Consider the following 53889-nt stretch of genomic DNA (forward strand, 5'->3'; position numbering starts at 1 on the left):
GGATGAGGCGGACGAATTTGTCTTTTTAGGCGCCATATGGTCTGAAATCACCTGATAATAGTAAATCACACACTTTCCACACACACATCTACGCCACCGGGAAACATCTCGAATGTGTTCAAATCTCACGACCCGCATGCAGCCGAGAGACTCGGAGAGAGACTCGGAGAGAGACTCGGAGCGACCCGTCGGCGGAAATATCCAACAATGAACTTATTCTGGGATGAGCCATATGGACAGGTGAGAAATGATCTAATCACGACTAATGAGGGGGGTCTAATTAATTAGTCACCTTTGAAAAGAGCGGCATGCTGGGTAAAAATAAAACATCCACCAGAATTGCATAATGCGCCAAAGTCACTCGTAAACTAATCTCCGTGAAATCCTGCGCCGAATATTTTCATCTCAGATCCATTTTATCCTTTTCTCTTTGTAACATCTCTAGCAGAAACGACACAGACTATGAAAACGATGATTAAAGCTACTACAGTACCTGTACAAACCCGTTACAGGATCTCAAACGTGACATTCATCACCTCAGCTAAAGCTTCTTCAGTGTTTGGGTTGTTGACGTGTCAGAGTGTAGAAATGCCTCATTCATTCATTCTAAATTGTTAAATTTAGTGCTGTCAAATCGATTATTCGTGATTAATCGCATCTGAAAAGTTTGTAAATATATATTTTTGGTGTGTGTGTATGTAATTGATTTGACAACACTAGTTGAATTTCAAATGGTTCAAAATCAAAAGATTTAGGTCCATGTTATCGGTCAACAACCCATTTATTGTAATCAAGATTTATTTTTGATGAAAATAGCTTCAGAACTGCATTACTAATTTTGTTTTATTAGTAATTGAACAGATTTTTTTAGGATTATTATCAACAAATAAAACAAAGTATGTTTTAAAAACAAGTTTTTTGTTATTTTAAATAAAATAAAGGTCGACTGAAATAAAATAAAACATTTAAAAAAATTAACATTCAGAATTTCAAAATAAAATTTCAAAATGTAAACTTAAAAAAAAACTAATTTCTGTTCAATTTAATAGTAGCCTACTAAAATTAATAAAACTGAAATAAAAGTTAATAAAAACGATATAGACATTTAAATAAAATGAATAAAAATGGCAAAAAAACCACACAAAATTACTTAAAGTTTAACTGCAATAAAAGGGGAAAATATAAAATAAAATGATCAGTAATTGTAAATTAAAATAACACACTCTCAGTTCTTAAAGGGACGTTTCATTCTCCGATCTGAAAGTTGGAGGTTTGTACAGGCAGATTTCGTTGTTCAGGAGCTCTTCAGTGATGTCAGACACATGTGAGCAGTGCTTGTATGAATGATAATGTTTAATATTCCCTGCAGATATATAAAGGTACACGACCCATTCGGGTGGGCAAGTTAAAGTCACACGAACAAACCCATTCCCACCGACATCATCGATAGCAACGCGATCATTGCTTGAGCGGCACGACTAATATAAGACGCTCAGATCACGCTAACAGTCCCTGACGTTACTGACAATCTGTCAGATTTCACAAAAAAAGCATGTATCAAATATGTACACGTCTATGTGTGTGTGTGTGTGTGTGTGTGTGTGTGTGTGTGTGTGTGTGTGTGTGTGTGTGTGTGTGTGTGTGTGTGTGTGTGTGTGTGTGTGTGTGTGTGTGTGTGTGTGTGTGTGTGTGTGTGTGTGTGCGTGTGTGTGCAGATACATGTAGATGCACAAGTACATCATGTGTCTAAGTATAAAAATAATTTAAACACTTGAAAGATATATCACACTCTTAAATGTACGTGTATATATGTTGACTTCTATATATTGTACTCTATATAGTTCTTTAAAGCATTACAAGACGAAGATGCGAACAGACACAGTCAGAGAGTTGCTGCGTTTGTGTTTCTGGATCGAGGAAGACTGAAGACCTGTGCGCCGTTCACACTGACACCGCTGCTATATGATCAAATCCTAATGATTTAGAAGAAATTAATGCTTTTATTCAGTAAAGATGCATTCAATTGATCAAAAAGTGACATGTAGAATAATGTTACAAAAGATTCTGTTTCAAATAAACAATGTTCTTTTGAACTTTCTATTCATCAAAGAATCATTAAACATAAAATGTATCGATTTTCAACATTGATAATAATCATAAATGTGTCTTGAGCATCAAATCATCATATTAGAATGATTTGTGAAGGATCATGTGACACTGAAGACTGGAGTAATGATGCTGAAAATTCAGCTTTGATCACAGAATATAAATTACACTTTACTGTATATTCACATAAAAAACCTGATATTTTTGATTATTTCATTTTTTACTGTATTTTTAATCAAATAAATGCAGCTTTGGAGAGCAGAAGAGACTCTTTCAAACAATGCACAGATGCTTCTGAATGGCCATAAACATAAACACTGTCAGTGTGAACGGAGTCTCCGATGACATCAGTAAGATGACTGTCACTGAAGTAACTCTCAGTTCACAGACCCAGAGAGACGAGAGAGACGGGATGAGCTGAAGAAATCCTCTCTGACTCTGAACATCACGAACCCTCATCAGATCAGCCCGTGATGATCACACCACCGTAACCTCGAGACTTTACCGAACTCCAGGCCTGTGTTCAGAACAGAATTTAACATACTACTATTTCTACAGTGTTATAAGTATGTATGCGTTCACAGAATATCTGGATGACCAACTGCATATGTCAAACGGTGCGACCGGAGCACACTGTATGGGATACTGTATCCCACAATGCAATGCTCCTCAACCTCCAAGGACCCCATTCCTTATTTTAATCTATGGGAACTCCTATAGTTTTTGTAAATTGTATTCCAGAAGTTTTAGGAGATTAATGTTCCTGCTCTTTTATCCCATGAATTTCCAGTCATTCCTAATTTAAGGATAATTTAAAATCATTATTACCTACAATTTCTACCCGGTAAAATATTTTAGAGCTTAGCTTGTAAAATGTATATTCATTGTAAAAATGCCAAAGGAGTTTTAAGATTTTATTAATTTACTTAATCTTTCAAGGAACAGATACATAACATACATCCCGATTTTGCCAGGTTGTGTTACTTTAGTATCATTGAGATATTATTATCTTACAATATTTAGAATTTTAGTCAATTTTTTTGTAATTTAAAAAAACATTTTTTTTTTTACTAAAGTGTTTTTGTTTATGTCTATATAGTTTTCCCCCCAGTTTTTGATCAAATGAAACTAAATGAAAATGGGAAACCTTTTGGCAAATAGCTGAAATAAAATAAGTAGATTTATTTACAGAATTTATTGTATTTCAGTTTTTAAATTTTTTTTTTCTTTTCTTTTTTTTAGGTTTTACTAACTATAAAAACTTGATTCTTTAAAGACAAAAACATTTTGTTTACTTAAAATGAGAAATAACTTGATTTTTAGCTGTTTTAGCTCATTTTAATGCTCATTTTAGCTTATTTTTTTTATTCTGCCATATCATAAATGATGTAATTTATCTCAAGGCCCCCTAGCGGTTGAGAACCACTGCAATATTTTCAATATGCAGTCATTAGACAACTATTTAAAACATTTCCCATGGAATAATACATACATTAAACAACTGTAAGGAGTGTGCAGTAAAGTAGTATGCTAATATTCAATCCCAAACACCGCACACGACCACAAACAAACCGCCGGCAAGCAGAACGCCACACTCTCAGATTCATGACACAAAAGAGGAACAAAGCAAGATAGAATATGAATCATTGCATATTTCAAGAAGACTCATCTTATTGATTCTAAACGTTAAACTGCGCACAGAAGGATCCTGACGTCTCAGTCCGCTCTGAGCTCCACTCGTCTCTCTGAAGAGGAAGAGTCGCACACGAGTGATCTGAAGTGCAGCGGCTGCACAAACATCAAAAACAGCCCCGAAATCTGCTTGCAGGATCCGTCCGCACACTTTCCCTACAAACGCCAACAACTACAGGCCTCCTTTAATTATATACGCAGGCCAAACTGATAATGTTTCAAAGACTGGAATACCATCCCTGTCTGAAAGTGATGCCAAAAACAACATGGAAACAAAAGATCCCCATGTTGTCCGAAGGAACTGACAGATACTGGGTGCAATGGTTGACCGATATATCGGGATATATATCATCTGAAATCTGGCGATTTAGAGATTATCAGAGGTGTTGTTAGCTTAGCTTCAAATATCCCAGTGAAGTTTGAAAGAATTAAATAAGCATTTTTAAAAGAAGCCTCTAAATCAGCATCTTTATCTGCCATCTGTCGAGGCGTCGGCCATTGAAAAGAACAATATCGGTCAACCAGTAATGTGTGTGTATATATACAACTACCACATGCACTTGGGGTCTGAGCCCAGATGCATTATGGGTAGCCTCAAAAAAGAACGAGAGAGAGAGATAGAGATAAAGAGAGAGAGGAACTGTGACTGTTGTTTTCTTCGCTCCATCATACACTCGTCTCTCACACGATCCTGACTCGAGTCAGCGAGGACCATCGTTCCCAGTGGATGAGAGGTCTCTCCAGTGGTCAGAAACGCCTCAGGTCGAGGTGTGTGTGTGTGTGTGTGTCTCAGTCCTTCAGGTTGTCCTCTCCGACGCCCTGAGCGCTCAGTTCTCTCATCACGTTGTCCAGATAGTTGGGGTCGGGGTATCCGTGGCCCGTCAGGTTGGTCCCGAACTCGGTCTTGTGGTGAATCTCGTTCCACACGACCGTGTCCGTCTCTCCCGTGGTGCTGGACGTCCCGATGGTGAAGATCAGTCGACGGTCCCACGCCACGATGAGCAACTTCAACACCTTCAAATAAGACAATTATTAGCTGTGCGTTCACAACGTTCATGGGTTTCTCTTCTGGTGATGTGTACGGCCGTCTGCCGGATTCTTATACTTAATTTTTTATCTATTTAATCTATTTATCTACATTTTAACTATTTAAGGACTATAAATACACAAATGTGATATTTCAATGGTATCTGAAATTGTGTGATGTATTTTGTTTATGTGGAAAAAATCTAAATAAAGTGAGGAAAAATTTTTTCAGTAATATTATCAATTCAACTGCATGAGAACAACATATGAAGTGCATTGAGCTGAATAATAACACTAGCTCTGCAACATCGACAGTGTTATTGAACCGAATATAGAATAAGAACAGAAATATTCAGTAAAATAGTCTACTGTATGTTTTTGGGTGGGTTTTTTGCACTGAACGTGTAGCAATAAAAATAAAAAAACATTTTATTCTTTATTTAGCAAGGACACATTAAATTGATCAAAAGTGACAGTAAAGACATTTATAATGTTACAGAATATTCTATTTCAAATAGATGCTGTTCTTTTGAACTTAATATTCATGAAAGAATCCTGAAAGATAAAATGTGTCACAGTTTCCACTAAAATATGAACATTGATAATAATCATAAATGTTTCTTGAGCATCAAATCATCATATTAGAATGATTTGTGAAGGATCATGTGACACTGAAGACTGGAGTAATGATGCTGAAAATTCAGCTTTGATCACAGGATATAAATTACACTTTATTATATATTCACATAGAAAACAGCAATTTTAGATTGAAATAATATTTCAAAATTTTTTAGCTAATAAAAGCCTTGCAAAACATTAAAACATCTTAATGATTCCCAACTTTTGAATAGTAGTGTGTGATGGTTGGCAGATCCCTATGGTGTTGCGACAGAACTGCTTTCAAAAAAATGTAATGTTATATTTTCATATAGTCTTAAAACAACACTAAATAGTGGGATCTTGATCTCACCTTCCGGCCTTTCTCGTTGTCTGGTAAGTAGCAGTGTCGAGGAAATCCCCGCGCGCTGTACTTTTTCCCAGGATTGGGATGCTCCGTAGTCTGGATAAAACACAGAAAACACACGCGGTCACACTTCACACACACCGCTCGCTCAATTAGCGCGCAGCAGAGAGGAAGAGGCTAACGATGCCCTGAGGACTCGCGAGTGTGTGTGTGTGTGTGTGTGTGTGTGTGTGTGTGTGTGTGTGTGTGTGTGTGTGTGTGTGTGTGTGTGTGTGTGTGTGTGTGTGTGTGTGTGTGTGTGAAGATCTGTCCCGCTGCCACCACTCTCTCTGATCACATCACAGCTTCACATGTGCAGATCAAAGGCATACGCAGCAGAAAAGCATTAGTGGAGTGAATGAAGCATTATTATTATTATACTCAATCCTCTCATCTCATAAACGCCAGCGCATGCCTTTACAGGAATTACAGCCTGTGGCCTGAATATTAATGAAGATGCTTCATGAAGAAAAGGATTTTTCTTGCTCTTTTGAATTCGTTTGATGTGACATACTTGAACAGTCACAACCTCTGTTGGGATTAAACAGTGTTTATTACATCATTACTGCTAACACTCGGTCATTCACATGCACAAGTCTTAAACATACAATAACACGAGTACAGTAATGATCAGAGACAGAGAGACGATCATGTAAATCTGTTTTGGTGCAAGAATCCTTTCCTAACACTGTAGGGAAAATGCAAATGCATGTATAGAACAGGGTTAGTTAAATCAAACTAAAACCATACTTTTTTTTACTTGAAATAAAATAAAAATTACCTGAAATAAATGAAAAAAACTAAAACTTATTTTATTTTGTCTAGTCGCCAAAGCAACGTTTATCATTTTCATTTAAAAAAACAGTAACTAGTAAAAACACTTAAAAATGACAAAAAAAGACAATTACAATGGAAAATAATAATTAAAAAAATATATACATGTATACACAATATGAATATATATATATATATATATATATATACATAAATACACACTACTGTTCAAAAGGCTTTTTTAAAGAAATGAATACTTTTATTCATCAAGGATGCATTAAATTGATCAAATTCCCAGTAAATATAGTTATAATGTTACAAAAGACTCAATTTCAAATAAATGCTGTTCTTTTGAACTCATGAAAGAATCCTGAAAAATAAAATGCATCACAGTTTCCACAAAAATATGAACTGTTTCTTGAGCATCAAATCATCATATTAGAGTGATTTGTGAAGGATCATGTGACACTGAAGACTGGAGTAATGATGCTGAAAATTCAGCTTTGATCACAGGATATATATGACACTTTACTGTATATTCACATAAAAAAACTGATATTTTAAATTCTAATAATATTTCACTGTTTTTACTGTATTTTTGATCAGATAAATGAACCCTTGATGAGCAGAAGAGACTTTCAAAAACATTTTAAAAAATCTTACCAACCCCAAACTTTTGAACAATAGTCTCAATGATACTAAAATAACTCTGGCATAAAAATAGATTTCTTGCCATGATGATGATGATGATGATATTATTGATGGAATATTTCTTATCAAGTTAATCTTGTGACGTCGGAGCTGAGAAAGCGAGTGGGTGTCCGATCATGTGAGAAACGAGAACCTGTTCGAGTTCTGCTACTGCCCTCATTGAACAGGAAATGAGCTCAGCCACTTCCTGTCTCACATATGGCAAAAACACGACCATAAGCCACAAGCCCACAGGTCATTCTGCACAAACAGCTTGACATATTAAATATTGGTGCAAAGCATTTCTCTACAAAAACTGGGCCAGAGAACAAAGGCTCCAGTCCCTCGTTATCATCTGTGCAAATAATATCTGACACAAACTTTTAGTAAGTATTATAGACATATTTTATATCTACAGAATACAAGAATTAGTTAGTTAGTTTTGTTATTTCTTTCTTGTTCACCCTGTTCCTACTCATCAAAACATAAAAATAAATTCAAGTTTCTTCTTTATTCTCTCGATATATCTTTTTAGATTTTAGGGGACATGTTGTATTATTAAAAAGATGTTTCCCTAGATTGCGCTTCAACCCTGTGACCTTCATACCCATCTCTTATTAGAATTTAAATAAATTACAAAAATAAAATAAAGCATAAAATAAAACCACTTCTATATATCTTGTGCAGAGTTAAGCTGTTTACCTGAAGGTTAAAATAAAAGAATAAACAAAAAATTATAATAAATTAAAAAAAAATAAAAATAAAAATAAATAAATAAATAAATAAAAAAAATAAAAAAAAAATAAAATAAAATAAAATAAAATAAAATAAATAAAAAATATAAAAATAAAAATAAAAATAAAAATATAAAATATAAAATAAAATAACGCAGGTTACTATTACATAAATATCAACTTTAAAAATAATTTTAATAAGAATCTTACACTTTAAATCTATCACTTTTCTGAAGGCTTATAGTGACATTAAAATATATAAATTGATCTTAATATTAACATTTGAAGACATTTTTGTCTAATAAATTGCTTGAAATCTTCTATTAAAATTATTATTTATAAATATATTTCTAAAAATAATAATAATTCCTAAAAATAAAATAAAAATGACTCACTTTTTTTCCGTATCACTGCAAAACATGTTTTTATTCATCAGTTTTTTGTCTTGTTTTCCAGCACAAATATCTAAACATTCTTGAATCAAGATACATTTACCGGAGAAGCAAAATGACTGACGATATTAAGACTTGTTTAATGAAAAATGTATCAAAATGAAGTGAGTTTGTTCTTGTTTTAAGCACAAACTCACTTAATTTTAATACATTTTACAGACTCAATATCTTCAGTCATTTTGCTTCTTCTCCAGTAAATGTATCTTGATTTAAGAATGTTTAGATATTTGTGCTGGAAAACAACAGAGTTGATAAGGAAAAGACCTGGGTTTCTCTGAATATACCTGTATTCCAGCAGGAATGTCATAGACGATACGGATGGTCTTGATATCGGAGTGTCCAGGCAGGGAATGAGGAATGACGTGGTACTCCATCTTCCCAGGAGGCTGTGTGCCGGTCTTCTCCCCGTAGATGGCCTTACAGGTGGGACACTGCAGACTGCCATCCTGAAACACATGAGGAAAACTCATGGAGTCTCACAGTCTCGGGATGATATTCATGTTAATATTTGAAGCTCTTATGCTTTTTATTAACGATGAGCAAAGTCATGATGCAACACTGACACTGACTGTGTGGATACAGCATCACACAACAACAAAACATGACATTTGAGAAGGTTAAGCGATAGTATGTACTTCCATTATATCACACTGCAAAAAAAAGATTATAATTAAAATAAAAAATAAAAACATATTTATTTTACTCACTTATATATTTATTTAGATTATTTTTTTAATCACTGCAAAACATGTTTTTCTTTTCTCAGTATTTCTGTAAAAAAATTCTAAGATATTAAGTCTTGTTTAATGAAAAATGATTCAAAATGAAGTGAATTTGTGCTTAAAACAAAATAATTTTTTTTATTCTAATGAGTCAGAAAGTTTATTTTTCTGACTCCATTGGAAGATATGTGTTCTTGTTTTAAGCACAAACTCACTAAATATTGATACATGTTTCAGTCATTTTGCTTCTCCAGTAAATGTATCTTAATTTAAGAATGTTTAGATATTTCTACTAGAAAACAGTAAGATTTTGCAGAGTATTTGCAGTGCATTATGGGATGCATAGCTCATTAAAATGCATTGTTCAAATACTTTCCTGCTGCACATTAAATGTCCTAATATTGTGATTGATCTTGGTTTGGTTAAACTCTTTAAAGATTAAGAAAAACAGACAGACTGATTTGACCAGAGTCTTCCTCTGGTTCGGACCTTATTGCCGTTGTTGTACATGGCCACCAGACACAGGAGATGGTACATGTGGCCACACTTTCCCAGTTTGCCAACCAGTTCGGGTTTGATGGCCTTGTAGTTCAGCACTCCCTCGTATCCGGACGCTGTGTTCAGCCTCTCCATGCAGATCGTGCAATCCTGACGGATATCAAACATGAGTAACACTGACAGACTTCTGCTGACCCAAGAGCCGGTCACATGACGCTCATTAATCACATGTGTGCGGGAATCACCTCGTCCGGAGCCGTTCTGACTTTCTCTGTGTACCGGCGAACAACATCCTCTGGGCTTTTCCCTGAAATAAAGAGACGGAACAAACAAATGATTCAGATTTAAATCACACAGTCTTAATCACAGTGTAGTGCTTACTCTTGATACTTCAACTCTTTCTTAATCTATGACATAAAAAAAAAAAAAATCATAATTTTTTTACTTGCATAAAATAAAATAAAATAAAATAAAATAAAATATTTTAAAGTTAGTTAAAATCATTTATTGGTTCTTATTTTACTAGCATGTTAAAATAAAGTGTAACATAAATAAAAATAATAAAAAATAATAAATATACTAATATATAAAAAATATACACAAATTAAATACAATTAAATAAAACTATTTATATACACAATAAAACATATAAATAATGCATAAATAAATAAAAATAAACAAGAAGAAAACAATTTCCCTACACCTTTGTGCAGTGTTAAGCTGCTGACTTAAATGTTAATAAAATAATTTTTTTTTAAAGAAATAAAGAAATACAAATAATAATAAAATAATATATATTGATAAAATTATACAAATTCTATACAGCTTTGTTTAGCTGTTTACTTGGATGCTTTAAAAAAATAAAAAAATAAAAAATTCCAGGTGTATGTTTGTATAGTCCACTTCTACATACAAGATGTGGAGTTAATGTTTATTTGACGGGCGATACAGAATAACATTAATGTGCAGTTGTGAATAGGAGATGCTCTATAATAATGCTTCTAGCTAATAGCTATTTTGCAGCATTTGTCCCTGGTTCAGCTTTTACTAATAACTCCAGAAACACCAGGTGGCAGACAGAAGCCGTGTGTTTATCTGGCTCCGTATGATTGTGGAAAACCATAGACAAACTCCGGATTTTAAAGCTCTTCATTCTCTACACCACTAGTGCTACTACTATATTGCTAAAGAGAAGATTTTCCATATTTATTTCACAAATGTAGTCTTCAAACTCTGCTTGAAAGAAGCGCTTCAGTGTTTATTCCTCAAAGCGTCTCGTGACCTTTAGCGCATGAACACACACCTGCTGTCGGACTGCCAACACACACTGATTCCCACTGCTTGACTTTAGCAGGAGCGGAAGCGCGCGAGCGTACAGAAGTATGACGATGAGCAGATCAATGCTAACGTGCTTCAGTTGTAATGCGCTTGTGTAAGAGAAACCTTGTTACTTTCCAGTGTTACTCGTTTCACACTCTGTGTGTAAAGTCTGTTCTGCTCAGATCAGCAAAAAAGGTGAGAGAGAATCAATCGCTAGACAAACACACACAAGAATACAAACACACACACTCACACTCGCATAGACGCGCACACACACACACTCACACACACAGAGACTCACACACACTCACACACAGATACACACACTCACTCACTCACTCACTCACACTCACACAGACGCGCGCACACACACACACTCACACACACAGAGACTCACACTCACTCACTCACTCACTCACACTCACACAGACGCGCGCACACACACACACTCACACACACAGAGACTCACACACACTCACACACAGATACACACACTCACTCACTCACTCACTCACACTCACACAGACGCGCGCACACACAGAGACTCACACACACTCAGATACACACACTCACTCACTCACACACAGATACACACACACACACACTCACTCACACACAGACTCACTCACACACAGACTCTCTGTCTCTCTCTCTCTCTCTCTCTCTCACACACACACACACACACACACACAGACACACTCACACTCGCACAGACACGCGCGCGCACACACACACTCACACACACACACACAGAGACTCACTCACACACACTCACACACACACACACACACACGCGCACACACACACACACACACACACACACACACACACAGAGACTCACACACACTCACTCACACACAGATACACACACTCACACATACTCACTCACACACAGACACACTCTCTCTCTCTCTCTCTCTCTCTCTCTCTCACACACACACACACACACACACAGACACCCACCCACACTGACTCACACACACACAGACAGACACAGACTGACTCACACACAGACGCACACAGACACACACACACACACTCTGCTGCTGACCTTTGCGCAGGTGTTTTTTCTTGGTCTTGCGTCGGATGCTGTTGATTCCCGGCACTGGTTTGATGTCGCTCTTGTTGAGCGCTGGCGGGTGCAGGACGGGTTTCGGGGCGCGAGTCAAACACACCGGGAGCCCGGCCGCGCACAGCAGGATCCCCGTCATTCCTGAGACACACACACGCTATATTACATGCTTTCATATCGTACGTACAGTATCTGTGTGAAGCTTTTTATACCATGCCAATAAAGCAGGTTTGATTCTGATATGACTTCTCTTAATTTATTCCTGATTTTGTCTTTTTTTAATCATTCATTGGTACTTATTTTACTTGCATGTTACAATAAAAATTAAAAAGATTAAAAACTATTTCTATACACCTTTGTAAAGATTTCAGCTATTTACATGCAAAATATCAAATCAAATCAAATAAAAGAATAAAACAGTATTATATACTTTTGTACATATTTAAGCCGTTTACTTGCTAAATAAAAAAAAAAAAATATATATATACCTTTGTAGAGTCATTACATATAATTTTGCAGTTAAACTCTTTACATGCTAAATAAAATAAAAAATTATTTAAACCATTTTTATATACCTTTGTACAGAGTTATTACTTGTTTAATAACAAAATTATAAAATGAATATACCTTTGTAGTTGTTTACTAGCAAAATAAAACAAAATAAAAATAATAATAAACCTTTGTACAGAGTTAATCTGTTTACTTCCTAAATATATAAATAAATAAATATATAAATAAATATATAGATAGATACATTTGTACAGAGTTAAGCTGTTTACTTGCAAAATATTAAAATAAAATAATATAATAAAAGTTGTGTTACACTATTGAACTGGGTGTTTGTGTGTTGTACCTGCTAAGGCCGGGTGGACGGGTCCCGGTCCAGTGAGATTCTTCACAGGGAGTGCAGGAACCCTGAAAACAACAGACATCAACACACTCAATCATCCATTCCCACTGAAACACTAGCAGCTGATGTTCAATAACAGACCGTCCAACCCTCTGATGATGAGAAATGAACACACGTCCAAAACACTTGGACTAAAACAGCCTAAAACTCACACGCTTCCTCATCCGCTCATGCCAGTGGAACCGTCCAATCAAATTAAGTTCTGAACGGACCAATCAGCATCCAGTGAGAAACACCGTGAGAAAAACAAGCAAGAAACACCGAATCCTCCATCAGATCACACAAACATGTGAACAGAAAGCTGAAGATCTGTTCATCTGAATATCATCTTAATTACAACGGGGGAGGGGGGGTATCATTACAGCTTATCGGATCACATGAGGAACAAAAATTAATTAATAAAGCACAGAAAATGAGATTTTCATCCCTGAGGAGAGAAGATCGGCCTATCCAGCTCATAAACAGCCGTTCATCTCAAATCCAGTGAATCTCACTGTTGTTTACTTACAAGCCCGCATATCTTTCAGGCACAGGGAAAAATTTAAAACTAGTTTCAATTTCTAATCATATTTCAGCTATAAATGCAGCATCGCCATCATCGCTCACGATCTGGTTTCATTTCTCTTGTTCACTCTGATTAGATCTGGTGGCTGAAACGACATGCTATTGTAGGATGCTGGGTTAGTATAGTGTTTTTCTGCAGAGTTAAGATTTTTAAGATAAGTTTACTTGCAAAATAAAAAAAACAATACAAATATTAATTAAAACTATAATAGCATGTCAGTTATATTAAAGTAACACTGCTAGGATGTTGTGGGTGGTTGCCAAGGTGTTGCTATGTGGCTGCACTGTCAGAAATAGGGGTAGAGTAGGAGTCCATTTCTGTCCCCCAAGGTACAATCTACACTAACGTACCCCATAGGGCTTATTATTGGACCTCAAGGTACATATCTGTACCTTTTTGAGGATCAAAAAGCATTAAAAGGTACATATATGTACCGTTTCTTTTAAAGGTTAAGGTACAATATTGAGGGTACAGCCCCAGTGACAAGCCATTGTACCCCTAAAGGTACAATTATGTACTTTATTTTCTGAGAGTGTGCATTGGAATGATAATTATTTAGAACCAGGACGCTTCAGTCTGTTTATGTTCATACATAGTGTTTATGGCTAAATAAACACTGTAACAAATTTGATTTAATATTGGATTTCAATCTGCACAGAATGTGTTTGACATCTAGATGAGGGAATCCTGATGCAAACTGAGTATTTCTAGCACTCTAAACTTCAGGTTGTACTAAAAAAACAACACCACACAAACCTCATCAACACTGAAATGATCCCTAAAAATACTGCAGTGGTATGAGACTCTTTGGATATATATATATATATATATATATATATATACCATTGATACTGAATGTTTAACTATGTTATTTGAAACTCCAAAATACTTCAATTAGCCTGTTGGTCATCTAATAAATGGAATTATAAATTTTTTTTTTTTTTTAAATAGAATTCATAATATATAATTAAATAAAAAAAAATGTTTAAATGATTTTGTTCAACTGGTCTATACATTAAAATTATTAATTAAGATGTTTGAAATGTACATTTGATAAATTGAATGATTACATTACTCAAATAAAATTAAAAATTAAAAAAAAACTTCTCAATTAGCCTATATATATCATTTAATAAATGGAATTATTACATAATGAATGAAAAAAAAAAAAAATATATATATATATATATATATATATATATAAATTCAGCTCAATTGGCTGAACGTCACAACGTTAGATTAATAATGAATATGTTTGAAACGAACATCTGATAAAGGAATTATTAGCCTACATAACTTAAAGTAAAAACCTTTACAGGGTTAAACTGTTTACTTGTTGTTTACATTCAAATCAAAGAAAGTGAAACCGTTTCTATACACCTGCGTACAGAGTTAAGCTGTTAACATGGAGTAAAACAGAGCGTCTCATATCAACACGCTTCAGGAAACGGTCCCACTCGTCTCATGTCTTATCTCTCCTCTGTTAAAGATCTCAAAGCCTTCAGTCGTGATCGAGTCACTGAACCAACATGAGAACGGTCCTACCGTCTGTCCTCCGACGAGTCTTCATCCGAATCCATCATCTCCAGCTCTCGTTAAACAACACACACTTCCTTTTCTGATCTCACACTCGCTCACAGGAAGTCAAACAGGAAGTCGGTCGTTGAGTTGAAGTGAACTATGAAACCGTTAGTGTTTATATGTAAAGCCAAACACAACACTGAGATGGGGCAGATGTCCTGAAGCTCTTTAGAAAACCAACCTGCGTCAAATACACTTACGTCAGGACTTCACCGACGTACTAAATGATTAATATATATATATATATGAATTACAACATATAACACTATGAATCATACATAGGCCTATATTCATAATTGAAGGGATGTTCTATGAACTTCAGATTGAATGATTCTGCTCAATTCTGTTCAAGTGTTTGTGTGGAAGCTATTAGCGCTATTAGTGACCCTGGACCACAAAACCAGTCACATTTTTGGAAATTGAGATTTATTGATCATCTGAAAGCTGAATAAATAATCTTCCCATTGATGTGTGGTTTGTTATGATAGGACAATATTTGGCCGAGATACAACTATTGAACATCTGGAATCTGAGGGTGCAAAAAAATCAAAACATTGAGAAAATCTCCTTTAAAGTTGTTCATTTATGTTGGCGATTGTGCAGCATTCACTCACAAAAATAAATGTTTTATATATTTACAGTAGGAAATTTACCAAATATCTTCATGGAACATGATCTTTACTTAATATCCTAATGATTTTTGGCATAAAAGAAAAATCGATAATTTTGACCCATACAATGTATTGTTGTACCCTGGTAATCCAGAGTTCTCGCGAGAGCACAAGTTGAATTTGCTCAGCGAGTTTACTCTGGTGTTGAGTAATGATGCTCATTAAATATGCCCCTCGATCTGAGCTGCACCAATCACATCGGGTTATCTGATAGAGGCGGAGCTAAACAGATGACGACAGCACTGTGACGTCCGAGTCATTAGTAAACATTGCAGGATGGCTATGGATGAATAGCAGTTGTTTGAAACGGCTTTGGCCGCTACAATGAACGAGTTAGACTTGGCTTTTTATCTAAAACAGGAACAGAAGACGGCGCTCGAATCCTTCCTTTGCAAGAAGGACGTTTTTGCTGTTTTGCCGACCGGATACAGAAGAGTATAATCTACCAGTTAGCTCCATAGTCATCATCTCTATATAATATCTATGATTAGCTCCACTGGTAGCTAAGTGTATGGGGCTTGTTGTGATTGGTCGTAGTGTTATCCAATTGCGTGCAGTGAGATTTTCAAATGCATGCTTGGTGCCGCCCCTCGAGCTGGCCGATTTTCATTAGTCGACACCAGACCATTAATCTTTCAGATTTAGGTCTGGATTTCCAGGCTAGTATTGTTGGCTATTGCCACAAATATCCCCGTAATTTTTGGTCTTACATTAAGAGCAGTTTAATACGGCATATGAAACTGATGAATTGTATTTGTGTGCACTCACAATAACTAAATATTGTGCGTTCTGCCGCCTCAGTCTCTGTGAACTTGAGCGCATCAAAAAAATAACCCGAAACTCAGCATGAACACAGACGTGAGAAACACATCTGTCGAAAGCTTGAGCTTCTATTTTAATGAACCGATTCAAATGGAAAACAATTATTCTCAGATTATGTTATGAAACGTGGATATAGACGCGTGCACTTCTGCGGAGATGACGAGTCATGACTTCATCACTGCAGACCAAAAAACAGAAAACACTCGTTTATCTGTAAATTATTCAAATGTTCACAGTCTCCTTGCTGTTTATTCACGACTCGTTCATCATCATCGGTTTAGCCGGAGCGCTGTGGCAAGAGCTTTCTGTGTGTGTGTGAGCGCTGAGGAGGCTGTGTATGGGATAGGCAATTAAAGGCTCATTGTTATGATTCGATATTAATATACAAGTGATTAGTCGACTAATCGCTTAAATGAACGACTTCTAGTCAACTAGAAAAATCTTTAGTCGAGGGCAGCCCTATAGATTACATTATGATGATAACATAACACAACGTAACATACTGTAACACAACAAACACAACGTAACATACTGTAACACAACAAACACAACACAACGTAACATTGTAACACAACACAACGTAACATACTGTAACACAACAAACACAACACAATGTAACATTGTAACACAACACAACGTAACATACTGTAACACAACAAACACAACACAATGTAACATACTGTAACACAACGTAACATACTGTAACACAACAAACACAACACAATGTAACATACTGTAACAACGTAACATACTGTAACACAACAAACACAACACAACGTAACATTGTAACACAACACAACGTAACATACTGTAACACAACAAACACAACACAATGTAACATACTGTAACACAACGTAACATACTGTAACACAACAAACACAACACAATGTAACATACTGTAACACAACAAACACAACACAACACAACACAACGTAACATACTGTAACACAACAAACACAACATACTGTAACACAACACAACACAAAATGCAACAACATAACATAAAATACTGTAACACAACATATAACGCAACATGACATACTGTAACAAAACAAACACAACAACATACTGTAACACAACACAACAAAACGCAACATAACATACTGTAACACAACAAACACAATGTAACATACTGTAACACAACAAACACAATGTAACATACTGTAACACAACAAACACAACACAGTGTAACACACTAACACAACAATAACATAACGCAACATAACATACTGTAACACAACATAAAACAACACAACGTAACATACTGTAACACAACACAACATATAACACAACATAACATACTGTAACAACAAACGCAACAAACACAACATTACATACTGTAACACAACAAACACAACATAACACACTGTTACACAATACAACAACATGACACAACACAACATACTGTAACACAACAAACAGAACACAACAAAAAAAAATGATACTGCTAAATAGGCCTATTGATTACGTTATGATGAGGTATATAAGATAAGGTAAGATAAGATGCACTAATTCTAACGGGTCTCACTTTAATTTTTAACTTCAAAATAAAAACGTTTGTTACTATACAAAACTAAATGAATTACTGCATTCACAAAGCTCACATTAACAAATAGACATGAAAACATTAATATGCAAAATAAAATAAATGCACAGATCACTGACACTCACTAACCACAAAACTCTTCAGAGGGAATTAATCTCACAAACGTTCATGTTCAGTGAAAAGTGAATCGCTTAAATGAGTTGAGTGAAATGAGTCAAGAGGAAAACTGAACTCTGGTGTTCTGGTGGAAACTGTGGATCCCGTACCATGGTGAGTTTGTGACATCAGAATCTGTCCGACTCTGCCCTCTAGTGGTGGTGCAAAATCACACACTTCCTTCTGTATGACCGGCCTCAAACATCATAACCAGAAGTGTTTCTAGCCTTTCATCATTAAATGGATTGGATACTTTTCTTTTGATCCTGTTATTAATATGGGATGTAAATTGTCTTTATCTGCAAAAGAGTCGTTCAGCAATAGAGTTGTTCACAAGCTGCATGTACAATAAAGATCTGCTTCATTGCTGACAAATGAAGACAAATGAATCCTAAAAGTGATTGCAGGTAAAAATCACTTCATCTGATGCTCTTTTTGTTCTCTGTTTTAAAAGTATCCTGGTATTATTTCAATGTAACTGCTCGAAACTGAGTGAACCGAGCGAATGAATCAAACTGAGCCGTTTGAAAAGTTCAAAAGTGATTCATTCACGAATATGGCATCGTCTGATTCTGAACAGCTGATTCCACAGCAAAAAAATGAGTTTCTAGCTTTGTCTTTTTGTCTTTTTCCACTACAAACATCTAAAACATTTATCAAGTCATTTTGCTTTTCAAGCAAATGCATCTTGATTTAAGAATTTTTTGATATTTGTCCTGGAATACAAGAAGAAAATCGTGTAAAAACACAACATGATTGCTGGAACACTGTCAGGGAAGATGATTCTCAGGTTGTATATCTTCATTGTCAGACAAGGATTTATCAGTATTTATTATTTATCAGGGGTAAACGCCACAGTAAAAAGGGTCAAAATAGTTTCAGACAGATAGTGAAACCTGTTAAACAGCAAATCGTTAGCCAGACTTCACTATTTCAGTGGTAGTGAATAGACAATGTACTGTAATTGCATTAGTATGAAAACCTATGAGAGATGTTCACTGTTTTAGTCAGTGTGTGTGTTCATGTCACACAGCTGAGAGATCGACAGTGTGTTCACTGCACGTGATGCTTGTTTATACCACGCTATCTGCATGAGTGTGTGTGTGTGTGTGTGTGTGTGTGTGTGTGTGTGTGAACCACGCTCATCCTGTGTGTGGAACCGCTCGCCTGGGAACAATGCAAACTTATCTGTCTTTACACTCTTTCTCTCTCGGTCTCTCTTCGTCTCTGCGTTTCTGCTGAAGTGTGTTTGTGGTTTCAGCGCTACTTCACATTTCCTAGGATTTACACCCCTTCATTAGGTGCTTTACTGTGTGTGTGTGTGTGTGTGTGTGTGTGTGTGTGTGTGTGTGTGTGTGTGTGTGTGTGTGTGTGTGTGTGTGTGTGTGTGTGTGTGTGTGTGTGTCTCTCTCTCTGCTGAGGCTCCGTTTTGCCTTGATCCATTATTCATCTTCCCCCTGTGTATCACAGCCTGGATGGCAAACGATTCTCACACACACACACACACACACACACACACACACACACACACACACACACACACACACACACACACACACACACACACACACACTCGCATGCGGTTTAACTCGACCAAAGACACACTCACACAATGATTTTCACACGCTCAGAGGAAAGGACAAGATTTATAGATGCATTACAGCAACAATGCGTTTGAGTGTGTGTGTGCGCGCGTGTGTGTGTGAGAGAGAGAGAGAGAGAGAGAGAGAGAGAGAGAGAGAGAGAGAGAGAGAGAGAGAGAGAGAGAGAGAGAGAGAGAGAGAGAGAGAGAGAGAGAGAGAGAGAGAGAGAGAGAGAGAGAGAGAGAATGTGCGTGTGTGTGTGTGTGTGTGTGTGTGTGTGTGTGTGTGTGTGTGTGTGTGTGTGTGTGTGTGTTTCACAGTGTGTTTGACTGATTCACTGTCACAGTGCAAAAGGACACTATTGATTATTTCCCAGTTCAAGGCAATCAATCTCTACAAAACTGAAAAAGCATCAATAAACAAAGAAAAGTGATGCAAAAAGAGTGCAAACAGCTCAAAATAAAGATATTCAAATGAATCATACATAAATCTATCAATAGAATGATAGATAGAATGATGGATAGATAGAATAATGGATAAATAGATAGATAGATAGAATGATGGATAGATAGAATGATGGATAGATAGAATGATGGATAGATAGAATGATGGATAGATAGAATGATGGATAGATAGATAGATGGATAGATAGATAGATAGATAATCTCTTACCCCGGAGGAATGGATCCTCTGCTCGTCGTCACCGTGATCCGCTGCGTTCCCGGCCGGTTCAGATTATTCTGCCCGTTAATAGTAAGCGTGTGATTGGTCGGAAGCGTCACGAGCGCAGGAACACACGAGAAACTCCCCCCGTTCATCTCCATCTTCCCACCTCCACCTCCACCGACCTTTATGTTGTTATGGTGTCCCCTAGCAACAGTCGTCGTGGGCGACCAGAGGGAGGAGCCAGCGAAGGTGTTGCTCTGCCTGACGACAGCACTCGTCGGGTCCGTCCCGTAGAGTCGTCGTCTCTGTTGCAGAGCCAAGATGGCGTTCGACGCGGCCCGTGTGCTGTGGACCAGCATGCATTGCTGGCATGTGCACGGGGTTCCCGAGTTGGTGCCCACGGGCCAGGACTGGGATTTGGGGATTGATCCGGCGATTAGCGGATACGCGAGGTCCATCCGCCGACGAATGCGCCGCTTTCTCTGACTCTGGCGGTTGGTTTGGGACATCCCGTCGAAGTCCACCAGGTAGCAGAAGCCCAGCGAGCTCAGGTCCAGCCAGGGGTGCTGCTTCTCGTACGCGTTCTGGATGCTCACGCACAACTCCATGTCATAAGGAGTCCAGGATCCACAGTCGTTTTCCCATTCCCACACGATGCCCTTTCCCGGAGACGAGGACGGGTCGTAGAAATTGCGCTGGACGGGACGCATTGTGCCTGTAGAGAGAGAGAGAGAGAGAGAGAGAGAGAGAGAGAGAGAGCTGATGAAGAACTAATACAGTGCAAGATAAAAGCATCTGCCAAATGCATTAAAATGTCAATGTAAAAAACTTTACTCATTTATCAACCCTGTTCTCACTTAGCAAAACATGTCTTGTTTTCCAGCACAAATGTCTAAGCATTCCTAAATCAAGATACATTTCCTGGAGAAGCAAAATGACTGTAGATATTAAGACTTCTTTAAAATAAACAAGCTTTTAATGTTGTTTATGTGTCTATGTGGTGTTTTTAATACACTTTGAGACAAAGCATGTGTAAATTCATAAGTCGACAGCATTGCTGAGTATTTTCTCCTTAAAACTGCAGTGAACCAAAGACAGACTCAAACACACACTTTGAAATCGCTGGTGTTTCTGACGTCAAAAACTACCTTGTAACCAATCAGATCAACGTGTGATCGTCAACCAGTGGATCTCTGAGCTGAGTGAGTGGAGGCGGGGCTCATTTGCATATTCATAGAACCGCGCATACTAAATGAGGCAAGAGTGTCGAGTTACATTCAAGATATTTTAAAGGCATGAAGAAATTTTATTCAAGGAAAAAATGCTTAAAAATGTCATTTTGGTGATCAAAGATGAGTTTTAAGTGATGCAGTTATTGACTACAGGGGGACTTTAAAGCTACACTGTGTGACATTTTCTCCCATCTTTTATTCCAAGATTAACATGGCTTCCAGTTTGACTTCGTCCATGAGTGTTCCTTCAAGTGATGAGGTTACTTCAGAAAACTATTACAAATTGAATTTAGTTATTTAGTCAGTTAACATGTAGGCTATGACCTCTATGTAAAACGAATAATAGTTTACGTTTTCATTATTTTGGTACCATCTCATTGCTAACGTCAGGTTCCCAAACGAATGCAAGCTAATCTTAGTAAAGTATCAGTGCTATCGTTATTCCGGCAGTCGCGAGTTAATCTCCCCCTCGCATTCGTCACGGCGCCACTGAGTGTAAAAGCGCGAAAGGCGAAGCTTGAATTTTTACATTTACATTTTTACATTTATTCATTTAGCTGACGCTTTTATACAAAGCGACTTACAATTGCTATATATGTCAGAGGTCGCACGCCTCTGGAGCAACTAGGGGTTAAGTGTCTTGCTCAGGGACACATTGGTGTCTCACAGTGGATTCGAACCCGGGTCTCTCACACCAAAGGCATGTGTCTTATCCATTGCGCTACCACCACCCCTCAATTTCCAGATATGTCCCTCTTTGGCTAATGTATTTTCAAGATGGAGGCGCAACATCGCTCGTGTGTATTCTGAACGGCAGATTCTATGCTTACGAGAATACTTGATTAGTTGGTGGAAGTAATTACACATGAATGAGCACATTTAATTTTGAAATAACAGTGTTTTTGCTAAGAATCAACTTTAAAAAATGACAGCTTTAATGAAAAATATAAAAATTAAGTGAGTTTGTGGCTAAACAAGAAAAAAATATATAGTAAGTGGGGTAAGAAAAATAAACTTAATTCATAGGGAAAACAAGATATTTTTTCTGATCCAATTGTCAGATAATTTTTCGTGTTTTAAGCATAAATCATTTTTTATATCATTCAAGACTTAATATCTTCAGTCTTTTTGCTTCTCCAGTAAATGAGTCTTGATTTACACGTTTCAGTGTCTGAGGCCCAGTGATTTTCATTTTTCAGAAATGACACACTGCAATCAATCACATTATCTGCAATGTACTCACTGTACAATTAGATATTGGAATTATATTAGATATTGAAATGATATTGAAATCTCAGATGAGAGTTTGATAAGAAGCTCCAGACCGGATGGATGTGACGGGAGGAAGATGGGAAGAGGAAGAGGAGAGGTGAAGGAGAGCAGCACACACACACACACACACACACAGACATCAGCACGACTGACCTTGAGTTTCCACAATCCAACCCTGACTCTCCCACCCGGGGCGGATCATAACAGCATTACTGACCCGAGGTCAGACCTCAAAGTGTCACATCCTTAAACTGAATCCGAAAGGTTTCACTAAAGCTGCAAACTTTTGCACCAACAACACACAGCATTTCCCAGTTCCTCATTCGGATTATAATCAGTGACGGCGGTTACAGGTGAAGTTTCATACACTTGCTTGTTATTGCAAAGTCTACAAAAACAGTGTTTGCACGAATAAAGATGTTGCATCACGTAGTTTTTATAAAAGTATATCAGAGTCAAACTCTTCAAAATTTCAACTTTGATTCTTTACACGGAGACATATGAACAACATGGAAGTAAAGAGCTAAAGTTAGTCGAGTCGTGATAAATTGTGAAAGTATTATTATAATACTGATTCGCATATTAAACGGAAGGGAAAACATCACAGAATTAATCAAATCCATCATACCTGGATAGACAGTGAGAAACTGAAGTCTTGTTTCAAGTGATGATTACCAGTTAAAACAATATTAAAAACAAAAAAAAAATCAGAATATTTAACATCTCGTCAAATAAAAGTAGTAAAATGATTTAAAATCCAGCCATTCATTGCCATATTGTGATGTGTAAACCAACTAATGTGATTTACATATTTTAAAATGCGAGTTTATTATTGTATGTTATATAACCCATAAATGATAGGATATGAAAATGCGTTGCATAACAAGAATTACAGTCGACTCGACAGATCTGGAGATTTCGGCCGTTCCTCCTTTCCTGGAACTGCATGACTAGATAAAAGTTTCCCGCAGGACTAATCATGATGCACTGACTCTACAGGCTCAATGTGACTTACAGCAAGGTCATGTGTGTGAACGTGAACACACACACACACACACACACACACCATCATAAATCATACATAAAGATGCAATGTGCTGTTAGTGACGATTCCATTGGCTGTGTGACTCTGATTAGGGCCGTTTGATGTGGACAAAAAGAATAAATCCTATCACGATTTTTAATCAATATTACGATTTTGTAACAATATTTCCTTACTCTTACTTTTCTGTATAATTTTTTGGAAGCCGGCTTTATTGATATTTGCAGGCACCATTTATTTGCATAAATATCGTCGTAAGGTGTGTAGTTCGCAAATGCCTTTATTATTGATTTTGATTTATCGACTGGTTTACCTTCCCGGTTTCTTCCATGTCGTAATGCTGGCGGGAAATTTCTTGCGGTTTAGAAATTATACGTTCGCATCGCGATTTTATTACGATTTTGATTAATCGCACAGCCTTAATTCTGATGAGGTTTTACATTATTTGGAATATATAGTGATCAGCCTCATATATACACTCACACACACTCTCGCTCTCACACACACACACACACACACACACACACAAACACAGACACACACACAGAGACACTTACACACACACACACACACACACACACAGAGACACTTACACACAGACACACACACACACACACACACACACACAGAGACACTTACACACAGACACACACACACACACAAACACACACACACACACACACACACACTCAAACAAACACACACACACACACTCAAACACTCACACACACCCATGAGGATGTTCTGTTCTCAGACTTCCACTTCAACACTTGAACACAGAGTTAAGGAAAACAGACACACACTTTCTCCATGTCCTTCCTGAAAGCTCTGGTCACATCCCGTCGGATCCTCCGATGATTTTATCCTCATCTGTCTGTCCTCTTCCCTGAACCCAAACCTCACACTTTCCCTTCACACTCGCTCATCCGGTCTCTCATCCGGCCGGTCCATGTGTGTCGTCTTCTCTGTCTCGGTCTCACGGCATCATCCTGATTACTCTGTTAAGACTCGCTCACTTATCCGGAAACAGACCATCTGACCGAATGTATATACAGTGATTTCTAGATCTGAAAAGTCAGGTAAATAATAAATAAAAAAAATCTTTTTCATTAATTTTTATACATGTTTTTGTACAGTTTAAACATTATTCTAGTAATGCTAAGCTCTAAAGTACCTGAAAGTAAAGCAATATATATTACTAATATACATCGAACGACTGGAAAAGTTGTGTGGCCTTCGAATATTGTTGTATTTTTTACTAAAGTTAACATTTATTTTATTATAATATATAAAATATTATAAAATAATATAAATTATATGTATTAAACATTTAATATTTTAAGTCACTCCCTCAACAAGCCTAATTTAAACTGATTTCTAGACCGGGAAAAGTCATGTAAAGTAATACAGTTGTAAAGAGTCATGGGTATTTTTACGCATTTTTGAGTACAGTTTATTTTATACACTTTGCAAGGATTTTATCAGGTAGAAACTAAGAGAAAAAAATATTTTATTAATATCGAATGACTGGAAAAGTTAAAGGGCCTTCGAATATTGATGAATTTGTTGCAAATTTAAATTCTTACATTTTATTTCTTTATTATTATTATTTATTTGTATCTATCTATTTATTTATTTATTTATTTAACATTTATTTTATTATACGATATATACAATATTATAAAATAATATTAATAATAAATATTAAAGACATTTCTTATTTTAATTCACTCAATCAACAACAGAACAATATGTGACGTAGTTTTACAAGAGATTTGTAAAGTTTTACAATTTTACAAGTCTTGTAATTTTACAAGAGATTTCTGAATTTCTAGATCTGAAAAAGTCAGTAAAATTTAATACAAATAAATATTTTTCTTGTTATGCAAAGCTCTAAAATATTTTATCAGGTAAAAATCTAGAGTAAAAAAAAAATTTTTTTTTTTTACTAAGAAATCCCGAATGACAGAAAAACGAATTGAATATTGTTGTAAACGGTTGTAAACGTCGCACTGTTGTACTGTGTCATCAGATCTGATAACTGTTAACAAAGGGAATGTAAAAATGTCCTTTTCCGTTTGAACAAACTCCACATGTGATTTTATCTGAATACAGATACAGATACAAACCACTCTGCCATCGTAACAGATACAGATACAGATATTGATATTGCTTTGCTCATGTGAACCCTGCGAGGCTGCTAGTTAGCAGAGATATGCAGAGCTTGCAGAAAACAAGGACTTAAAAGACTGTAGCTCTAAGCCATGACTGCAGAGGACCCAAAACACACACACACACACACACACACGTGTAGATGCATCGTGACCGTCCTGCGCCAAAGGAAGTTGGTACAAAAGTGTCCGCTGCCCCTGTGATGCCCAGTGTGAGAGCGTCAGCGCCAATTATGCCCACTTGACTAAACAGATTCACACAGTATATGATGTACTACAGTAAACTGTACAGTAGATGCTTTGCTGTGATGCAGCTATTGGTGTCAAGCGTTTCAGATTAGACCACTGTATTTCCTGCAAGAAAAACCCAGAACGCTTCTCACACACACACACACACTCGGTGGAAAACCCCGCGATAAACCAAAGCAGTTCAACACCTCCACTATTCCCACACACTGTATGGGGGCGGAGCCTCTAATCAAACCATCTGGGGGCGGAGCCTCTAATCAAACAATCTCAATCTGGGGGCGGAGCCTCTAATCAAACAATCTGGGGGCGGAGCCTGTCATTTTGCTGCATTCAAATCATGTCAGAAAAATGTTACTTAAGATAAGCAATGAAACAATCATTGTGGAATCAGGGTTAATATAGTTTACTAAAACCAAAACCATAAAAGACATTGTGGTTACTTGCAAAAAAATAAACATAAACTGGTCTAGTCGCCATGGCAATATTTCTGACAACCAAAACAACCAACATAACAATCTAGACATTTAAAAAAAAAAATATTGCTCAAATATTACAATATTACTCAAATAAATACAGTATTAGAATTGGTCAAACTGTACAGAAAATGGCAAATTAAAAAAATAATTCAAAATATAAAAAAACAATAATAGTATCTCAATGATACTAAAATAACATCTGATTTTGACATCACGCTTTAGGAAATGTGTTGCTAAGCAGAACAAACTACAAACCAATTTTATTGTATTATCATAATTCATATTTAATATTACTTTTTATTTTAATTTTAGTAAAAGTTTTAGAAACTTTGTTGCATGTATTTGTCATTTTTATTAGTTTTTTTAAAATATATCTGTAGTTTATTATTTTTTATGTAAGATTTAATTATTTTAGTAGTTTAGTTAATCTAAATGAAAATTGGAGTTTACACTTTTTATATTTTATTTTATTTCAGTTAACGTTTATTTTATTGCATGTAACAAATGTGTGTTTTTTTTATGGTTTTAGTTTTAGTTAACATTAATAATCTTGCGTCAAACTTCATGCAAGAAAGTCAACTAAGCGTGTCCTGGCTGATTATAATTCACCTTGAGACTGCAGATCCTTCTAAGAGCACATTTGGCTGTCATTCCTAATGAGCAAAGTGGAAACTGTGGCCCTACGCTACTCCATTTTGGATCGGCCGCATGGGGAGCTCCTGCCAAAAAGCATCTGGCTGATATTATTCATACCACCAGTCAAGACAAGACAAGTGCTGACCAGAGAGAGAGAGAGAGAGAGAGAGAGAGAGAGAGAGAGGGGAGGCGTCTTGGCTCTCCTACATCACCTTTACAGGCTAATTGTTTTAAAATGCTTCAGTCTGCAAACGTGATGAGAATAAAGAAGAGGCTGCTGTAATGAACTGCCCTGAAAGTTCAACAACTCATCTGTCAGACGGACTGTAAAACACACACATGACACTTACATCAGCAGCGTGTGATGTATCAATATTCTGACTCGACCAATGGCGTGAGTTTGGGGGCGGGACTACCTGTGTGTCTGACAAATAGAAGATAAGAGGCGGAGCAGAAGAAAACAATTATTTAGTCAATATGGTTTGGTGCCATTAGTGGTGCAGAAATTAACCAGCAGCTCCAACATACACGTGTGTTTCCAAAAGTTTGAGGTCTGTAAAACAGCGTTATTCAATGTGTTGACAGAATTTCCACTGAAACGGGAAGAGAGGGCGGGACATATTGAGAAGCCCCTCCCCTTTTTTAAATAGCCAATAGTGTTTAGTTTATATCACAGCTCAGCCATATCCGTGATTTCCTCCTAATCTCTAATCGCTTCTCCATCGAATCTCCTCCATATCACTTTAAAATACAGCATTCTGTGCCGAATTCAATGGGTCCGATACGTTTTGTGTTCCGCATCGACTCGATCACATGATCCGCTCTGTATATCGTGTCTCTGGACCGGAGCTGAGGTGATTCGTGTGACACTAACGTGAAACCAGACTTCATTCGCCTCAATGGAAAGATATTTACAGTGTCTGAATCGTTCCCTATCCCCTATATAGTGCACTGTGTGTCGTTCACCTTGTAGAAAATAGTACATGTGTGACCGTTTTCAGCCGCAGCTTCAGCAACTATTTATAGTGTAGGGGGCGGAGCTTCAGATTCTAGAGAGCAATTGATTGGACAGAAAATCTGATGAGAAGCTGAAGTGCAGTGATGTAAACAAAATCACTGATCCATATTTAAATGCTTAAATCTTCTAAATGTGAATTTTGTCATTGTTTTGAAGCTCACTAGCTTATAGATAACTAGCTTATAGATAGGTAAGACTAACATAATCATCCTAAAAGCCAAAAAAACTTTAATTTTAATATCATGGGGACTTTATGGAGTGTTATTTTACTTTTTTTTTTTTTTACTTTATTTAATTTCTGTACCTGAAAACTACTGTTAGAACAAGCTGAAAAAACGACAAAGCACTGTTTTTTAAATGAAAGATTTAAAAAAAGATATAGAATACTGAATAGAATAGAACAGAATAGAATAGAATAGAATGAACAGTGAAAGTAACAGAAGCTCCTATAGTACATTTATCAGGCATTATTATGCATGAAAATAACTGAGGTAAATATCTATCTGCCAAAAGAATTAAGCCAACTAATATGATTAACATTCTTTTGGTTTCTCTACCCATTTTTTATTTATTTATTACAAATACAATGAATTACCAAAAATTTTAAATATAAAAGTCTTTACTGTGACTTTTGATCAATTTAATGTGTCCTTGCTGAATAAAAGTATTAATTTCATTTCAAAAGACACCTTTTGCTGGGAAACTGCCGCCATAGATGTAACCTGTATAAGTTTCATTCTCAGTAAGAACACGGAAGAATGAGACTCTATATGCATGTTAATACCCTACTAAAAACACATAGGCAACACAAACCTGCATTCAAAGAAAACACCTAACACGTTCGTGACCACAAAAGCCTATGAGTTTACACATCAGCTCGAATGAGTTTCTCACGCTCAAAACAGAGCTGTGAAAATGTTAACAGCTGAATGTTAAACTGAAACACACTCATACACAACACAATCAGTCAATCAGAAGCATAGCCATCATCATACCTGATCCAGAAAACCTCTAGAAATAACTGTAAACTCTACTTTCTGGCAGATAAACTAGTGGACAGCAGCATGAAGGGCAAAAAGTAGCCAGATGCACAACACAAAAACGTCACGACCTTGCAGAAGCATCTGCCAACCGGCTGCTTTAGCACTCGACTGAATTAAAGCATCATGCACTAATCCAACTATTGGCTAAAGCTCACCAACTAACATCTGCCTTTCAGCAAATCAGATATCACATAACTTAATTAATATTCATGAGCCAGGCTGTGGCTGGCCAATCATATTAGCTTGGTGCTGACTATAATACTATAAGAGTATTTCTGTGACAGTAGTGTTTGTCAGGGTCAGTGTGTAATGTTTACTGGCGACTTGAGAAACAGTGACTGTGTGGGGGCGTGTCCTGCGGAAAAACTATGCAAATGACAGCTGTGTGACGCCTGTTGCATTTTACATACAAACTCGTTCTCCAGCACGTTCAGTTTTAGAAGCAAGAAAACTGATTCCTACGGAGGCCCTAAAGGGACATGGTGATGGAAGATGGAGGAAAAATCCCAATGCTTTTGCGTTCCCATGAGAAACGTGTTTTTTTCGCGAACACTAGGTTTCTCAGGGGAACGCAAACATTTTGCGAGAGAATGTAAAAGCAATGGCAAATCATTTTTTTCTCCATTCCTCCTTCACCATGTCCCTTAGGGGCTCCGTAGATTTCTACCAATACACCTTGTTAATATTTTTATTTTAATTTTTTAGAAGTGTTAAAGGTGCTCTAAGCCAGAGTCCTGCAGGGGTTCGGGTACCTGCGCGCAAAATTTAGCTAAAACGGGTGAAAAATATCCAACTGTGTCGGATACGGGTGCGGGTCGGGTCGGACACGGGGGAAACATGGGTCTAAACACGGCTCTAAACACGGGTTTAAAACAATCACATGCAAACGTAAAAATATATGCATATTTTTAGGAACACATCTACAAAAATATGCCTGCATTTCAAGTTGATAAAATAATTTAAAGGTGCATTGTGTAATATTTAGGAGGATCTGTTGACAGAAATGCAATATCAAATACATAACTATGTTTTCAGTGGTGTATAAAGACCTTACTTAATGAACCGTTATGTTTTTATTACCTTAGAATGAGCCGTTTATATCTACATACACCGCGGGTCCCCTTACATTGAAATGTGCCGACATGTTTCTACAGTGGCCCTAAACGGACAAACGCGTTTCGTTATGTTGTTCTGCGTGCAAGGAAGCAAGCTAAAGTCAGCGAATAAAACACTGACACAATGATGAACAAGTAACAATAATATTCGCAATAACATATAATAAAGTAAACATAATTTCTTAATTTATCTTTGTAAAGAAACCTCATTGCTGATCTGACTACTCTCTGCTGTCTCAGACGATTACATATTTTCCTGTCGGCCACCTAACTTCTGTTGGTTGAAATTCGTAACCCCACCACTAGATGCCGCTATAAATCACACACTGCACCTTTAAAATCCACATCAGTTTATTTGTGCCCACACGCCACGCCCTCCCAGGATCTATAACGTTACCTAGGCTACTTTCAGTTTTAAAAATTCATCATAACCGCGCGCACGATCTGCTTGCAGTCGTCGAGATGGATGCTGAGGAGTTGAAGAAAAGAATAGCTAGTGGAGATTGTAAAGTTGTCGACAAATTCGTCATCAAAAATCAAGTCGAGTGTGTGGGAGAAATTTGGAGTTATCTGAAGAAAATATTGTGAAAGGCTTTGCTGCATGCATTTTCGTGTTGGATAGCCGCAAATGTGGAACTTCATCGCCGAGGAAGCACGCAGATAACTGTGGTAACAAACCTAACAGTTCTATCGAACAGTATTTTTTCAAATTTAACACTGTTCAGTATGTGTGGTAGACGCAATTTCGTCTAGCCTACATGTGACAATTTTGGGTTCAAACACGTGTTTGAACCCAAAATTGTCAGATGTAGGCTAGACGAAATTGCGTGGCATATAGTGTTGTAGCCGCGTCTGTTCGATTGGTAAAATGTTAAGGCTACTCAGTTTTGTGGTAACGTTAGCCATGTTCTTAACCGGCCTTTTGACAGCTGTGGCTGAAGTTGTCCTTGTGTTAATTGTCGTGTAAAAACTTCTGTATGACCTGGCAATAAACATTTTTGTAAGTGTGTCTATAATGTGATTGGCTAAACTGATTTTATTTCGGGTGTCGGTTCTATTTTAAGCGGGTCGGGTCGGGTGCGGATTTTAATTAGTGCTGCTGTCGGAAAACGGGTCGGATGCGGTTTTAAGCACTGCGGGTACGTGCAGGACTCTGGCTCTAAGCGATGTCACGCGTTTTTTAGGCTAAAACATTTGTCACATACAGCAAACATCTCCTCAATATCAGCTAGCTGCCTGTCCCCTGAACACACTGAAAAAAAACACGGTCTCTGTAGACAGCCCAGGCTCCACAAACGGCAACAAAAACAAACTGGCCCAGCCTGGACCACGAAACATAACAAACAGTGTTCCAGCCAATAACCGACAAGAATGATTTGGGGGTGGGGGTTGGGGGGTTAGTGCGCATGAAGGGGGATGTGGGGAGTGGAGGAGAGAGAAGCATGAGGAGGGAAGTTAGCTAGAGGAGAGATGTCCTAGACAACGACAACGACTAACGTTAGAGTTATATTCTCTTGAATTTTGATATGGCCGACACATGACCAAAGAGACGACGTTCCGATGAACAAATAGCAAAGAAGAGGGAAAAGGAGAAGGAAAGCGCGAAGTCCCGAATTTACATCGGGGGAGGGGACGGGATGAGGAGGAGGGGATGGGATGAGGAGGAGGGAGGGTCGAGCTAGCCTCCGTTTTGTTTGACAATACTTCGAACGTCAACAAGAAATGACGTCACCCAACATCGCTTAGAGCACCTTTAATAATAAAGGGCAAAATGTTCTCCATCAGAAATGAGTCGACAATCCATAATGCATTAAAACATGGAAGGTACAAAAGTCATACATGTTTTACATGAGAGATACATCTATGAGAGCCTAGTTAAAAAATAATGCTATTAAAAAAATAAAGATGCAATTCAGACAAAAACTGACTTAAAGTTAAAAGAAAAAATGTGATGGATGGATGGAACCTGGTAATACCACCATTAAAATAATAAACATGTAAACCAGACAGAAACTGATTTAAAATGAAAAGTAAAAAAATATTTTTGAAATAATAAATAAATAAATAAATAAATAATAATAATAATAATAATAATAATAATAATAATGCAACCTCCTATAGCAAAACCACAGTTGCTAAAATAAAGTACTTACAGAGAGATGTGTGAACAACAGAAAAGAATGAAAGTCATCTTTGACAAAAATATGCATTATTATAATCAATAATAAGCAACAATGCAACAATGTTTAAGGCTTAGTGGATGACATTCCTGAAAAGTTCACATTCACTTATATGCATTTGGCAGATGCATTTACTCAAAGCGACTTGCATTGCATTCAAGCTATACATTTTTCCAACCTTGCATTCTTTAGGAATCTGACCCATGACTTTGGCATTGTTAGCACCATGCTGTACTGTTTGTGTTATAGGAAGAATTCAAATGCCAGCATTAAAAACGTTTTTGTTTTAACACTGATTGGCTGATGAGATTTATAATGCGCACTTGAATACAACACTGTATATCTCCGTCCAGTCCATTGACCTAAACAAATCATTGCAGTGTTACTTTGTAAATGAGACGTGTAAGAGAAGACATCTACAGCGCTGCAGAAAACCACAGACTCTCTCCGGAGACAAACAGACCGATTGAGTCTGGCCAGAGATCAAACCCCATTCAAACACACACAATCACATCTGCACTGCCGTTCATCACACACACACAGACCAGACGCTCTCCAGTCTTTCCTTATTAGAGATGTGATGAAACCTCTAACAGTAAGTGATAAAGTTGAGTATGTGCGTCATCCTGCAGTGTTTGTGCTCCAGACACCAATGATTCCTCAAATCCTGTGTGTTGTTGAGGAGAGTGTGCTGCTACTTTACTAGGTGATCATCAGAGGCACCATTTTTACCTTTATAGACCATAAAACAGGTGAAAAAAATCCACAGATGCACATAGAAGGAACCCAGAACACCTTAGAAACCCTTAGCAACACCTTGGAAACCATGCAAAGCGCCATAGCAACTACGTAGCTCTGTGGCTGGGCCCAAGCTTTGGAATGGTCTCCCTTATCATGTGAGGTTGGACATTTTTAAATGTAGATTTTGACATTTTTAAATCTACTCTTAAAACACATTTTTATTCTTTAGCTTTTGGAAACCTGTAATTATTGTTGTTTGTTGTTGTTGTTTTTTGATAGTGTAGACCTGCTTTGTACTATGTACAGCACTTTGGATCAATCTATATTGTGTTTAAATGTGCTTTATAAATAAATGTTGTTGTTGTAGCAACACCCTGGCAACCAATAAGAACACCCTAGCTACTGCATAGCAGGTTGCAACGTTAAAATCTTTTAGAAAACCCTTGCTTAAAACCACCTTAGAAATCTCATAGCAATGCCTTGGTAACCATCCACAGCACCATAGCAACCACGTAGCATCACTCTGGCAACCAATCAGAACACACTTGATATTGTATAGCAACACACTAAAAACTAATTTAAAAAGCCTGGCAACTGAATAAAAACATGCTTAAAACCACCTTAGAAACCACATAGCAAAGCCCTGGCAACCACCCACAGTACCATAAATGAATAGCGACACCCTGGCAACCAGTCAGAGTACACACATGCTATTTTTTTTTTAGAAAACTCTAGCAACTGCACAAAAACTTGCTTAAAACCACTATAGAACCACATAACAATGCCTCGGCAACCAGTCAGAACACACTAGCTACAGTTCTGCAAAGCAACATGCTAAAAAACATTTAAAAAACCCTAGCAACCGCATGAAGACATGACAAAAACTGACAAAAACTGACAAAAACCGAAGCAACGACACTGTGATGCCCTGGCAACCAGTCAACCGGCAATCCTAAGACGAGCAGCACTCAAATCAAACTATTTTCCGCATGAATCCCACAAGGCTGAAAGAAGAAGGAATTCTGCAGGGCTGAGCGATGTCAGTATGACCTTAGTGACCAGCTGCTGTTTATTAGAGACAGTACCATACTGCATACTTACTGCACACGAGGAAACCTCAAACTAATGACAGATCCAAGCAGTGAGGGAGGGACACCACCAGTACACACACACACACACACACACACCACACACATGAATCTCAGAACGCTAAGTCTATTAAGAGAGCTCCATCTGGAAGAACCAGGACACCTAAAATAAGCATGCATACATCCAATTCAGAAAATTAAAATTCGTGTTAAGTGGTCCAAAATTTTACACACACGCAAGAAAAAATGTCACTTTAAAGTTTTCTTATTTAATTTTTAATGATCTGACATGCTTAAAACCACAAAGCAACGCCTTGGCATCCATCCAAAGCGCCATAGCAACTGCGTAGCAACACCCTGGCAACAAATAAGAAAGCCCTAGCTACTGCATAGCAACATGCTAAAATCATTAAGAAAACCTTAGCGAATGCATAAAACATACTTAAAACCACTTTAGAAATCACATAGCAACGCCCTGGCAACCATCCAAAGCACTATAGCAACTGTATAACAACACCCTGTTAACCAGTCAGAACACACTTGGTATTGCATAGCAACATGCTAAAAACCATTTAGAAAAGCCTGGCAACTGAATAAAAACATGCTTAAAAGCACGATATAAACCACATAATCAACGCCTTAGCAACCATCCAAAGCACCATAGCAACTGCATAGGAACACCCTGGCAACAAATAAGAAAACCCTAGCTACTGCATAGCAACATGCTAAAATCATTAAGAAAACCTTAGCGAATGCATAAAACATGCTTAAAACCACTTTAGAAATCACATAGCAACGCCCTGGCAACCATCCAAAGCACCATAGCAACTGTATAGCAACATCCTGGTAAGCAGTCAGAACACACTGAACAACTAAAAAACATAGTTTGCTAAATTTATTCATAATTTTTCAAATGAAGACGCCCCCAAATTGAAGGTTTTATTGGATTTACCTCACTTCTGGGAAAGATTTTGTTCCCAATAATAACCATGGTTAAGCAAACCCACACAAACACACTTTTAAATGACAAAGTACCTTAGACTTAATGTTTTTAGATAATGCCCGTTAAATTGATTACTAGCTTAACACAATAACAGAAAACTTTGTGCATGTTTAGAATGTAAATAACTCCCAAAGGGAGGTTTAGTCAGTTTTAGCTCACTTCTGGGGACAATTTTGTCCCACAAGAATAACTAAGTAAACCCACCCATCCCACACACAGAGAGCGAGAGAGAGAGCGAGAGAGAGAGCGAGAGAGAGTGTGAGAGTGAAAGAGAGCGAGAGAGAGTGTGAGAGTGAGAGAGAGCGAGAGAGAGTGTGAGAGTGAGAGAGAGCGCATCTGGAACTTGGTGAAGCAGAGAAACCACAAAGTCAGAGGTCATACAATGAGAGACGTTGATTTCTCATTTTAGGTTTAGTCTGGTTTCACGGATTAGCATGACGGCCTAAATATCCAGAAGAGTCTGTGGCACATTTTCCTTTTACTTTCACAGATGAACTACTTCCACTTAAACAACCTTCCTGCAGCCAATCAGTTTTACTGTAAATGTACATGCTAGTTATTGGTTAGTACCAGAACTGTGCTGTTTCTCCAGCAAAACTTAGTTAAGCTGCATTAGACTAGTTAAGAAGCCAAGAGGAAAGAGACAAACCGCATCCAAGTCACATGACAATGATATCAAAGTACTTCCTCATCAGATTAATGTTCAGAGATTGATACAGAAGCATTGACTCAACCGAGTTCAGGATCAGGACTATCTGTCTTTATGACCAGAATATCTGTGGGAATATTTACTACTGTATCTGGTGATGTTATTTCCACGGAAATGACACACTTCATCTTTAAAAGATGTGCAGTAATGAACACAAACATGCACCAAAATAACACACAGCTCTGTTTTCCACAGAGCATCCCATGTGTCCTAATTTAACCCTGAACTGTTCTACTTTAGGTCATGTTCTCTCATGAGGGAAAACAGTGGCCTGCGGCAATGGCATCATGCGAACAGAGAGCCCTGGGGACGTGCCGATCTGTGCGTGTGTGTGTGTGTGTGTGTGTGTGTGTGTGTGTGTGTGTGTGTGTGTGTGTGTGTGTGTGTGTGTGTGTGTGTGTGTGTGTGTGTGTGTGTGTGTGGAGAGAGATGGTCTTCAGAGAATATCAGATCTTGGTTGGAACCGCACAGATTTTCCAAGCAGACAAAAACCCTGAAGCTGTCTTTTGTTCATCTAGTTGACTTCAAATGCAGCACGAACACTACTGGCACACAAGAACCTCTCAGACAATCTCTCACACTTTTTTCTGAACGTTTAACCTTGAAAGGTGTGCTTTTGATGTGTGGGAACTTTAGTAAGTGGTTAGACAACTAGTCATTTAGTCCACACTTTCACATTCAATTCATATCCACTTCACATACACTGCAAAAAAAAAAAATAGATTTTTGAACATATAAACATTCTTAAATCAAGATACATTTAAGTCTTGTTTAAAATTTAAACTGTCAAAATTAAGTGAGTTTATGATTTAATCTAGAAAAAATATCTGCAAATGGGGTCAGAAAAATAAATCTAATTCAAAGGGAATTCAAGATTATCTTTCAGACAACACTGAAAGATGTTTTGTTCTTGTTTTAAGCACAAACTCACTTTAAGGGATAGTTCACCCAAAAATGAAAATTATCCCATAATTTACTCATCTTCAAGTCATCCTTTCTTCTTTCAGCCAAACTCAATTGGAGTTATATTATTAAATATCCGGGCTCTTCCATGCTTTATAATGGGAGTGAATGGTACCTTAGTTTTTGAAGCTCAAAAAAGCGCATCCATCCATCATTAAAGTGATCCGTACGACTCCAGGGGTTAATAAAGGCCTTCTGAAGCCAAGAAAAATATCCATATAACTTTATAAACTATAATCACTGGTTTCCGGTAACGGCTGTACGCGAGTCTAGTTCCGGCGGAAGAGTGACCTCTGACCCGACGCATGACGAGTGACCTCTGACCCGACATATGACGAGTGACCTCTGACCCGACGCATGACCAGTGACCTCTGACCCGACGCATGACCAGTGACCACTGACCCGACGCATGACCAGTGACCTCTGACCCGACGCATGACCAGTGACCACTGACCCTACGCATGACGTATTAACGAATGCAGAAGCGCAGAGGATCGAGCAAAACAAACACCGGAGTCTAAAACGAGAATTTTGTAATGTGGGAGGAGCTTGAGTTTGTTGTTTGAACCGCGAGAGGCTTTCGACTCTCACCTGAATTTACGCTACTCCTACATCATAGGTCGGGTCAGGGGTCACTCGTCATGGGTCGGGTCAGGGATCACTCGTCATGGGTCGGGTCAGGGGTCACTCGTCATGGGTCGGGTCAGGGGTCACTGGTCATGTGATGGGTCAGAGGTCACTCGTCATGCGTCGGGTCAGAGGTCACTCGTCATGCGTCGGGTCAGACGTCACTCGTCATGCGTCGGGTCAGAGGTCACTCGTCACTCGTCATGCGTCGGGTCAGACGTCACTCGTCACTCGTCATGCATCGGGTCAGACGTCACTCGTCACGTCAGACGTCACTCGTCATGCGTCGGGTCAGAGGTCACTCGTCATGCGTCGGGTCAGACGTCACTCGTCATGCGTCGGGTCAGACGTCACTCGCCATGCGTCGGGTCAGACGTCACTCGCCATGCGTCGGGTCAGAGGTCACTCGTCATGCGTCGGGTCAGACGTCACTCGTCATGCGTCGGGTCAGACGTCACTCGTCATGCGTCGGGTCAGACGTCACTCGTCATGCGTCGGGTCAGACGTCACTCGCCATGCGTCGGGTCAGACGTCACTCGCCATGCGTCGGGTCAGACGTCACTCGCCATGCGTCGGGTCAGAGGTCACTCGTCATGCGTCGGGTCAGACGTCACTCGTCATGCGTCGGGTCAGACGTCACTCGTCATGCGTCGGGTCAGACGTCACTCGTCATGCGTCGGGTCAGACGTCACTCGCCATGCGTCGGGTCAGACGTCACTCGCCATGCGTCGGGTCAGACGTCACTCGTCATGCGTCGGGTCAGACGTCACTCGTCATGCGTCGGGTCAGACGTCACTCGTCATGCGTCGGGTCAGAGGTCACTCGTCATGCGTCGGGTCAGACGTCACTCGTCATGCGTCGGGTCAGAGGTCACTCGCCATGCGTCGGGTCAGACGTCACTCGCCATGCGTCGGGTCAGACGTCACTCGCCATGCGTCGGGTCAGACGTCACTCGTCATGCGTCGGGTCAGACGTCACTCGCCATGCGTCGGGTCAGACGTCACTCGCCATGCGTCGGGTCAGAGGTCACTCGCCATGCGTCGGGTCAGACGTCACTCGCCATGCGTCGGGTCAGACGTCACTCGCCATGCGTCGGGTCAGAGGTCACTCGTCATGCGTCGGGTCAGACGTCACTCGTCATGCGTCGGGTCAGACGTCACTCGCCATGCGTCGGGTCAGACGTCACTCGCCATGCGTCGGGTCAGACGTCACTCGTCATGCGTCGGGTCAGAGGTCACTTGTCATGCGTCGGGTCAGACGTCACTCGTCATGCGTCGGGTCAGACGTCACTCGTCATGCGTCGGGTCAGACGTCACTCGTCATGCGTCGGGTCAGATGTCACTCTTCCGCCGGAACTAGATTCGCGTATGGCTGTTACTGGAAGCCAGTGATTATAGATATTATAGATGGATATTTTTCTTACACAAACGCATGGCTTCAGAAGGCCTGATTTGAGTCGTATGGATGCACTTTTATGATGGATGGATGCGCTTTTTTGGGCTTCAAAAACTCCCATTATAAAGCTTGGAAAGAGCCAGGATATTTTTTAATATAACTCCGATTGTGTTCAGCTGAAAGAAGAAAGTCATATCCACCTAGGATGGCTTGAAGGTGAGTAAATGATGGGAAAATTGGTTGAACTAACACTATAAAGTATACTATAAAGTACTATAACTATAACACTATAAAGAACTAACACTTTGATACATTTTCAGAAAAAGATTTTCTGCAGTGCATGTAAAGTGGATTTGAACTGAATGTAAATGTTTGGACTTGCCTAAACACTGACTAAAGTTCCCACACATCAAAAGCACACCTTTCATGGTTAAACATCCAGAAAAAGTGCATCGGCGGAGTGATGTGTATCCGTGACTCACCTGTGTCTTGTCTGAACTGATGCATGGACTGCAGGTCGATGACGTACGGCGCGAGCTGCGGATCCACCTGTCCCAGTATGACGGTCCCACGAGCGTCTCCCTTCAGGACGTTTTCAATGTGATGACAGACGGTGGCGCTGTACGGCCTCCATCGGCCGTGTTCGTTCATCCATTCCCAAACCACCACCCGTGCCATGCTCTGAGACGAGTATCCTCCTCCTCCTCCTCCTCCTCCTCCTCCCATCGACGCCAGGACCCCGGAGCCGGGTCGAGCCATGCGACTCAACTCCACGACAACAGCAGGCAGAACAGAACTCGGGACAATATATGCAGGGAATAATGTTCCAAAAGAATGTTCTTAGACTGTCAACATTCCGAATTCTTTGTTTCTGCTGAAAGAACGACCACATAAACAACACGAGCTGCCGTGGAAGTCAACGCACGTCCTGCAGAAGAACGAATTAGGCTCCGTTCACATGAGGGATTCACCCATGTAATCGAGTTTGCACACATAAACTAGATTAGTCTCTAGTATTCCAGCTCTGGAAGTAATCATGCTCTCCTCCAAAGTAAGTAATCCAGAACAGATGATCTGAGATGTTATATCTCGTTTTGAAGGAGTCCAGAAACTGTTAGTGATGCTCAGACAATCTTGTAATCCTGTGGTCCAGTTTTCTGGTCTAGATCAGGTTGACGGAGAAAATGACGCTGTCAGACAGTTTCTGTTTCTATATTCTGAGTCTGAAGTCTGAAGAAACAGACAGAGGAGAGAGAGAGAGAGAATCAGACAAAAAATACAAGACAAAAACCCCATTTAATTGAAGGTCACACATTTCCATATCACATGATAAAAATAGTTAGTGATGCAATCTAGGTTACTCATTCTGACTACTTTTTAGATTACTTTTGACCCAACTTGTTTATCACATTGTTTTGACAATCTTGTACCTTATTGATATAAAAATACAAAGAAAAATTTTTTTTTTTTTCATTGGATATATTGCTCCTGGAAGAGCTTTATAAGCATTAGGCTTTTTTGGAAAGGAACATTTAAAATAAAGTAGAATCAATGAATTATGAATCATCTATGCCATTGTGAGAACAACATGTAATCATGTAATCAATAGAGTAGTAACTGTAGTTTGATTGATTACAAGTATTTTTAAATGTAATCTAATCTAACTACAAGTACTTAATTTTTGGAATCTGATTACATAATCCAGATTACATGTCATCAGTTACTACCCAGCACTGGTCACACTAAAGTATGGAAGCTTGTTTCCGCCACAAAATAAAAAAATAAACCTTTTTATCTCACAATTCTGACTTTTAATATCTCGCAATTGTGAGAAAAAAAAAAATCAGAACATCGAGATAAAAGTTGCAAATATCTTTTAAAATGTTTTGTTTCATGGCGGTCACAAGCTTCCAAACTAAATAGGTGTAGAGTTATCATTAACTAAAACATTATAATTACTTGATCATTGGCTGCTGTACTCTTTAATCAATACATTAATAAAGCTAATGCAAGCAGAAACATTGATGACCTTTGAAGTCTTTTTGGTGTTTTTTATATTGCAGTTACACCACTTAAATTAAAATTTGTTATTGTTTTCATGTAAAATTATTCAAAAATTCCAGTTTTACAACAAGTCATTTGTTTTACTATTGAACTGGAATGTCTGATGCATTATGGAGCAGTGAAATACATATTTGCATGCATGGCAGGGATTTATTTTATTTTATTTAAATGCATTTAGATATTAGTTATACGATCATATTATTTTATGTAGCAGTTAAAATGTTTTAAAACACTGTAGTTTGCATTTTGCCATCAGTAGGCAGTAGTGTGACCCGCATCTACTGATGCCACATGCAGAATCTGTAGGAAATCATGTCAGACATACGCATGTGAACATAGACTGAAAACACGAACACAGAGAGAGAGATCCCTCTCCTCCTAACCTCCCTTTAATAACCCCTGATGAAAGATCCTGTGCCAGTGATCAATAACTGCATCATAAATCCCAAATAAACCCTTCATCTGTTCCTCGCGTCGCCGCGCGTGATGATGTGCGCGCAACCCGAACCCGAATCTATGGGAAATAAGCGCATATGTGTGGCCTCAAATCTGCTCTACTGTAACCCAGTTCTGCCTGAGGTCCATGTAAACGTGTAGAAGAGCCGGTTCTGCTCTCGATTCATCTTCATTTACGAGCAAATGATCTCGTTCTTCTTCTCCATATGAGCTCCGGATCCGCGTCTCCTCTTGATTCGATTCGATCAGAAACTCATCAGTGCATCACACTGGATCAGATGGGACGATTTTCTCCACTAAAAGCGCTTCACGCAGGTCCAGTCAAAGCGAGGATTCATCATTACTAGATATTAAAAAGGGAATATGCGCGCTCACAGATCTCTAGGAATAAACTGGACACACATGAGTCTTTTATATTGGCTCATCCTGACTACAACATCGTAAATGCATTCGATTTCGTATTATTTCATTTCAGGTTTCACCTCAGAATGGAGGCAGAAACGAGGAGAGGAATCAGTCACCTGTGATGTGAAGCGTCTCCGCCGAGCCGTGACGATGAACCAGGTTTGATCCAGAAAAAAAAGGACGCAAATAACATCTAACCGGCCTCAAACGAGAAGATGAGCAAATAAAGTGTTTGTAGATCACATTCCCGACACGAAATGAGCAGAAGCGAGTCGGAATGCGCCGTGTTCTGCTGTGCATGAGCTGTATTGGCTGTTGCTCATGTTGTGCGCATCCTCCACCGCGCGACTGTTGCTCGCTCGTGCGCGCGCGCGTGCGTGTGTGTGTGTGTGTGTGCAGCTCTATTTACCTCAACATGGAAATTTCAGCATGAGAAAATCAGATTTTCCGTTCTGACGATTCCTCTTCGGAATAAAGAGGAACAGAATCATAGTCATATTGCTTAAAATAAATTACACTGGAAAAAAATGGTGTAAAATGTGTAGCTATTGAGTTCACTATTAATTACAAAGAAATGGGAAGTAACATTAAACGTGAAATTTTGAAGTAGCAAGACTGAAATAGTATTTTCTTGTAAGGCTATACTCCAATAATCTTTATTGTATTTATACTTCAAAAAATCCTTTTTACAATGTATAGTAAATTACAGAACATTAACATATACTAAAACAACAGCAAAAAATATTATTATGGTAACATTACAATATGGTTTCATTTGTCAACTATAGTTAAAATCACCAATAGTTCTACAGCATGTATTAATCTTAATGCTAATTTTGACATACTAACACATTTAGTAAACAAAAAGTTGTGTGAACTAACATGAATAGGCCTTAACAATAAATCATTGCATTTTTATCAACTAACATTAAGAATAATAGTCGCTGTAGCCTATTTGAGAAATTAGACCTTATTGTAAAGAGTTTATAATTTTATCAATTTATAAAAATTATTATATTTTTAACTGTAAAAGGGGTGATGTATCCTGGGGGATACAAACATTAAAATAAAAAATCAGTCACCTTTTTAAAAAAATCGTGAAATTGTATTATTTGTGTCATAAATAAATTTTCTGATGTCTCTTTGTCTTGCCCTTTAAGGGTTAAGCAAGAGTGTTGTTGGCATATATAGGCCTATAAACACATTTGCCATTAGATTGACACAAAAGTTCACTGAAGGAGAGTTGAACTGAAGGAGAGTTGAACTGAAGGAGAGTTGAACTGAAGGAGAGTTGAACTGAACCCATGTGCCGTTTATTTAGATCCCAACATGAACTAAACACAGTAAACAATGATAGACTTGAACTTGACCTAAACATGAACAGAACTCACCAACAGCGGTAACAGGGAACATGGGTAACATACGGGGTATATATACACAAGGACTAATGACTTAACAAGACACACCTGAACACAATAAACCAATGAAAATGTTACACATGAGCCTATTGCTGAGTCCCAATTCGCATACTATCCGTCCTAAATAGTATGCGAAACTAGAATTAGTACGTCCCAAATCGTAGTATGTTGAAATGAGTATTCCAAAGATACCCGGATGGTCTACTATTTCCGGTTAGAATTCGAAGTGCAGATCAATGCACACTCTAACGGCTAATATTGCCCACAACCCATTGCGTGCGGGAAGGAGGAGCTTTGCGGTGATGATGGTGATGTAAACCTGGCAGTCGGATGCAGCAACGGAGATGCGCCCTCAGTTTTTAAGTTTAAGAATTCAAATGTTTAACCCTAATTAAAGTTATATTTTATTGTCTCGTAATATTAATGGGTTTATGTTGTGCCAAAAAAGTACCGTGTTTATCTTGTAGGGTCCGTTGAAGATACTGAGCGCCTCATTGCAGGCTACAAAACAATAAATAAAAAGGCTCTAGTACAGTGTCATGCAAGTGTCTTTTTTATGTATTTCTTTTTATGTTTCTGTCTGACTTATTTGTAGTAATACTGTGGCTGTACAAATGTTAACTTTATCAGTCCAACCAAAGAAACATGGTTACTACACTTTTACTATAGTAAAAGCATGGTTAATTTTCATCGGGGTATTTTTAAGTATTATACATAAGTATAAGATTAAGTATAAAATACGTTAAACAATAGTTACACTATAAACTTTAAATATTTTACCTCAGAAAATAAGTAGCTTTCGTTACACACATTTGCACATGAACGTCAGAACCAGCAGCCTCACAAACGACCTGTGTTTGGTTGATCTACGACGACGCCCTGCTTCACTCCTACAGTACATTTGGTAAAACACATTGTAAATGTATTGTGGAAAAAAAGATGGGAATAGTAAATAAAATTATATTGGATATATAAGAATGAATGAAATGTAAAATGTTTTGTTAACAGTCGCGGTGTGCGTAACTAGGCAACCACGTTCTCGTTTACGTTGCATGACGTCATCGAAGTATGTCCCAGAACGTGCATACTCTTTTGCTACACACTCAAAAGTATGTACTTTTTCATCACAAAAAAAGTACATACTTTTAGGTCGTAGTATAAGTAGGCGAATTGGGACTCAGCCTATGACATGATCACATAACGGATAAGGGAATCACATGACAAACAGGAGCCATGAAAACTACAAAATAAAATAAATGAAACCCAAAAACCAAACAGCTCTTTAATGTGGAAGCTTGTTTTTTAGTCACGGCTTATTGCAACTCTTTACTTCACAGTTCAAACTTTGTTTCTCGCAATGAGCACAAAACAAAAGTCAGAATTATGAGTTTATATCTGGCAATTATGAATTTATTTCTCACAATTGCGAGTTTATAACTCGCAGTTCTGGCATTTATTTCCCCCAGAAGTGTGAGATAAACTCAGAACTGTCAGACGTGCAGACAATTCATTACCTTTTTTTTTTTTTATTCCATAGAGGAGACGAACTTTCATTAAAAACATTTTATTTTTTTATTTTTTTAGGAAATAAAAGTAGGCCTAAAATCATAAAGAAGCAAATTAAATTGAAATTCAAAAACAAAAACAAAAAGATAGGCTTAAAATATATAGGCTAATGTTCAAAGCTGGTAAAACATTTTTTAAATAAATAATATTATTAATAATAATATATATACACACACAATATATTATGATGATTGGAAGATGTCTTATTTCAGTTAGTAAAAGACGCATATACATCATATTAATGTAATAATACTGTAATATCAGGCCTTTTAAAACAATAAGGACCAAAACAAAAATCGGACTTAAACCTCTATAATGATTTTATCAAGTTGAGTCACATTTATTTGTATGCCACTTTTCACAATACACATTTTTTCCAAGCAGCTTTATAAAGTCATACTGTTATGTCTATAATGCCTTAGTGCTTAACTATAGAGCATGCTGGGCAATATGATGACATCATATAACTTTATATATTTCTCATTTTATTGAACATTTACTCAATTCAACATGTATTTGTTTAAAAAGAACATGCCAAAATCCATCTGAATGTAATCAGGAATAACTTTGCAATAATTAAGATAGTTAATGCCACTCTCCCTTGAAATCATTCAGAGTGTAAATTGTAAACGCAGTGTGATTTATGATGATAAAGTTAGTGAACTGACTCAATTTAACACCACAAGTACCAGGTTTTGAGTTACAGGAACAGTGTGTGATGAAAACATTAGGAAATGTTGATATACAGCCAAGTAATATATCCATCCGTTCACAATCACATTCAGAAAGTAATGCTTTAACATGTCCAGACAATAAAACTGGCCTTTGAGGAATAATCAACATAAAACTAATCACTAATCAATGACTGCACATCCATCATTCATGGCTTTGACTGGAGTCTGAGACTGAGTTCATCTGCCAGGTTTGTATGAGAATGTACACAGACACAGCGTCCTCTAGTGTCTGAGGATATATACTGTACTTCTGAAATCAACAGATGCTTTAAACTCACGTGAGCATCACTTTAAGACTGTATCCTAGAATCCTGGTATCTAAAACATAAGTAGGGCGTATGATACTTAAAGTTAAACAGGCGTATGATAATTTTGGTGAAGGTGTAAGCTAGATTTATGCCTATTTTTTCACATCTTCATGGAATATTTTTCCTTGTAATAATGTATGGTTTGCAAAAATGAGAACTGCTGCATCTGTGTGTAGATGAGAGAAGCAAAGTGTGTGTGTGTTGTGCACACGCTACATTATGGCCAAGCATGCACCCTTAAAATATAGCATCTGAATAACATGTGCAACGCGCCACTGACTTCAGACGAGGTTTCTCCTGGTCTGTGGCGGAAGTGTTTTCTAAACCTGCAAAATAGCACCAGGGAACGCTTGCGCCGGAACACGCCTCCTCTTTTCGCTGAACCGCCCCCGGGAGTGCAAGTTCATTCCCTAATTTACCGGCGTGTGTCTGTGGAGGGAAAAGTCCGCTGTGCACGGGTGCAAAATAGGAATGATACATGCGTCACTGTACAAAGTCAGTTGCGCTGGGTGCAAGATAGGGCCCAATAAGTTTTTTTTCTAGGATCTACCATTTTCGTACAGTTGCACTGAAAGTGACAGAAGTGCAAATGTTACAGCTTACCCCATATGCGGGGTTAATTGTAACAGACAGAGGGGTTAGTTGTAACACTTCTGTGTAACACACATAATTCAGTCCTATTTTATCTGTATAGTCTGATATTGTTTGTGCATCTGTATAGATAGATATCCATACATACATCCCTCATCCAATCATCCTTATGGATCAATATCATGGATAGAGATATAGGAAAGGGCTGCACAGTTTTGCAATAAATAAATAAATAAAATCATCAAATATTGTAATTGCAATTGAATTATATTTGTGTGTGGCAGCTGCATGCAGAATAAAAACGAGCTTAAAAATCACATTTTAAACAGGCTATATTCTTAAAAAATAAACAAGTGATCAATGCATAGTAAACAGATGTGGAAAAAATCATACTTTGACTTTAAATTCCAACATTGTTTGTGAAAGTCCAACAAAGTTAAATGTGGCAAAATAAATATATAAATAAATACTCAAACCTGAAAAGTTGTGTGGCTCCCTGTTTTCATTTCATTATCGTTGTACACTTGGCGGCTTAGTTGTAACACTGAGCTACATCTAACCCCGCTGTGTAAAACATAGTTTAAGCCTAGCTAACAGTTGCTAGGAGTTGCTGACATGTTTCAAAACGGTGCTGTTTTAGCCAACAAGACAGTGATTAAGGGAATATAAAGTTAGATTTGGTGACGTACACACCCAACTCAGAAACCGAAAAAAATGTATGATGAAAGAATTTACTAGCGTGGAGTCAAAACACTCTTTGTCCAGTATCTTCACGAAATCTTATCAAGACTTTCCACAAATCAGTGGGAGACCGTCTTCTGGCAGCGAGAGAAAAAGAGCGGAAACACAACCTTGACCCTGACTAACTATGTAAAAGGTCTGTGTTACATTTAACCCTGCGTTAGGTTGTGCTGAGTGAGTGAGTGGAGGCGGGGCTCATTTGGATATTCATAGAACTGCGTATACTAAATGAGGCAAAGGTGTCGAGTTACATTCAAGATATTTTAAGGCATGAAGATTTTTTTTCAAGGAGAAAAACGCTTAAATATGTCATTTTGGAGATCAAAGATGAGTTTTAAGGGATAAAATGATTGACTACAGGGGGACTTTAAGAAAAAATTGCTTTTCACTACAGTGTATGATTGCAGATTTTTTTGTATTGAGCATTGATGGAACTACAGATTTTGTGTGAAAATAAATCATAAATGTGGTTTGCTTGTTTAAAAATCTTATAAATGTATGAGGTGGCGAGGAGGGCCTTTTACCCACAGGCACACTGTATTGATACAAATACTTTAGCTAAAATAATGTTTTTAATAGTTAATCACTTTAGCAAAGTATATACTTTTAAAAAAAGTAAAGATTCTGAAAGCATTGGAGATCCAATAATAATTTAGTATGGATATACAGTAGTAACAATATGATATTTTATCGATTTAGATCATATTAGCACAGAATCAACTTTGCGTTGCTGTCCACGATCACGTCAAGGATTAGCCAAATTTCACATGCATCATCAAAAGTGGTTGTTAAAAGGGAACATTTATACAAAATGTACTTTTACATGTTTGAACATAAATGTGTGTTGGCAGTGTGTGTTCACAACCACCCGATAATGGTATAAACCCACCCACTCCTTTTTTTTTAAATTCCAATAAATCATAAGCAGTGTCTCAAAACAAGTGGTTTGCAGAGTCTAGCAGTGTGACATCACATATGCCTAGGCTCCGCCCACAACCGCTGAGGGACTCCGCCCTATTAGCATAGACCCCGCCCTATTAGCATAGGCTACGCCCTCAGTGAGCTGCACACAGTCCGCCATGTTTATCTCCTCGCCAGAGCGTTTAAAGGAGCCGTATGTAAGATTGTGGCCAAAACTGGTACTGCAATCACTTTCAAATTACTGTAGAGCTGTTTTTCTTTTGTTGTTTGATTAATATTAACAGCATATACACCACGATATATTACACTGCTGTCACTTTAATACACAGATCTAATATACACATGGAATTTCTTTATTTGCTGTTTACGTTCACAGACATAACCGACTGTGTGTTTTTGACATAACCTTGTGTATTTGACAGTTTAAGCGCAATAACACGTGAAATACATCTTGGTTTAATACTCTGCGCTCAGAAAACCATATCAGAAGTTTAGACTGACATTGCTTTAAAACACGTGCAGATAATAAACTTTCATGATGATTAAGAAGTGCAATGTCATGTGTCATGTCAAATCAAAACAAAACAAAACAAAACAAAACAAAACAAAACAAAACAAAACAAAACAGATGATTTAGTTTTTGGCAGAGTACCCAAGGCATGAGCTGTACAGGCTCCGCCCACTTCTGGGTAGTGGGCGGGGAGAGCAGCTCATTTGCATTTAAAGATACATACACGAAAACAGCACGTTTTTCCTTCCACTCAAAAACATTTACAACATATAATAAATGATATTTTGGTATAAATAAGAGGTATTTTGAGCTGAAACTTCACAGACACATTCTGGGGACACTGAGACTTATTATTACATCTTGTGAAAAGGGGCATAATAGTTCCCCTTTGAGAAAAGTGCTGAGCCGAATTTGTGTGCCATGTGGTTTAAAAGAGAATACAGTCAAATGCGCTTTTAGCCCCGTTGTACCCAACTGGTAGCATGAAAATAGACACTAGTACGGTTTAAGGATTAAATGTTAAAACAGCTTGCCATGTAACATCCGCAAAACAAGATCTTTCCTGCTCTGTGCGACCGTTTGAACTTTGTATCTTCATACAACATTTACTTAGGCTGTGTGTGCTTTAGTTTTCCCACCAAAAGGTAATTTCCTGTTGTTAGGTACTAAATGGAGATTACAAAAGTAGGAGACTATCAGGACAGAGCGTGATCTTGACTTGAGGGAATACACTATGAATTAGGCTAGCCTACCAAATTTTTTTGTTGATTTTTTTTTAAACTCTTCGACTAGAGGAAGGGAGTTAAAAAGGATGAATTCCTAAACAAATCATCCTGAAATCCGCACAGTAACGTCACACTGCAGGATAAACGCAGTAACTTCATCCAGCCACTAGAGGAGGCCATCTCACCGCTTCACAAGCACACTTATATTTAAATTTTTAAATTGTATTTATTATATATTTATAACACAATAACACTATACTTTTGCATCAAATTACAAGAAACTAGTTAACGCTGCTTTTTCCCCTCTTTTTGTGATTCAAGTTGTGAAAATATTGTGGAGTTTTTCTTTTGCTATTTGAGCAAATGGGAACACAAAAAAAAAAATATATTTAATGTAGTCGCTCCTTCGCCGTTATAGAAGTTTGCCCAACTATGACGACTCCCGCTTCTGAGAAACCCGGAAATGTGAAAAGGGTCAATCCTCTCCCGTGGCCTCATGGCATAGTAAACTTCAGAATCTCATGGAAGAAGTGGGTCATCCGGGTCATTTTTGCCTCCTCTTTTATGATTACTGTGAATTCACACATACTTCTTTTGTCACATACTGTTTTCGCCTACTATATAGGCTAGTAGGGAAGTATGTGATTTCAGACGCAGCCTAGGACATAAAACATCTAACATTAAGGGTGACTATTGTTTAGTTAAGTTTAAAGATTTAAATAAATGCAAGCCTGCTTATAATTGTGAGTGAAGAAAGTGTCTGCCGTTCCCTCCTCAATAACTGGTCTGTGTATCTTCAAAAGAAATGCTTGTAAGGTAATAAACCTTGTAGATTTAGTGAAGGACAGTAGTCATTTTATCTCAGTATATTTAAAATCCCCCAATCTGTAAATATTGTTGATTCAGCATCAGCAGACAGAACATGTCTGTCACTCACATATTCTACATTTTGGTGGATAAATGCTGATGAAGAGCTTCAGTTTAAGTACAAGATTGAAAAGCTGATCAATCAATGACTATATTAAATAGTGCAATTGTTATTATTAAACTCTGAGATCCTTGTTGCATCCATTTTGAAGTTACATTATATTTCACTCCAGTCTAAAAGAAGGAAAAAGAAGCTCAATATCCTTTCAGAAAGTGAAGTGATGCTCCTGTGAATGAAAGAAACACACACACACACACACACACACACACACACACACACACACACACACACACACACACACACACACACACACACACACACACACACACACACACACACACACACACACACACACACACACACACACACACACACACACACACACACACACATTAGATCATAATACAGCCAGATGAACCATTAAGAGCTGTTTATCCTCCAGAAGATCATATTTATCCAAAACAAGTGCATGAATTATTTGAGGATTGAAAAGAACTTATAATATGATCTCTAAGAGAGATGAATATCACAGACCTGCTTATAAAACTACTGAAGTGACTGTAGGATCAGGAAATATGTTGGACTCTGTCTCTTCTAGCCCAAATGCTTTCAAATAAAAGAGTTGATTTATAAAGAGCCATTTAATTGCCAAAATTAACATCCAAAAATACATGCTTGATATAATAATTATCAAAAAACTACCCAAAAATCATTTTAGCACTTTTACAAACATATGCATCATCAGAATCAGGCCACCTGAATCAAACAGAACAATCATAGTTCATCTTGTTTTTACACACCAGTTAGAGGTGATCATAATCATAATAACAGACCAGCATGTGTAAAATATACATTTCATTTATGATGCAGCGGCCAAGAACATTTCAAACAAGACTCGATACATCAAGGCTATTATAACCTGAACAGTTTAAATTAAACTATTTACTAGTTTCACAGCAGAATATGTTTAATGTTCTCTGTTCAGTTTGACTTCAGGAAATAGTTTTCAAAGAATTATCTTTATAATTATTATCGTCGATTAACATCATAGTCTGTCTTACATCTGATCTAATTTAATTCACTGTCTTCTCTATTTTTAATCCTAAAAACTTACTTTTCACACACCACCTGATCTCCTGTTTTCATCTCTTTATTTGCTCTGAAATGGTTCTGTGATGATGATCTCTCTCTCTCTCTCTCTCTCTCTCTCTCTCTCTCTCTCTATATATATATATATATATATATATACACAGTACAGGCCAAAAGTTTGGACACATTACTATTTTTAATATTCCAACACTCATAATAAATCAGAATATTAGAATGATTTCTAAAGGATCATGTGATAGACTGGAGTAATGATCCTGAAAATTCAGCTTTGCATCACAGAAATAAATGATAATTTAAAGTATAATAAATTGAAACCCAATTACTTTAAATTGTAATAATATATCACAATATGAACTTTTTTTTTCTGTATTTTTGATCAAATAAATGCAGGCTTGATGAGCAGAATAAATTAATTTCACTTAAATGGCAATGAAGATTACCTATTAATTGTTATTTAAGTGAAATGATTGAACTTAAATATACGAGCTTGATAAAAATTACCATTCTAGAAGAAAATTTCAGATGGCACTTAGAGGCTTTTGCATCTGAACTCTTCATATATATTATCACAGCAAAATCTAAAAAAACTAAAGTTAAGCATGCATCCGCTGAATATCTATATGACGTAAACATTTAAGAAATTAATCCTTTTTATTTATGCATTAGTTTGATCAAAGTGACAGAAAAGACGTTTATAATGTTACAAAAGATTCTATTTCAAATAAATGCTGTTCTTTCTATTAATCATAGAATCCTGAACAATAAAATGTATCACAGTTTCCAAAAACCTTTCAACATTGATAATAATCATAAATGTTTCTTGAGCATCAAATCCTCATATTAGAATGATTTGTGAAGGATCATGTGACACTGAAGACTGGAGTAATGATGCTGAAAATTCAGCTTTGATCACAGGATATAAATTACACTTTACTATATATTCACAAAGAAAATCGTTCTTTTATATTGTAATAATATTTCATAGTTTTAACTGTATATTTGGATAACCTTGCTGAGCATGAGAGACTCAGAATAAGAAAGAGAGCAGAAGTCGATAACTAGTGGTGTTTACCAGGCTTAAGTTTGAGTGTTGCAAACTTTGAGACATTTAGTTTAAGAAAGAAGTGAAAGGTGAGTTCTGTAGTGTGTGATTTATGAATAACCATCCCTGACATCAAGAGCATGACAGAATCTGAAACGACGAGAAAAAAAAATGAAAGCATAAACTAAAATAGCTAAAACTCAGGAAAACAAAAATAACTAAAAAGAGAACAGAAGAAATGGTGAGTCAAAGTGGAAATACAGAAACTGACGGAGATTCAGTTCAGAGAAATGTGACCCGCGTTTGATGAGCCGTGTGTGTGTGTGTGTGTGTGTGTGTGTGTGTGTGTGTGTGTGTGTGTGTGTGTGTGTGTGTGCTTTTATTCCCACAGGAAATGATGAAACTGCTATTTATACCTGACTGAGGGATGAAGCAGAATGACAGATGAAAACAGGTAAAGGAGTAAACAGGTATGAAGCACCGCGCTAAATTTATTTTCTCAACATTTTTTGTCATTTTTTTATGCTCTAAATACATTCAGAAGAGAAGTGTTCAATAACTCTTCCCAATCACAACAAAACAGAGATTAAATGGCAAAAAACTGTTTATATCATAAATATTGTATGAGAGTAAGAGGCTCTTTTTATTTAACAACTATACATGATCGCTAAAATACGTTTTAAAGTTCAGGATTGCATTTTGTTAAAAAATCTTTCCTTTGAGATGCGTTAAAATGTAAAGTACTATCAAACATGAGTAACATTCAGTTCTCAACTCTAAAAGAGCATTTATGTAGTAGCCTAAGTGATTAAAGATAACA

The 53889-nt window shown here is 37.6% G+C and overlaps 1 protein-coding gene and 1 long non-coding RNA gene across 3 annotated transcripts; one reads left to right on the forward strand and one right to left on the reverse strand.

Annotated features, from left to right (window-relative positions):
• Positions 1-3322: 3322 nt before the first annotated feature.
• dtx1 (deltex 1, E3 ubiquitin ligase) lies at positions 3323-42840 on the reverse strand. 2 transcript variants are annotated; one of them, XM_082188872.1, is made up of 10 exons: positions 42591-42840; positions 40032-40779; positions 20596-21304; positions 12943-13004; positions 12069-12230; positions 9943-10004; positions 9689-9847; positions 8762-8923; positions 5795-5884; positions 3323-4812 (listed from the first exon to the last, which is right to left on the reverse strand). In XM_082188872.1, the coding sequence occupies exons 2-10, from the start codon at positions 40306-40308 to the stop codon at positions 4588-4590; spliced, it is 1908 nt and encodes a 635-aa protein (XP_082044998.1). In that variant the 5' UTR covers positions 40309-40779; positions 42591-42840; the 3' UTR covers positions 3323-4587. The 2 variants fall into 2 exon arrangements, with proteins under 2 accessions (XP_082044998.1, XP_082044999.1); XM_082188873.1 differs by having other exon boundaries at positions 42552-42840.
• LOC309513206 lies at positions 40804-41755 on the forward strand. The gene is made up of 2 exons (XR_014211369.1): positions 40804-41219; positions 41270-41755. It is a non-coding gene; the product is annotated as an uncharacterized lncRNA (long non-coding RNA).
• Positions 42841-53889: the final 11049 nt, after the last annotated feature.

This window comes from Leuciscus leuciscus, assembly GCF_965113295.1.
Source record: "Leuciscus leuciscus genome assembly, chromosome: 13".
Taxonomy (NCBI): domain Eukaryota; kingdom Metazoa; phylum Chordata; class Actinopteri; order Cypriniformes; family Leuciscidae; genus Leuciscus; species Leuciscus leuciscus.

Excerpts from the sequence above, each read along its gene's own strand:
- dtx1 (XM_082188872.1), bottom strand. The coding sequence starts at position 40,308 with ATGGCTCGACCCGGCTCCGGGGTCCTGGCGTCGATGGGAGGAGGAGGA. Across the intron at positions 12,231-12,942 it reads CGTCCACCCGGCCTTAGCAG|GAATGACGGGGATCCTGCTG; the intron begins GTACAACACACA and ends TGTGTGTCTCAG. Across the intron at positions 9,848-9,942 it reads TCAGAACGGCTCCGGACGAG|GATTGCACGATCTGCATGGA; the intron begins GTGATTCCCGCA and ends GATATCCGTCAG.